The sequence below is a fragment of the Bufo bufo genome, chromosome 3 (assembly GCF_905171765.1).
Source record: "Bufo bufo chromosome 3, aBufBuf1.1, whole genome shotgun sequence".
Taxonomy (NCBI): Eukaryota; Metazoa; Chordata; class Amphibia; order Anura; family Bufonidae; genus Bufo; species Bufo bufo.
Window position 1 is genome coordinate 673,261,279 of NC_053391.1, and position 72,089 is coordinate 673,333,367.

Genomic DNA, 72,089 nt, shown 5'->3' on the forward strand with positions numbered 1-72,089 from the left:
TTAATTGTCGCAAACATTCCTCTATATAATCATTTGTATTGAGGACCACAATCGCTCCCCCTTTATCAGCTGGTCTTATTGTTACATCATTGTTGGACTGTAATTGTTTGACTGCTTCTATTTCCCTTCTAGATAAATTATATCTCAGATTATTTCCCTTTAGTTTTCTTAAGTCATCTTCAACACATTTTTTAAAAGTTGCCATATGATGGCTTATCTCTTGTTTCGGGTATTTTTTTTAATTCATTCTCAAACCTGTATGTACATATTGACTAGTTTCTGGATTACCATCAGTCTCCATTATTGGATTTTTAATATAATATTTTTTCAGACAAAGTTTTCTGATAAATTTCTCCACGCCTATATACGTGGAAAATTTATCTAATTTAGTAGTGGGGGCGTATTTTAAACCTTTATTTAATAAAGTGACCTGTGCATCCGAGAGTTGAATACTACTTAAATTCACTATACTCGATGGGCCAGATTTATCATTACTCTGACAGCTCACTCCACTTTCACAAATGGCTAAAGTCAGTTTTAGCCAAGTCAGATTTATGATCGACCCTTTAAGACTGTAATAAATGTGGTTTGACGGTAGCAGTTTATCCGTCAGTAAGCAGCTTTACAAAAGTCGCACATCTTTACGAAAAAGTCGCACGTTTTTATAAAAAAAGTCGCATGTTCTATTAAAAAGTCTCATAAGATAAGCATGGTCCTCACTGGAGTGAAATTGGGACTTTTTTGCGACTTTTTTGCGACTTTTTTAAATAGTCCCAATAGTAAATCTGTCTAGAGATTCATTTACATAAGAAAACACGCCCACTTTCAGAAAACTGGCGAGCATAGTGCAGAGCAGAAAAAAGTCGCAAATTTGTGCGCAGTTTTAGCGTTTGGGACTTTTTTGGGACTTTTTCACTCCATTATTCTGACCTGAGCTAATGATAAATCTGGCCCGATGTGTTTTCTATTTGTTGTACCTTCTTCTTTTTACAGTGTCTCCCTCTTCTAACCTTTCTTCTCCCCTGTAGGGTTGTGTTCTTGTGTGTGTTCTCACCTCCTGATTCTGTGATGAATAGTGGTTCCGTGATGGGTGGTGGTTCTGTCTGGGATAATGGTGATTGTGATTGTGTCTCTGTGACGTGTCTCTCATAGGTGATTGTCGGTATCTCAAATTGTATTGGTGAGGTTGTCTCTGTTCCCTCGTGTTGTCCCTTATTGGGGTGGGTGTTCGGGTTTTTCTCATTCTTGTTTTGTGATGGGGGGGTGTATAATCTAAAAAAAGGGGCAATGAAAGTGACTCATATCGGTTTGACGTTGAGACGTTATAGTGATTCACATCTCCCTTTTTATTCATATCACCATTTCTTTCTAGTCTTGGAAACTCAGTGTCATGCTCACTAGTAGTAGGTTCCCCCGTAATTATATTGGGGATATCTCTAAAGCTGAGCTGTTTCAATTTTTTACATTTTTTATACATGATATCTTTCTCCAATATATCTAAGTTTCTACAGATCCTCTGTTGCCATTTCTGTACTTGTTCTGTATTTGGGAAATGGTCCACTGTTTTTTTTATATCAATAATTTGGTCTAATATTTCTCCCAAAAAACTGTGTTCGTCTATTTATAATGATGTGCATTAAATTAATTGATTGTGCTTTAAGGAAAGTGCCCCATTCTTTTTCGAACGTGTCATTCACTGGAAGAGGTCAAGATAATGGATAGGGAAGATTTTTTTGTCCCCAGACAAAAACAAGTAAATGATGAAATAATAAGATTGATTTTACCATTTCATGCCCAATACAAAAATATGGAGAAAATTATTGGGAAATATTGGCATCATTTACTGGGAGACAAGATAATTGGGCCCATACTTACTAACACACCCCAGATTACCTATACCAGGGCCTCAAATCTGGGATTGAAGGTAGCGCCATCTATCAAGAATAAAGAACGCGGTATACAAAAACAAAATTGGTTATCCTTTAAAAGATTTCATAGATGTGGACGCTGCTCCAATTGCAAAATTACTACATTTCCCAAAAAGATTTTAAAAGCCATTTCAACCCAAAATTCCTTTTCTTTGGAGATTAAAGAGGGCCTAACATGCGACTCAACAAACGTGATTTATCTGATAGAGTGCCCATGCCATAAACAATATATAGGACGAACAAAACGCACTTTAAAAAAAAGAATATCAGAACACGTAAATAACATAAAAAAGGGGTATGAATTACACTCTCTATCCAAACATTATAGGGATCACCACAAGAGTGACCCATCCAGCTTAATGTATATGGCCATAGAGAAAGTTGAATGTCCATGGAGAGGAGGGAATCATATCCTCCGAATGTCTAGAAATGAATCAAAGAGGATTTTTGAATTTGATTCCCTCATCCCAAAGGGGCTGAATGCAGATATGGAACTCTTTGGATTCCTATAGGGGGACGTTGGTCTGCCATGAATGAGACATCTGGCGTCAGGCTGTGTTATCAGCACCCAGATCTCCCCTTCCTGGCAGGCCCGCGTCCTCATACACACCACTATTGTATTAAGAATCATAGACATCAAGTCCTGAATTACATTATGAATTATAGATATTATAAACATGAAAAGGAGTATGGGAATGGACTCTAGTCATCAATTTCTACTTAAAATTGAAGTTTTTACAAAAAACGCATTAAAAACGCACCGAAATCGCAGGTGCGTTTTTTGCCTTTTTTGAATATTCGGGTGATTTAAACCACAGTGATGCGATTTTTTAACATAATAATATTAGTATTTATTTTTTAATCAATCATAGTTCTTATATCAATTCTTGTATGTACAAAATAAACAGTTCTGATGAGAATGAATATAAAATGGGATAAACCTATGAATCCCTAGTCGAGCACAACATCAGTAACCTATTATATCATCTTTTAGTGAAACGCATTGAAAATGCACTCAAATTGTAGTTGCGTTTATGCGCAATTTCTGAGAGTATACTTATATGTGTGTATTTATTTTTATTTTTACTTTTACTTTTGCATATATATTCATTAAACTTATAGATTTTAAATGCCTTATGTGATAATAATGTAGCCCTATATATTGGAAATCAAAAACCGCAACTTTGTTCACATATGAATATGAACTCAAATGATTACAAATGGATTGCCATGAACCGAAAATCTACATCCTGGTCTTCCAGTCCCCCACTGTCCCAGCATGCATCTTACCAATTAAAGATGATATAAAAAGGACACCTCAACCCCACTGTCTGTACCACTGAGGAAGGGGCTACTGACCCCGAAACGCGTATGGCTAAGAGACAGTGTGGGACAATATAAGGAAGATTTCAAAACTACGATCGGACGCTGTACAAGTTCGAAAACCCCGCCTGGAATTGAAAGTCACCTGACCTATTCAGTGAAACCACGTGGGACGCCACAGACAGGTCCTGGAAGGTCAGAGCTACAGACTACATTGCAGAGCAATACCCAGCGATACGGGGAACTTCCTATGAAAAAGACCGGACTCACAGGTCCTTACAGCTCAAAGTAGAGCAGTCGCACTTCTGAGAACAAGCGGCCTGAAGGAGCGTTAAAGTACTTTTGTGGATTATACAATTAACACAAACCTTTTGCTCCACCTTGATGATTGTTATATGAACTCTTAAGTACACTGAAGCAGTATGAACTTTGGGAACTTATTATAGCGGTTCAGCATAGCGATCCCCAGGAGGTTATATGTGTTTTAGAGCATTTTATGTATTTTATTTGTATTTTTATACAACATGTTGTAAGTGTGAGATAAATGATTGTCATGGTCTTACCTGCTTGCTGCTCTCCTTCGTTTGACATGTGCTGGCGGCCATCTTGGTTTCTGGGTTTCTTGTAGCCTTCCACCCTGCGGCTCCTCCTTCCCCTGGGAGGAGCTGGATGCCTAGCTCATATATATAGGAGGTCTGTGGCTTCAGTTCCTTGCTTGGTCCTCTTGTGTTCACATGCTTCTAAGACTGCTGCTGCTTCTGGTTCCTGATCCTGGCTTCGTCTGACTACCCTGCTGGTTCCTGATCCTGGCTTCGTCTGACTACCCTGCTGGTTCCTGATCCTGGCTTCGTCTGACTACCCTGCTGGTTCCTGATCCTGGCTTCGTCTGACTACCCTTCTGGTTCCTGACCTCTGGCTTCGCAAAGACTCTGCTCGGTTTCACCATCCGTTTGGACTTTTGCTTTACAGCTTTATTTTCAATAAAGCCTTCTTATTTTCATTTATCTCTTGTTGTACGTCTGGTTCATGGTTCCGTGACATTAGGACCAAGCCATGAATTCTGACGGTACAGGGCCATCCTCGCTACCCACGCTGGTTGCCAGACTTGATCAGCAGGATCACCTGTTGGGTCGGTTCGCTGTGGCGTTGCAAACCCTGCTTGAACGCACGGCTCATTTCGCTCCCGTTGCCGATGGGTCGGTTGTCGCTCCTGGGCTCGCTCCTACTGCCGCTCCAGTTGTTGCGCCAGAGTCTACCCCGACACCTGTTGTTGCGCCTGCGGTGTTTCGGGGTATGACCGGTTCTGCCCCTCTTCCACAGCGCTTTGGGGGAGAGCCAACTCAGTGCCGAGGTTTCCTTAACCAGGTGGGCATTTATTTCGAGTTGCTGCCACATGCCTTTCCTACTGAGAGATCAAAGGTGGGCTTCTTGATCTCGCTGCTCTCGGACAAGGCCTTGGCCTGGGCCAGCCCTTTATGGGAGAACAACAATCCGGTGGTTGCCGAGTTTTCCGGTTTTGTTGCTTCTCTTCGGAAGGTATTCGATGTGCCGGCTCGTGCTGCCTCTGCTGCGAAGCTCCATATGTCCATCAGACAGGGTTCACGATCCGTAGCTGAATACGCCATTGAGTTTCGTACCCTGGCAGCAGAGGTGGGCTGGAATAATGAGGCTCTGGTCGCTGCTTTCTCTCATGGTCTCTCGGATGCCTTGAAGGATGAGGTTGCAGCTAAGGACCTACCAGTTGAGCTCGAGTCTCTTATTTCTTTCCTGATTTTGATTGACACCAGACTCAGGGAGAGACCTTCCTTTAAGGAGAACCTGCGGAGGTCTTCTAACAGATTGGTGCCTACGTTTGCTGTCCCACCCGTGCCTCCCTCTCCTCCCACGCCTCCTGGGGATGACTTGTCTGGGGGTGAACCCATGCAGCTGGGGTTTGCTCGCCTGTCCGAGGGGGAGAGGGCACTCCGGAGACGCGAGGGCCGATGCATGTACTGTGGTCTCGGTGGGCATTTTCGGTTGGCATGTCCGAACCGTCCGGGAAACGCTCGTACCCTGAGATCCTGTCGGGGGCAGATCTTGGGTGGAGTCTCCTCGTCCCCGGTTTCCCGTGTTGACAAACCACTGATCACTGTTGTCCTCTCCTGGGTCGGGGGCTCGGTGACGACCCAGGCGTTGGTGGACTCTGGTGCTGGTGGTTTGTTCATTGATAGTGTGTTCGCTGCCGCCAATTCCATTCCCCTGCAGGCTCGAGGTTCCCCACTGGCTCTTGAGGCGATAGACGGCAGACCCCTTCTGCCGCCACACGTGACTCATGAGACCCTTCCAGTGGGGATAGCCATTGGTGCCGTTCACAGAGATTCGGTCTGCCTCCAGGTTATTTCGTCTCCACACTACTCGGTGGTCTTGGGGTACCCCTGGCTCCAGAAGCATAATCCGACTTTCGATTGGAGATCGGTCGAGATCCTCTCGTGGTCACCGCAGTGTGGGGCTAGTTGCATCCATGGGTCTGTCAAGTTGCTGTGTACTTCCTCGGACTCTCTGTTGCCTCCTGAATACGAGGAGTACCGGGATGTATTCGATAAGGTGCGCGCGGTTGCCCTACCTCCGCACCGCCCATACGATTGTGCCATAGAGTTACAATCTGGTGCCGTTCCTCCTCGTGGCAAAGTCTATCCACTGTCGGTAGCGGAGAATGAGGCCATGGAGGAGTACGTGAGGGAGGCGCTTTCACGCGGATACATTCGCAAATCTTCGTCCCCGGCAGGGGCTGGATTTTTCTTTGTGAAAAAGAAGGGCGGTGAGTTGAGGCCTTGCATCGATTACAGGGGTCTCAATCGCATCACGATCAAGAACGCTTACCCGATACCCTTGATTTCTGAGCTGTTCGATCGCCTTAAAGGGGCCACGGTCTTTACCAAACTCGACCTGAGGGCGGCATATAACCTGGTAAGGATCAAGGCGGGCGATGAGTGGAAGACCGCGTTTAACACCAGGACCGGTCATTACGAATCCTTGGTTATGCCCTTTGGGTTGTGCAATGCGTCCGCAGTCTTTCAGGAATTCATCAACGATGTTTTCCGTGACCTGTTGCAGCAGTGTGTGGTAGTCTATTTGGATGACATCTTGGTATATTCTGAATCCATGGAGGCCCACATTCTGGATGTCAGACGAGTGTTGCAACGGTTACGAGAGAACAAGCTGTTCGGTAAGCTTGAGAAATGCGAATTTCACCGATCCCAGGTAACCTTCTTAGGTTACATCATTTCCGCTGAGGGGTTCTCCATGGATCCTGAGAAGGTTTCGGCTGTCTTACAGTGGCCCCAGCCCAGTGGTCTTCGTTCCCTGCAGCGCTTTTTGGGCTTCGCCAATTATTATCGGAAGTTCATCAGGGACTTTTCCATGCTGGCCAAGCCTCTCACGGATCTGACCAGGAAGGGCAGTAACTCCCAGGTCTGGCCGCTCGAGGCCATCCGAGCTTTTGAGGCCCTAAAGTCCGCCTTTGTGTCGGCTCCGATTCTGTCGCATCCCAACCCTGGGTTGCCCTTTGTCCTCGAGGTGGACGCGTCTGAGACGGGAGTAGGCGCCCTTCTGTCTCAGCGTAGAACACCAGAGGGTCCTCTGCTTCCTTGTGGGTTTTACTCCCGGAAACTGTCTTCCGCGGAGTGCAACTATTTGATTGGTGACAGGGAGTTATTGGCCATCGTGCAGGCCCTTAAAGAATGGAGGCACTTGCTCGAGGGTTCGGTGGTTCCGGTTCTCATCCTGACGGACCACAAGAATCTGACCTACCTTTCTGAGGCCAAGAGATTGACACCACGTCAGGCCAGATGGGCTCTGTTCCTGTCACGTTTTAATTACGTGGTCTCCTACCTACCCGGTTCCAAGAACATCAGGGCGGATGCCTTATCACGGCAGTACTCCGAGCTGTCCAGGGAGGAGTCGATTCCGACTTCGGTCATACCTCCGAATCAGATCCTGGCCGCCATTCGCACCAGCCTGACCTCTCCCCTGGGTGAGCAGATTTTGGCGGCTCAATCTGGTGCTCCATCTGGGAGACCCAACGGCAGATGTTTTGTGCCTGAGGAGTTGCGCACTCAGTTGTTGCGAACCTACCATAACTCCAAGACCGCGGGGCATCCTGGAAAGAATCAGCTGTCCTGGGCTGTTTCACGTCTGTTCTGGTGGCCTTCCCTACGTTCCGACATCGCCGCATATGTAGCGGCATGCTCCGTTTGTGCCCAGAGTAAGTCCCCTCGGCACCTTCCGTTGGGCCTTCTGCAACCCATAGCCACCGGGGAGTGCCCATGGTCACACCTGGGGATGGATTTCATTGTGGACCTCCCTGCATCCCGAGGCCATACGGTCATTCTCATGATTGTGGATCGGTTTTCCAAAATGTGCCACTGTGTTCCTCTCAAGAAGTTACCCTCTGCACAAGAGTTGGCCACGATTTTTGCCAGGGAGGTCTTCCGGTTGCACGGTTTGCCTAAGGAGATTGTGTCGGATCGGGGGAGTCAGTTTGTGTCCAGGTTCTGGCGCGCCTTTTGCTCCCAGTTGGGGATTCATCTCTCCTTCTCCTCGGCCTACCACCCTCAGTCCAATGGGGCCGCAGAACGATCCAATCAGGCCTTGGAGCAATTCCTTTGTTGCTATGTCTCCGATCACCAAGACAATTGGGTTGACCTCCTGCCTTGGGCTGAGTTTGCCAGGAACACGGCGGTGAACTCTTCCTCTGGGACGTCTCCCTTCATGGCCAATTATGGGTTCCAACCTGCCGTGTTACCGGAGGTATTCTCTCCCCAGGATATTCCGGCTGTGGAGGATCACCTTTCCGTCCTACGTGCTTCTTGGGTACAGATCCAGAAGTCCCTTGAGGTCTCTGCGCAGCGCCAGAGACTCCAGGCTGATCGCAGACGAGCGCCTGCTCCTTCCTACCAGGTTGGAGACCGTGTATGGTTGTCCACCCGCAACCTCAACCTTCGAGTGCCCACTCCCAAGCTGGCGCCTCGCTTTGTTGGTCCCTTCCGAGTGCTTCGCAGGGTAAACCCGGTAGCCTATGCCCTTGCGCTTCCTCCTGGCATGCGGATCTCCAACGTGTTTCATGTCTCCCTGTTGAAGCCACTGGTGTGTAATCGTTTCACTTCCTCGGTTCCTCGGCCTCGTCCGGTCCAAGTGGGCAATCGTGAGGAATATGAGGTGAGCAATATCCTGGACTCACGCCTGGTCCGCGGTCGGTTGCAGTTTTTGGTCCATTGGCGTGGTTATGGTCCAGAGGAGCGTTCCTGGGTTCCCTCCGCAGATGTCCATGCTCCTGCCTTGCTCCGAGCCTTCCACGCACGCTTCCCTCAGAAACCGTTTTGTGCTCCGCGGAGGAGGGGCCCTTGAGGGGGAGGTACTGTCATGGTCTTACCTGCTTGCTGCTCTCCTTCGTTTGACATGTGCTGGCGGCCATCTTGGTTTCTGGGTTTCTTGTAGCCTTCCACCCTGCGGCTCCTCCTTCCCCTGGGAGGAGCTGGATGCCTAGCTCATATATATAGGAGGTCTGTGGCTTCAGTTCCTTGCTTGGTCCTCTTGTGTTCACATGCTTCTAAGACTGCTGCTGCTTCTGGTTCCTGATCCTGGCTTCGTCTGACTACCCTGCTGGTTCCTGATCCTGGCTTCGTCTGACTACCCTGCTGGTTCCTGATCCTGGCTTCGTCTGACTACCCTTCTGGTTCCTGACCTCTGGCTTCGCAAAGACTCTGCTCGGTTTCACCATCCGTTTGGACTTTTGCTTTACAGCTTTATTTTCAATAAAGCCTTCTTATTTTCATTTATCTCTTGTTGTACGTCTGGTTCATGGTTCCGTGACAATGATACTTTCAGACATCAATTTCTGTCCTTGTGTATTTGATGCCCGGTATTGAGTGACGCCCAACCTTGCCAAATAATATAACACACAGTTCATCAGTTTACTCACGGTTAGCAGAAAGCCTCCCTGGGCTGGCAGCACAGTGTTGAGGCGGACAGCACGAAATCCTCCGGGGCACAATCTGTGGTAGGAAGTATCAGCCAAGATGGTGGTTGAGGTGCCCTTGATGTTAAGGGTGCCTAGGGTGCTTGTTGCGGCTGAGTCCTTTGATGTTTTTTGTCGTGACGCCAGTACCGTTAATGGTGGTACAACCATAGGTAGTAATAATGAGGTAGACAGTGGTAAGATGCAACTCACAACTTTTACTTTGGATGTCTTTCAGTTGCAGTAGTACAATAATGCAGTCTTTAGATGATACAGAGATAATTCTGCAAATCCACTGTTTAAGGCTTGTCAGGTTTTTGGTGGGTTTTGGAGCAGTGGGTTACTTCAATATCAATGGAATCCTGGTGAGGTTGCCGGAGGCTAAGGTATCCTTCACCTAAAATATCCCAACGGTCCTGTATGCCTGGGTTATGGCTTTTATCCTTTGGATGAAGTTACATTTGTCCTTCTTTCTTGTCCCTTTGCTGGACTAAGAATTCTTTTTAGAGCTGAAGTGCTGGATCTGCAGCTTTTCACTCTCTGATCTTCACACTGACCTGTGGTCTCAACTGAACTGATCTGCTCTAACCACTGACCTGAACTGAACTAACCTGTCTCTCTAGGCCTGACCTGGGTATATATAAGACCTAAGCTCTATCCCCATCTAGAGGTGGGATGTATAAATTGCACCTAATAGGCCTGTTAACAGGGATTTTGCAGATATACAAATGCAAAGTTATACATTACAGTACAATGCAATTGTTAAGATGAAAAAGTACTTTAAGCAGTGCCCACACACACGTAGTGGGACGCTGCACAAACTACAAAAAATGGCGTGGTGTCAATAGGCAGGAAGTGCTTAACCCCATATGCAGTTGTGCATCTATTCCCAAGGGAGCAGATCCTGCACTTGTGGCCTGTTACTAATGGCGATCCCGAACAAAAATGCATACAGTGGAGGATGCCCGCAGTGGACCACAAGTACCACAAAAAGACTCACAGCCTCCTTCCTCCTCCCATTGCAAACATGGCGGTTTGCTGTGAGTCGGACCTTACGCTCCTATAATTCACCCACTGGATCCTGGTATTGCCCACACGGCACAGGTTGGTTAGTGTTAGGTCCCGAGCTAATTGAGATACCTTGGCGTGGTGCTCGGGCTCAGATTTGTCCTTCATATAAGGATATATTGGCAAAATTCTCAACTTTAACACCAGTTTGAGGGTTTAGTCAGACTTGTTTGTTTGCATCCACAGTAGTGCACCTTCCTTATTAATGTTTATTTCGTATCTCTGCTTAATCTTAATAAAGACCCCCTGGAGTGTCCATTCTATCTTTTTAATTGATTTTAATGGTAGCCTGTTTTAGATTTACTTTTTTTTTTATATATATATTGGTTGTGCACCATTTTTTGCATGTGTCTGCTCTGGCTGTATTCTGTGTATGTACTGCATTATGTGCAAGTTGCATCCTTGCTCTTGAAGCCTTGTAATCTGTGCCAGTTCTTTATGTGTTCATGGATATGTAACACCCCAGAGTTGTGTTACGAAACTCTTTTACCCCGCTACAATCTGTTAAGAGCTTTCACCTTGTCATCAGATGTGATTTTACATTATGTCACTCACAAATGTGCATAAACCATGTTAAATGTATATTGTTGCAATTTCCATGTTCACCAGCAGGTGGCAGCAATGGTCTGGTAAGGACTTAAAGGGGTTATCCGAGTTAATGAAAAAAAAATAATAAAACCTCTTAAAACCCATCAGGATATACATATATTTTGGTTAAGCTAGATTTCATCAAGTTAAAACACATATGTACACTTTTTCATGGTTCTGTCATTGCTTTGTTTACGTGCTGAGGGGGCGTATAACAACAAAGCCTGAGCTCTGCCTTATGAATATTTCTAGGCGTGAACAACCTGATCTTTCCGTCATCCTGCTCTGCACTTTGCAAGAAAAAAAAAAAAAACACATGATCATCTCCTAGCTCACACTGGCAGAAGATCCTCATGTCACATTGCAGCTGGAGCTGCCTGCCGGATCCGCCGTTCAGTATGACAACTGACAGCATTTGTAGATGGATCCGGGTGCGGATCTGTCTAGAAATGCATTGCAAGAACGGATCCGTCTACAAATGCATTTTTTGTACGGATCCGTCTATCCGCTTGTCATGCGGATGGACGGATCCCTCTGGCAGTCTTTTTCACCGTTTTCATGGTCTGTGCATGCGCAGACCGGAGGGACGGATCCGTCCTTCAGTTGTTTTGAAATGCCAGTTCCGGATCCGCGGATCAGTGTGACAACTGACAGCATTTGTAGACGGATCCAGGTGCGGATCTGTCTAGAAATGCATTGCAAGAACGGATCCGTCTATCCGCTTGTCATGCGGATGGACGGATCAGTCTGGCAGTCTTTTTCACAGTTTTCATGGTCTGTGCATGCGCAGACCGGAAGGACAGATCCGTCCTTCAGGTCCTTCAGTTGTTTTACAATGCCGGATCCAGCAGGCAGTTCCGTCGTCGGAACTGCTCGCTGGATCACTCTGCTGCAAGTGTGAAAGTAGACTTAGTCCTGCGACCTCTCACCGTGCAATGCCGGAGCTCCGCACCCGTCCCCATTATAGTCAATGGGGACAGAGCGGCAGTCCAGCGGCACGGCCAAATAGCGGCAGGGCGGATCCGACAGGGTGAACAGCCTGTCGGATACGTCCTGCCGCTATTGTGAAAATACACCTACGCTAGTGGGAAAGTACCATTATCAGTATCTGTATCTAAGCAATATCTATATTATTCAAATGTACAGTACAGACCAAAAGTTTGGACACACCTTCTCATTCAAAAAGTTTTCTTTATTTTCATGACTATGAAAATTGAAGATTCACACTGAAGGCTTCAAAATTATGAATTAACACATGTGGAAATATATACATAACCAACAAGTGTGAAACAACTGAAAATATGTCATATTCTAGGTTGTCACACTATGTGAGAGACGACATAGACAACACTTACAACAGTAAATTCCTCCACTACATCAATTCATATTCATATTCCATTTGGAAATAATAAAAAAGAGAAAAAAATGGGTGGATCTCACCTCGTCTGGGCGGGGTCCGACTGTGGAGGATGGTCCTGGCAATGGTCTTACCTTGGACCTGTGTGACCAGGTGCTAGTGTGGTGTTGGCACGATGTTATATCCTGAACGGCTCTATTATGGCTTTCCTGCCTGCCTAGGGGGATAGGGACTCGTAACAAACCTGCCTACCACAATGGAGCACCCGCCCCGACAGGGGCAATCCCACACCGAGCCTTTCCCTCAGTATGGGTCTTAATCCTATCAAGCCCTAACTACAACGCCCTACATGCCATGTTTCTGTCCCTTCTGGACATCATCAGGGGACTTCATATGTATATTCCAGGGCAACTACAAATAGAAGTTACAAACAAACACTCAATATAGGTCACCAGTATTTGAGCACCACACGCAGCGTGGCTAATCAACAGCCGCAGGTGGTTTTAGCCTCGTATTCTTAGGACAAGATGATGGATAGATCTTGTCCACACTGATGCAGGGGAAGTGTCCCTTGTCAGTCCGTGTCTCACCCAAAGTAACGGTGATTTGGGTGAGCAATGGGTGGTTATTAGCCGCCTCCTTTTATACCCCTACTCCCGATGTGTGTACGCCCCCCGTAATCATTTGACTCACCTGTCCAGGTATCGCAGAGCATTTGTGATTCGGCGTGGAACGCACGCCACTCGCGTGCGTTCCACCGGACCGGAAGTCAACGTCACATGATGCGGCTGAACCGGAAGTGAGGTCAGAGCCGAGGTCAGAGCGTTGCCAGTTGCATAGCAACTACTAGGCTCATGACGCTTGGCCCTATTAGCAGACACATGATGACTTGCCTGTCATTTTCATAGATGCACAGTCGCATAGCAGATATAATTTGGCATGACATCCGAAACAGGCTCTTCCCCCATGGATGCTAGCCGATTGTTGGGCCAAGGACCCTATTCTGTATTCATATTGTGATATTATATTTTTTGGATGGATCCACCGTCACGTCCACTATGCTAATGGTTTGAATGTGACAACATCTTTATCTGGTGGACTACATATTATGATATTATACTTTTGACTGTATCCACCGTCACATCCCATGTGCTCCTGATCTGGGGTCATCCTACACAGATCTGAGCGGAGGGAGGAAAGAGTGGAAGTAGTAACCGCCTATTATTAGCGGATTCCCCCTCTGTTACTTTAGGTTGTGTCCATCATCCCATCCCATGCGCCCACCTATTGGGCACACACGATGAGAGGAGGGACACGACAAATTCACATTCATCATTTTTGATGTGGATCACAAGAAGCAACAATAGTTTTGTTGTTCATTTAGCCCAGATGGATGGACTGTTTTGAGATAGAAGATCCATTTAGCCTCACATTGCAGGATCCTTCTATCAAAATCACCGCGTCTTGTTCCTGGCTTGATTTTTTCAATTCCAGAGAAAGATAGGCAGTCCGGTCTCCCTCCATGTTTAGTGTTTACGTGACGTGCCACCGATGTATCTTTATCGTTTCTTATATCACTCAAATGCTCTCCAATTCTCCTCCTAAACTCCCTTCCAGTCTTCCCGATGTACTCCTCGCCACATTCGCATGTGATTTTGTACACCAAACCCGTGCTTCTGCAGTTGATAAAGTCTGTGATTGTATAGACTTTATTGGTGTTATTGCTCCTGAATGACTTTGCTTTGGCCATAAAGGGGCACGCCACGCATCTACCACATTTGTGGTTCCCACTAATGCCTTTCTCCATCCAAGTCTTTGGCTTGGGCCCTGATGTATAGTGGCTGTGTACCAACATATCGCGGATGCTTCTGCCCCGTCTATATATGATGCTGGGGTGCCCCTTTATGGCCCTGCGAACATCAGGATCCATTAGGAGCACGTGCCAGTGTTTTGATATGATATCTCTAATTCCTGATGAACAACCATTGAAGGTACTAATAAAACGAATCTCCCTGTCATTACTGGAGCTACTATTAGTAGGGGCGTCTGTTTTTGGCGTCAAAAGAGATACTCTGTCCTTATTAAGGGCAGTCTGGTAGGCCGGTGTAAGTACGCCCGCTGGGTATCCACGATCCAAGAAGCGGGTTTTTAAATCGCCCGCCTGTCTCACAAAATCCGAGCGCCTAGAACAATTTCGTCTTAGGCGCAGATACTGACCTCTCGGTATTCCCTTCCTGAGGGGGTATGGGTGACTACTTTCCCACCTCAGGAGGGAGTTAGTCGAGGTTGGTTTACGGTATATAGATGTTTCTAGGCATCCCTGATGGTTTATATTCACTGTGATATCCAGGAAAGGAAATTTAGATGGATCACATTCTGATGTGAAATGGAGGCCAATCTCGTTTTGGTTTAGTTGACGAACCCATGCAGAGAAAGTCTCCATACTCCCCTTCCAGATAACAAAAACATCATCAATGAAGCGTGCCCATTTTTGGACGTGCTGCAACTCAGTCGCGCATTCGTCCCTGAATACAATGGTGTTCTCCCACCAGCCCAGGAACATATTTGCATACGATGGGGCACATGGGCTCCCCATCGCGGTGCCCCTGAGCTGGTGGAAGAAACATCCATTGAAGAGAAAGTAATTCCTCCTCAATGAAAATTCAAGTAATTCCAGTACGAAGGCACTGTGTGCCTGAAAGTGTCTCCCCCTTGATGACAGAAAGTAAGATACTGCATGAAGGCCCCACTTGTGTGGGATGGAAGAGTATAATGCTTCGACATCAACACTACCCAAAATGCAGCCCTCATCCAGCTGTATACCCTCTATCTGTCTTAGGAGGTCCCCGGTATCTTTTACATGGGATGATAGTAAGAGAACAAATGGTGCCAAGATCTTGTCTATATATATTCCTAAGTTTTGGCTCAGGCTATCGATACCTGACACGATCGGGCGTCCTTTTAGAGGCTTATAGCCTTTATGCACTTTGGGAAGGCTGTAGAAAGTGGCAATTTGAGGGTGTGCCGGATACATAAATTCAAATTCTTCTTGACTAATAAGTTTAGCATATTTAGCCCTGTCTAGTATATTTTTTAGCTCTTTTTTATATACAAGAGTCGGGTCACTTGGTAAGATTTCATAACAATCCCGTGGGGCTAATAAAGTCTCACATATTTGCTCATACTCCTTTGTACTCAGGATGACCGTGTTACCACCTTTGTCTGATGGCTTGATGACAATGCCCTTGTTTTTAGACAAGTCATCAAGAGCACACAGTTCATCCTGAGTACAATTCTGAGGTGCTGAATACATATGTGTGGTCTCAAGATCTTTACTAACAAGTTTAAGAAAGACGTCCACACAGTTCGTCTCGCCTGTAGGTGGTATCCTTTTGCTCTTATTTTTAAAAGATGTAAAAGGGCCCTCACCTAATGCTGGTTCATTAGCTGCCGAAAGACTTTCCAATAATTTAACATCAGATAACATATCTCGAGGAACACCCATTTCTGCGCTCTGTTTCTTTTCAATATTGCAGAAATGCTTGTACCAACGCAATTTGCGCGCGAATAGATGCAAGTCTACAGTGGTTTTAAACGGGTTGTATTTGGGTGTTGGGACAAAGGAGAGACCTTTCTCCAAGACCTTAGTTTCAATGTTTGATAAAGTGTAATCGGACAAATTAAATTAATTTTGGGCCGGCACTGTTGTTACTGCCTGGGGTTGTTGTTGTTGTGGTGCTCGATTGCGTAGGGGGTATGTCGAGCTCTGGTCTAAAAAACCTTGTCCGGCCTTATTATAATAGCCCCCCCGGTTATTTTTCCTACCACGCCCACGACCTTTAGTTAAATTTTTCCGATTACCTGTATAATGATCTTTTTCTGATCCTGACAGATCCGTCTCAGTTGATGAGATATCGGTGTCTCTTTCAGTTACCCTCCTTCTCTCAATTATTTGAACATATGCTTTATTTTCTTTAAAGTCAGCTAGGTCTCGGGTAAACTGTTTATGTTTACGTTCCTTAAGATGGTACTGGAACTTGTCTAAAAAGGTCTGGAGTTGTTTCTCCTTTGTCCCAAAATCCGTTTCCTGTGCAAAAGTTTGCGTGATAGCTATCTGTTCTCGTAATTTAATCTCGAGTCCTGTCAGAGTCTGCATCAGTGTGGACAAGATCTATCCATCATCTTGTCCTAAGAATACGAGGCTAAAACCACCTTGATTCTGAGTAAGTAAACTGCGGCTGTTGATTAGCCACGCTGCGTGCGGTGCTCAAATACTGGTGACCTATATTGAGTGTTTGTTTGTAACTTCTATTTGTAGTTGCCCTGGAATATACATATGAAGTCCCCTGATGATGTCCAGAAGTGACAGAAACATGGCATGTAGGGCGTTGTAGTTAGGGCTTGATAGGATTAAGACCCATACTGTCGGGGCGGGTGCTCCATTGTGGTAGGCAGGTTTGTTACGAGTCCCTATCCCCCTAGGCAGGCAGGAAAGCCATAATAGGGCCGTGCAGGATATAACATCGTGCCAACACCACACTAGCACCTGGTCACACAGGTCCAAGGTAAGACCATTGCCAGGACTATCCTCCACAGTCGGACCCCGCCCAGACGAGGTGAGATCCACCTATTTTTTTCTCTTTTTTATTATTTCCAAATGGAATATGAATTGATGCAGTGGAGGAATTTACTGTTGTAAGTGTTGTCTATGTCGTCTCTCACCCAGTGTGACAACTATTTTAATTGACCTAGTAAAGGTTACGTTTTATTGAATCCCAGTTTACAAATATTTTTCTGCATTATTTGGGTGTAATTATATGCCACTTACAGCAACTAGTAAGAGTGGTATACATAAATTGTTTTATCTTAAGTGGGATTTCTTGCCTTATAAATGGGGTTGGGACCATCAGTTGCGTTGAAGAGAAGTCAGGTGGATATACAGCTGATAGTCCTACTGAATAGACTGTTAGAATTTGTATTATGGCAAGAAAAAAGCAGCTAAGTAAAGAAAAACGAGTGGCCATCATTACTTTAAGAAATGAAGGTCAGTCAGTCAGCCGAAAAATTGGGAAAACTTTGAAAGTATGGGCTATTTGACCATGAAGGAGAGTGATGGGGTGCTGCGCCAGATGACCTGGCCTCCACAGTCACCGGACCTGAACCCAATCGAGATGGTTTGGGGTGAGCTGGACCGCAGAGTGAAGGCAAAAGGGCCAACAAGTGCTAAGCATCTCTGGGAACTCCTTCAAGACTGTTGGAAGACCATTTCAGGGGACTACCTATTGAAGCTCATTAAGAGAATGCCAAGAGTGTGCAAAGCAGTAATCAAAGCAAAAGGTGGCTACTTTGAAGAACCTAGAATATGACATATTTTCAGTTGTTTCACACTTGTTTGTTATGTATATAATTCCACATGTGTTAATTCATAGTTTTGATGCCTTCAGTGTGAATCTACAATTTTCATAGTCATGAAAATAAAGAAAACTCTTTGAATGAGAAGGTGTGTCCAAACTTTTGGTCTGTACTGTATATTCAATATAGATATTGCTTAGATAAATATATATTGGTGGCAGATATGGTTTTTATATAGCTAAATCAAAAAATGTGATGGACTATTATATATTTATTTTTCCCAGGGGGTGGTAACTGTATAATGTGTAGTTGTGGAGGGTAACATGGGTGTAAGTACGATCCCCAGACGCAGAGGGGATCACACTAACTCTAGCCCAGTGAGTGCAGGAGGGAGAAACATACCCTGCTGCCGGAGAAGAGATCGCCTAGGCTCTGGTGCGTACCGCGCATGCTCGATCGCATACCATCGCCGAGGCAGTGTGAGAAGAGCTGGAGAGGGGAGGGAACCAGAGGCTCTGACGTCTCGTTTACAGAGCTTGGCCGCTCCCTCAAGCAGGGAGAAGCCTGTAAACGAGACGTCATCACCAGAGCCGGCTTGCTGACGTCGGGGGTCACATGACCCACAAACGGGGAAAGATAGCTAATGTAAGTGATTAGAAGAAACTTTCAATAGACTATAATAAGAGTAATTAGAATGAATTTATTTAAGTCGGATAACCCCTTTAAGTTCAGTTTAGTATTTCTAAGCTGGAATAGTTAATTCCACCTTAGCACTCTTGCATTCCTAGACTGGGACGTGCATTAGAACACCTTTAAAGGTCCCTGTGACAGTACTCTGCGCACGCTGCAATTGGCGTCACGAGCAAAACTATAGACTATTATACCCATATCCTGACCCACTGCATAATTTGGCGTAACCGTACCACAGTCCTGCTCATTGCAGATATATTCATATACCACATGTTTGTTTTGTTGTTTTAAAACATGAATAATGTCTTGATATATCTTTATAGTGGCCCTTTTTCTGATACAGAGCTCCAGATCCCATGTATGGAAATAGCTTTAAAGCGGCTCTGTCACCAGGATCAACCCTATTAAAGGGATTCTGTCACCAGGTTTGACCCCTGTCAGCTAAACATATGCTGATGTTCAGGGCGTCTTCACGATTCCTAATGTGGGCTTATTTAGCTAAAAAACAGCTTTTACTAACCTGTCAGTCAGCCCAAGGGGATGTTAATGGGTGCAAGATGCACTGGTTCATATGGATTTATAGGAAGCACCACAGCCCACTTCTTCTCAGAGACCCCACTGATCAATCACATCAGAAGAAGGCTGCAAAAGTCTAAGGCTACTTTCACACTAGCGTTTTTACTGGATCCAGCAGGGTTCAGCAAAAATGGTTCCATTACTGATAATACAACCATCTGCATCCGTTATTAACAGATCCGGTTGTATTATCTGTAACATTGCCAAGACGGATCCGTAATGAACTCCATTGAAAGTCAATGGGGGACGGATCCGTTTTCTATTGTCAGAGAAAACTGATCCGTCCCCACAGTCTTTCTCCGCATCCCAGGATGGGGGGCAATGTTGCAGTTTGCTCTCTGGTATGGGAACGCAACTAAACGTAATGGAATGCATTTTGGAGCATTACGCTCTGTTCAGTTCAGTTTTGTCCCTATTGACAATGAATAGGGACAAAACTGAAGCATTTTTTTTCTGGTATTGAGCCCCTATGACGGATCTAAAACGAAAACGCTAGTGTGAAAGTAGCCTAAGAGAAATAGACTATTGTCAGCACCATGGAGAGCAGAGATGCAGAGCATGTGCATGAAAATAAGGACTCTGGAGGCTGCAATCAATGAAAACGGAATTATTAATTGTAGGGTTTTATGTCTTGCAGTGGTTACAGCCAGACATGGTCGATAGCCTTCACAGTGTAATATATATCCTGACTGTACAGAAGCTCAGCCTTCTCCACCAGGAACCTTAAACAGCTCGGTGAAGATTTACCCGTGAGCTGGAATTGTGGTTTTGATGATAAGCTTACATTTTGTTATAGAGAAGTTGCCATACTTTCACCCATAAAAGGGGTTTTCTGGTTCACATCAACACCCTTTAAAATAATCATTTATGAAGGTGGCTGAGATTTTGTAATGTATTTCTTTTACCTTTATTGCTCCTCTCTCCTGTTCTGGGCTGATGAACGCGACGACGGCACGGTGGAAGGTGGAGTAGAGGACAAATGGGAGGAGAGATGAGAAGAGGCAGAATGTGGAGCGCCGGAAGTGTGTCTTTGTGGGTTCTGACGGCGTTGCTCCCACTGGGCTCGGTGATAGGAGGCCAGGTGCCTTCTTTAGGCGGTCGTCCCTAGGTGAGTGTTGGGCTTACCGCGACTTATGCGTTGACAGCACAGGCTGCAGATGGCAACACTATTGTCAGCAGCTGACACGTTAAAAAAAGCCCACACTGCAGAGCCATGTGCCGGCATCCTGCGAGCGCAAGATGTGACCGTGCATGGTGGATGGCTCCAGATACATTTGCAATCTGCTTTTTGCCTCCTGTGCACTGCAAGTTCTGCCTCCTTCTCCTCCCTATCTGCTGCTCGGGTCACTCCCTCTGAACTCTCCTCCTCTTCCTCTCTTGTGGGCACCCACGTGACATCCATCGACACGTCATCATAGTCACCTTCACCACCACTGATTAGAGATCTCGGAGTAGGCAGCAACAGCGGGGACCACCCTCTTTGGGCTGATCTGGGTACTGTCGTCAGACCTCTGGGTGGCGGCCGTTGCTACCTCCTCATCCGATGCCTGCGCATCGGTAAGGTCTGGGAATGGATGGGGAAATAATTCCTCTGACTCGAGTGGAGGGGCTATGGTGGTGGTGGTGTCTTTGGGGGTGCACAGAGCAGAGAGCGAGGAGGGTGCAGATACAGAGAATGAGGAAGGTGCCGAAGCGGAAGGCTGAGTGAGCCTGTCACGGTCTGGAGTCAGGCTCGGAGGCCAGTAGCTATAGCAGCGGAGCAGATATTCAAGCAGGACACCTTGGCTGATGACACAGGTTCACCTGAGGTGCGGGGTCTAAGTACTAACCGGTATTCGCCAGAGCTCCTGATGGTGGAGATGGACTTTGCTGCGTGTTAGTACCAGGTCGTGATCCTCAGGATAGCCCCACCAGGAGGTGAGTGAGCCAAGGTCCAGTAGCAGATATAGCACGCAGGGATCAAGCAGAAGCGTGGTTGAGAAACAAGCCAAAAGTCGGTAACGAATAGTACAGGTTGGGATTAGGCAGGAGCGTAGTCGAGGAACAAGCCAAAAGTCAGTAACGGATGGTAGCAGAGATACGGTCGGCAGCAGGATAGACAGGAGCGAGATATTGGCTGGTAAAGGCACAATATTCTGGCAACCAGGAAGTGCAGAGACATGGCTTAAATCAGGAAGTTCATGGGAGGAGCAAAGAGTTCAAGGTTCAAGGCAAACAAGATTCAAGACAAGGTCGTTCAAGGAATAGTCTAAGGCACTGTCCAGCATTTCAGGTGGCTCAGCAAGTAGAGGCACCGCCAGACACAGCAGAGGTCCTGGGTTCAAGTCCAGATCCTGTACAGCGCCAGTCCGATTAGGGTTGGTGCTGTGGGACTGAGGGTGGCCCCCATGTGGTTGGTTTCCCCTCCCTTCCTATCCTCCTTTTCTCCAGGGATTCATGGGTTAAGACTTTCCCATGATCCCTTGTAAGGGGCACTGATGCCCCTCCCTGAATGAGGCTATATAATTCCCCTCCCTCTTCCGGCCGGTCTCTTGGCTGCTGGAACGTCTGCCCTCAGCACTCCTGGCCAAGATGTCCGCGGATGATGCCCTTAGGGAGGCGCTTCTGGCGCGTTTTTCTGCTGAGGGAGAAGGTTGCTTAACGGCATTTGTGGCCGGTTTGTCCCTTCCTTCCCCTCAACCCTCGGCTCCTTCCCTGCACCTGCCGTCTGTGGTTCCCGATCCCCCTGCGTTACCACAAAGTCGGCGGTCGGCTCGCCCGACCCGCCCCCCTGCTCGTTTAGGCCATAGCCCCCCTCTGTCTCACCTCCAGGGCGCAAGTCACAAGGCTGCCGGTGGTCCTGTACAGGGGAGAGAGTGTTCGGTGCGCTCTTCGTTTCAAGCTCCGCCCCTTCCGGTCCCGGCAGCTGTCACTTCCGCCCATCGGGTCCGCGCGCTGTTACATGCGGCAGCCGCGAACATGGGAGCGCAAGCAAGCTCCTCTTCTCTGTCGAAGCCGCCTCCCACTCCTCCACCAACGATCAATCTCCCCACCAGTAATGAACCCCTGCCACCAGTAGATAATGGTGGTGGGGTCTGTCTGCCACACATCACAGCTGCAGCAGGGGGAGGGGTTACTACCCCCTCTCATACCCATTCCCAGGTTGAAGCTGTGAGCGCACCTGGGAACTCTTACATAGCTGCTACCCCCTCTGCCCCTACATCGCAGCCTCCTGTTTTCCCAGCACCTCCTCTTCCTCCCACCGCACCTGTCCGGAGACGTCGTCGCCGTTCGCCTTCCTCCTCACCTGGGGAGTACAGGCATCGGTCCCGCCATGCTTCTGGTAGGTGCCAGTCCCGACACCATCGCAGGGATTCCGGGAGAAGAAGGCGCTCCAGATCCTCAAGATGGCGCTCACCGTCATCTTCGGATGTTTCGACGAGCGAATCTGGGGAGTCTGGCTCGGTGACACACACCATTCGCATGAGGCGGGAGCCTGTCGCTGCTTCCAGGACTCCTAGCCTGGCCCCTTCTCCGGTTGGTCCATCGTCGGTTCCAGATCCGGTTCCATCTACGAGTACCGCGGTTTTTCCTCCCGTGCTTCCGGGTCCGTCTTCAACTGGTGAGTTTCAGTATACGGGGGCGTGGGAGGCGGGCGGTCAGAGTTCGGAGGTTGTCTCAGCCCTTAAGGCGGTATTGGAGAAATTTCAATCTGTAAATCCTTCTCCTCCTCTTGCGTCGCAAAAACCTCCCCCGGTTTTAGCGTCTATACACAAGGACTCTTTCTTTTGCGGGGTTAGCCCACTAGGGGCTCACTTGGCGGAGGAGATCAGGGAGAAAATATGGGCAAATCAGTATGTGGATATTTGGTCCCTAGTCACCATTGATCAACAATCAGTGGATAAAGAGCAACGTCCTTCCGACAAGTCGTACGAGAGGCGGCCGCGAGTCGCGAAAACCATGAATAACTGGCTTCAGGCCTTTTCAGTGTTAGATTGTGTGATGGGGCAACGCTTTCCTAAGCGTTGTTCGGAGCTATTTATTTACCAGGATGTGATATATAGCGCTTATAAGGCACATGGTGGTTCGGCATGGTGGAGATACGACGAAGAATTTCGTCGCCGTTTAGCGCTTCAACCCGAACTGGGGTGGGGTGTTAAAGCCACTGATGTCTGGCTTCGGCTGATGCTGGCTCAGAGGCCCTTTCCCGGAGCGGCTGCCGGCCCTGGTTCCTCAACCGTTGGGTCGGTGGCCGTTCGCCGTCCAGGAACCTGCTGGTTATTCAATGAGGGCCATTGCCGATTCGCAGGCCTCTGCTGGTTTAAGCATGAATGCTCTTCCTGTGGTGCCTCCCACGCGGCCATTCATTGCGCTCGGCAACCCACTAGGCCCCAAAAATCCTCCATCCCTCCTGACCCAAAAGACTCCAGTGACCGTCTCCGAGATGTCCCCCTGGTTAGATCTCTACCCCAATAAGCCTGACGCGGCACTGTTGCGTTCTGGTTTTACGTACGGGTTCTTTATACCATTTGTCCTGAGCAGGCTTCCGTTTTTTTCTCATAACTTGCAGTCTGCCCAGGAACATCCAGCGGCCCTCCGTGAGAAAATAACTAAGGAGGTGTCTTTAGGCAGGATTGAGGGCCCCTTTTTGTCCCCTCCTTTCCCTAATCTGCGAGTGTCACCTTTGGGGGTGGTTCCAAAGAAGGACCCGGGTAAGTTCCGTTTAATTCATCACCTTTCTCACCCCAAGGGTTCCTCTGTAAATGATGCCATCCCCGATGAGGACTCCTCGGTGTCCTATGTTTCTTTTGACAGGGCTGTGGAGTTAGTCAGGCAAGCTGGCAGGGGGGCCCTATTGGCAAAGTCGGACATAGAATCCGCCTTCCGTTTGCTTCCGGTTCACCCGGACTGTTATCACCTACTGGGATGTTATGTTGACGGTTTTTATTTTTATGATACATGTTTGCCCATGGGTTGCTCTATCTCTTGTCACTACTTTGAGATGTTTAGCACCTTTTTAGAATGGGTGGTTAGGTACGAAACTGGTTCCCGGTCCATTATTCACTATTTGGACGATTTTTTGTTTGTGGCCCCTGATTCTGATGACTCTTGCCGTCACCTACTAAATACCTTTCTCCCGTTGATGAGACGTTTTGGTGTTCCCCTCTCCCCGGAGAAGACGGAGGGTCCTTGTACTTGTCTGTCTTTCCTGGGGATTGAAATTGACACGGTTGACATGGTCTTTAGGCTTCCCAGGGATAAGTTGGATAAATTGTTTTCCCTAATAGAAGGTTTCCTGTCAATGACTAAGGTCACTCTACGGCAGCTTCAGTCCCTGTTAGGTTTATTAGTGTTTGCCTGCAGGGTCATGCCTATGGGCAGAGTTTTTTCCCGACGCCTGTCGCTTGCTACTCGGGGTTTGAAGTCTCCACGCCATCATGTCCGTGTAACTAAATCCATGAAGTCTGATTTGCTTGTATGGCGACAATTCTTAGCATCTTACAATGGCCACAATCGTCATATTTGTTTCTGGACTGATAACTTAAGTGTGGTTCATTGCATTAACAGCTTATCTTCGTCATCCCTTCCGGTTCTAAGCCTTCTCCGCCATTTGGTGTTGCGTTGCCTGGAATTGAACATCTATTTCAGGGCCCGTCATGTCCTCGGTGCATGTAATCTTATCGCTGATTCTCTCTCTCGTTTAATTGGCAGGAATTCCGGGCCCTCCTTCCTGGAGCGGAGCAGATTGGGGTGCAGTGCCCAACTCACCTTTGGCGGCTGGTGGACGGGAATTGATGTCCTTGATTTCCTCTTCAGTGACCCCGGCGACATGGAGAGCTCATGGTAAGGCGTGGGGGGAGTGGCTTGAATTAGCTGGATCACGGGATGTATCTCCCGATGACGTAAAACTGGAGGTAACGGTTGAATTATTGCTGCGCTTGCGTTCATTGGGTTCCTCGGCGGTGGTTGCGCAGCGACACCTCTATGGCGTGGCCTTTTACTTTCGCCTGATGGGATGGCCCGATGTCACCAAGCATTTTTTAGTCACCCAGGCATTGCGGGGTTGGCGTAAAGAATCCATTCGGCGTGAATGCCGCCGCCCTGTTTCATACTCATTACTCGTTAGGTTGGTTGCGGAATGCTCGGTAACTTGTGGTTCCCCTTTTGAGGCCCTCCTGTTATCGGTTGCGTTCGGCCTTGCCTTTTTTGCTGCCCTTCGCATTTGCGAACTGGTACCTCCTTCTCGCCTTAAGCCTGGAGGACTCCTTTTTCGGGATGTGGCGTTTGGCAATGGGTCGGTTAGGGTAAAAATTCGCCGTTCCAAAACCGACACGTTTGGTCACGGAGCGTGGATCCCTATTCACACCATACCGGGTCCCGTTTGCCCAGTTCATTTGGTCGCTTCCTACCTAGCGGTTAGGCCTGGAGGTGATCATTTCCTGGTACACCAGGATTGCTCCCGCTTACCAGGTACCAGTTTTCTTCACTTTTTCAGCGCTGCTTAGTGTCGTTGGGTTGTAATCCACGTGACTTTGGTACCCATTCGTTCCGTATTGGGGCGGCCACGGAGGCGGCCAGGGCCGGCCTTTCTGAGGATGATGTTATGCGCATTGGTCGCTGGCGCTCCCGTTGCTTTGCCAGTTATATTCGCCCTGACCTGTTGCCATTGATAGAATAAAAAAAATAAAAAATAAAGATTTTTTTATATAATACAATAATAATGAAGGAAATTATAATTGGTGGTAGCAGGATGTGCTGTTGTTGCTTAATTCCATGTTTTATATTTAAATGGTGTCTTTTCAGGGATTCCCCGTCTGGCCATATGGATCCTCGGTCACTCCTACGTCTTTTGGGCGGCGCGAAGGGCGGAATGCAGACCGGGAGGCCGGACCCTGGGCTTTCGTGAGGTCGATGTTTTCTGGAGGGGTATTAGGGGCCTTCGCTGGGCTCAGGTTCTTTCAGAGGTTGTGGGAATCAGCCGGTCCAACTCCGGCCCAGTGATTCTCGTTGTCCACGCCGGGGGGAATGATCTCTGTTCCTTACGGATTGCGGAGCTCATGACCTTAATGCGTTCCGACATGGAACGTTTTTCTTCCTTTTTTCCTGATTTGGTCCTGGTTTGGTCGGAGATCATCCCCCGGGTGGTGTGGCAAGGGGCTAGAGACCCAGACGCAATGGAGAAAAGTCGTAGGACCATAAATGCCCGTATTTCTAGATTTATTAGATCCCGGGGTGGTGTAGCCGTTCGCCACCGGCAGCTGGAGGGCGACAACAGGGCATTGTTGAGGTCAGATGGTGTCCACCTTTCCGACATTGGGTTGAACATTTTCCTCTCGGGGCTAAAGGACGGGGTGGAACAGGCCATGTTCTTGTTGGGTGGTGGTCGGAGCCCGGTGTAGGTAGTGGGCTCCTCCGTGGCGGTTTGGAGGCAATCGGAATACCCGGTGTGAAATGTAAAGGGCAGACTTGCCCGCTGCGAGGGCAGCAGCTGGCATACCGCTCCCTGTAACGGTTTCTGGAGCAGTTCTAAAGCTCGTGGTTTGGTTATGTTCAATAACAAATAAAGAAAAGCTGTGGCCGATCACCACCCAACCCAGTGGCGTTTTGTGTCTTTATTGGGTAAGAAGGTTCTATTTAGCGGGAGGATGGGAAGGTGTGTGTGTGGTTGCTTGGCCTACCGGCATTCTGTACAGCGCCAGTCCGATTAGGGTTGGTGCTGTGGGACTGAGGGTGGCCCCCATGTGGTTGGTTTCCCCTCCCTTCCTATCCTCCTTTTCTCCAGGGATTCATGGGTTAAGACTTTCCCATGATCCCTTGTAAGGGGCACTGATGCCCCTCCCTGGATGAGGCTATATAATTCCCCTCCCTCTTCCGGCCGGTCTCTTGGCTGCTGGAACGTCTCCCTCCCTCCCTTCCCTGGATGTTATGTTTTCTGGTTTGCCGTTTTCGGCTCCCATTGGTTATTGGAATGTTCATGCATTTTTCTATTTCCTAGTATAGGTTACATCGTATTCTCAAGTCACACTCTCTGTCCACGACTCTAACCTTCACATGGGAGGGGTGGACTTCAATGACCAGATGTTGGCTCCCTATTTAGTGTCCCGCCGCACCAGACGCTGGTATAAGAAGGTGTCTGTTTATTTAATTCAATTGGCTGTCTATAATAGTTTTGTTCTCTACAGTAAGGCTGGGAGAACAGGATCCTTCCTAAAATTCCAGGAAGAGATCATTTCGGAACTCCTGTATCCAGGAGGGTCCGTGCCCCATGTCCCTGATGTAGTGAGCCGGCTACATGCCAGACACTTCCTGAGTGTCTATCCTGGTACCCCAACTCACCGTTCCCCAAGAAAAAGATGTTGTGTCTGTAGCAGGGCTGGAATAAAGCGTGACACCACCGTTTTTTGTACTGACTGTCCTGACCAGCCTGCCCTATGCAAAGGGGAGTGTTTCCGCAAGTACCACACACAGGTACACTATTAGTGTAGGGATCGTGTGACACAGGACAGGCACACAGGGGTCTTAGGGCCCTTTCACACAGAGCTGCCACAAACCTCTCCTTTCACTTGGGACAAAGTGCATAATGTACTTCGCCACATCTCTGGGCGATTTGCACTTTGCACATTGTCCCATGGGGAAGAAGAGGTTTATCCTCTAAAGGTAAAAAAAAAATCAAAAAAAAAATCACAGGTGAGCAAAAAAGTTAATGTTCTGTTTCAAATGTTCAATAAAGTTTATAAAAGTTAATGTTCTGTTCAAATGTTCAATAAAGTTTATAAAAGTTAATGTTCTGTTCAAATGTTATATAAAGTTAATGTTAATAAATTTATTGCGTTGCTGCCTGTTTTTTTGTTTTTTTTTACCTTCCAGGTGGACCAAGCGATCAAGCAGCTGCAGCACTGATGTGCATTCTGACAGAAGCATTGTGCTGCTGTCAGATTACACAAAAGTCGGTGTATGCGGCGCTGCAAGAAAGGGAGATTTCTCCTCTGCAGTAAAAAGGATACGTTTGCCGAGGCTTATGAGCTGTTCATATGTTCAGATGTTCATATGCTTTGGCAAACACTTTGTATAAAAAAAAATAATAATAAAAATTCTGGCAATGATTTATTCATCCACATCGATTGATGTGAATGGAGAAATCTGGTTTGCCAGGGCATACGAGCTGAGTGGGTTTGGATGTTGGGCAGAGCTCCTATGTCCTGGCAGACGCCTTTCCCCTCTTTTTTTTTTTTGCACATTTTTTGGCAGAGATTTTTTCATTCACATTGATCGATGCGAATGAAGAAATCTGTGCCGTTCATTTTTTCTTTCAGCCCAGAGGCTGAACGGAAAAAAAAAATCTCATTACCCGTATGCTCAATATAAGGAGAATAGCAGAAACTCCTAATGCTGGCCATACATGTAATGATTGTGGAGACACTCAAATGCCAGGGCAGTACAAACACCCCACAAATGACCCCATTTTGGAAAGAAGACACCCCAAGGTATTCGCTGAGGGGCATATTGAGTCCATGAAAGATTGAACTTTTTGTCCCAAGTTAGCGGAAAGGGAGACTTTGTGAGAAAAAATAAAATAAAAAAATTTATGCTAACTTGTGGCAAAAAAATAAATATCTTCTATGAACTCGCCATGCCCCTCACGGAATACCTTGGGGTGTCTTCTTTCCAAAATGGGGTCACATGTGGGGTATTTATACTGCCCTGGCATTTTAGGGGCCCTAAAGCGTGAGAAGAAGTCTGGAATCCAAATGTCTAAAAATGCCCTCCTAAAAGGTACTCATTGGAATTTGGGCCCCTTTGCGCACCTAGGCTGCAAAAAAGTGTCACACATGTGGTATTGCTGTACTCAGGAGAAGTAGAGCAATGTGTTTTGGGGTGTCTTTTCACACATACCCATCCTGTGTGGGAGAAATATCTCTGTAAATGACAACTTTTAAAAAAAATGTATACAAAGTTGTCAATTTACAGAGATATTTCTCTCACCCAGCATGGGTATATGTAAAAATACACCCCAAAACACATTGCCCTACTTCTTCTGAGTACGGCGATACCACATGTGTGACACTTTTTTGCAGCCTAGGTGCACAAAGGGGCCCAAATTCCAATGAGTACCTTTAGGATTTCACAGGGCATTTGGATTCCAAACTACTTCTCACGCTTTAGGGCCCCTAAAATGCCAGGGCAGTATGAATACCCCACAAGTGACATTATTTTGGAAAGAAGACACCCCAAGGTATTCCGTGAGGGGCATAGGGAGTTCATAGAAGATTTTTTTTTTTGCCACAAGTTAGCGGAAAATATTTTATTTTATTTTTTTCTTACAAAGTCTCATATTCCACTAACTTGGGACAAAAAATACAATTTTACATGAACTCGGCATGCCCCTCACAAAATACCTTGGGGTGTCTTCTTTCCAAAATGGGGTCACTTGTGGGGTATTTATACTGCCCTGGCATTTTAGGGGCCCTAAAGCGTGAGAAGTAGTTTGGAATCCAAATGTGTAAAAAATGCCCTTTGAAATCCTAAAGTTACTCATTGGAATTTGGGCCCCTTTGTGCACTTAGGCTGCAAAAAAAGTGTCACACATGTGGTATCGCCGTACTCAGAAGAAGTAGGGCAATGTGTTTTGGGGTGTATTTTTACATATACCCATGCTGGGTGAGAGAAATATCTCTGTAAATTGACAACTTTGTATAATTGTATAAAGAAGACACCCCAAGGTATTTCGTGAGGGGCATGGCGGGTTCATGTAAAATTTTATTTTTTGTCACAAGTTAGTGGAATATGAGACTTTGTAAGAAAAAATAAAAATAAAAAAATAATAATCTTTTTCCGCTAACTTGTGCCAAAAATAAAAATCTTCTATGAACTCGCCATACCCCTCATGGAATACCTTGGGGTGTCTGCTTTCCAAAATGGGGTCACTTGTGGGGTACTTGGGTGATGTGATCAGCTGAAAGCTTATAGTCTCCTGATGGTCAGTCTCAATTGAGTTTAAGTGAAACAGTCTCATGGGTAACAGGTCCTGAAGATAAGGGTGAGCCATCCACAGTTTCCATATCAATAGGGGCGAGTTTATTTCTTATTTGAATGTTATGATTTTGGGCAAATTCAATGTCCATGAAGTTTCCCCCGGCCACTGAGTCCAGCATAGCAGAACAAGGTATTTCACCATCTTCAACGATAAGCTTTATAGGGATGATAAAATGAGTTGATAAAGAATTAACTTTATTTGCTCCCTGAATCAAAGGAGAGACAGACTGAGAAATTGAGTTTATTTGTTCAGATACAACATCAGTTGCTGCAATTGTTCTTCTACATTTATTGGGACAATTAATTGCGTAATGTCCAGAGTTTCCACAATAAAGACATAAGTTCTCTGAACGTCGTCTTTCTTTCTCCTGAGTAGTAATAGATCTTTTAATAGCATCCACCTGCATAGGTTCAGGACTGTCAGAATCCGGAAGATCTCTTGGACCCTTAGGAGTAAACTCACTAGTAGAAAAACGCATGTCACCATTACTGCCTAGGATTCCCAGTCTCTCTTTTCTCCTTTCAGTAAGCCTCTGATCAATTCGAATACATAATTTAATAAAAGCCTCAAGGTCTTCAGGACTTTCTACTCCGGCAAGTTCATCTTTTACTTGTTCAGAGAGTCCTTGACGGAACTGACTCTTTTGTGCTGCTGGATTCCAATTGGTATCTGAGATCCAACGTCGGAATTCCGTGGTGTACTCTGCCGCAGAGCGTCTACCCTGCCGTAATTTGCACAATTTTGCCTCAGCAGTAGCGCAGCGGTTAGGATCATCGAAAACTTGATTCATAGCAGCCACAAAATGATTGAAATTATCCAGGATGACATCATCTTTTTCCACATAAGGGGAGGCCCAGGCTAAGGCTTCCTCAGTCAGGAGATTGATAATGAACAGCACCTTTTTCCTGTCAGAAGTAAATGCAGCTGGTTGCATCTGAAAGTATATACGACACTGATTAAGGAAACCTCTGTACTTGTGACGGCCTCTATTAAACTTGAGCGGTAGGGGCATTCGTGCGTTAGTATCTACGGCAGCAGTATCGCGGGAACAAAAGTCCCGCAATTGTATATGCAGATCAATTTGTAAATCACCAAACTTTTCCTGGTAGTTAACACCGAATAGCTGCAACTCAGAGATTTGCACCCTGAGAGGAGCCACAGCAGCTGCTACAACGGCCTCCATGTTTTAGGCCAGAATATTCTGTGACGGTCTGGAGTCGGGCTCAGAGGCCAGTAGCTATAGCAGCGGAGCAGATATTCAAACAGGACACCTTGGCTGATGACACGGGTTCACCTAAAGGTGTGGGGTCTAAGTACTAACCGGTATTCGCCAGAGCTCCTGATGGTGGAGATGGACTTTGCTGCGTGTTAGTACCAGGTCGCGGTCCTCAGGATAGCCCCACCAGGAGGTGAGTGAGCCAAGGTCCAGTAGCAGATATAGCAGGCAGGGATCAAGCAGAAGCGTGGTTGAGAAACAAGCCAAAAGTCGGTAACGAATAGTACAGGTTGGGATTAGGCAGGAGCGTAGTCGAGGAACAAGCCAAAAGTCAGTAACGGATGGTAGCAGAGATACGGTCGGCAGCAGGATAGACAGGAGCGAGATATTGGCTGGTAAAGGCACAATATTCTGGCAACCAGGAAGTGCAGAGACATGGCTTAAATCAGGAAGTTCATGGGAGGAGCAAAGAATTCAAGGTTCAAGGCAAACAAGATTCAAGACAAGATCATTCAAGTAATAGTCTAAGGGACTGTCCAGCATTTCAGGTGGCTCAGCAAGTAGAGGCACCACCAGACACAGCAGAGGTCCCGATTTCAAGTCCAGATCCTAACAGAGCCACTCAACCAACTCTGGTGTATCCTTTGACATAATCGCATGCACCTTCTCCAACTTCCCACTTAGGCTCCGGCCTGGTGCACCTGCCCGACCCCTACCACACCTGCGGAACAGCCTGCCTCTTCCTCTGCCTGTCATTTTTAAAATGACCCTGTACCAACGACCCTGTGCCAAAGTATTTGTGGAAGCAGGTATATCGCAGGCCTCAATCAGTATTTGATGGAAGCAGGTATATCCCACACCTCAATTAGTATTTTGTGGAAGCATATATATAGAACCCCTTAATAAGTATTTTGTAGAAGCAGGTATATCACACCCCTCAATCAGTATTTTGTGGAAACAGGTATTTAGAACATCTGAATCAATATCTGGTGGAAGTAGGTATATCGCACCCCTCAATCAGTATTTTGTGGAAGCAGGTATATCAAACCCCTTAATCAGTATTTTGTGGAAGCAGGAATATCGCACCCCTCAATCAGTATTTTGTGGAAACAGAAATATAGAAAACCTTAATCAATATTTTGTGGAAGCAGGTATATCGCACCCCTCAATCTGTATTTTGTGGAAGCAGGTATATCAAACCCCTTAATCAGTATTTTGTGGAAGCAGGTATATCGCACACCTCAATCAGTATTTTGCAGAAGCAGGTATATAGAACCCCGTAATCAGTATTTTGTAGAAGCAGGTATATTGCACCCCTCAATCAGAATTTTGTAGAAGCCAGTGTATCGCAGGCCTCAATCAATATTTGGTGGAAGCAGGTGTATCGCACCCCTCAATCAGTATTTTGTGGAAGCAGGTATATAGAACCCCTTAATCAGTATTTTGTAGAAGCAGGTATATCCCACCCCTCAATCAGTATTTTGTGGAAACAGGTATATAGAACACCTGAATCAATATTTGGTGGAAGCAGGTATATCGCACCCCTCAATAAGTATTTTGTGGAAGCCGGTGTATCACAGGCCTCAATCAATGTTTGGTGGAAGCAAATATATCGCACCCCTCAATCAGTATTTTGTGGAAGCAGGTATATAGAACCCCTTAATCAGTATTTTGTAGAAGCAGGTATATCCCACCCCTCAATCAGTATTTTGTGGAAACCGGTATATAGAACACTTGAATCAATATTTGGTGGAAGCAGGTATATCACACCCCTCAATCAGTATTTTGTGAAACCAGGTATATCAAACCCCTTAATTAGTATTTTGTGGAAGCAGGTATATCGCACCCCTCAATCTGTATTTTGTGGAAGCAGGTATATCAAACTCCTTAATCAGTTTTTGTGGAAGCAGGTATATCGCTCCCCTCAATCAGTATTTTGTGGAAGCAGGTATATAGAACCCCTTAATCAGTATTTTGTAGAAGCAGGTATATAGAACCCCTTAATCAGTATTTTGTGGAAGCAGGTATATCAAACTGCTTAATCAGTATTTTGTGGAAGCAGGTATATAGAACCCCGTAATCAGTATTTTGTCGAAGCAGGTATATCGCACCCCTCAATCAATATTTTGTGGAAGCCAGTGTATCGCAGGCCTCAATCAATGTTTGGTGGAAGCAGGTATATCGCACCCCTCAATCAGTATTTTGTGGAAGCTGGTATATAGAACCCCTTAATCAGTATTTTGTAGAAGCAGGTATATCCCACCCCTCAATCAGTATTTTGTGGAAACAGGTATATAGAACACCTGAATCAATATCTGGTGGAAGCAGGTATATTTCACCCCTCAATCAGTATTTTGTGGAAGCAGGTATATCAAACCCCTCAATCAGTATTTTGTGGAAGCAGGTATATCGCACCCCTCAATCAGTATTTTGTGGAAACAGAAATATAGAAAACCTGAATCAATATTTTGTGGAAGCAGGTATATCGCACCCCTCAATCTGTATTTTGTGGAAGCAGGTATATAAAACCCCTTAATCAGTATTTTGTGGAAGCAGGTATATCGCACACCTCAATCAGTATTTTGTGGAAGCAGGTATATAGAACCCCGTAATCTGTATTTTGCAGAAGCATGTATATTGCACCCCTCAATCAGAATTTTGTGGAAGCCAGTGTATCGCAGGCCTCAATCAATATTTGGTGGAAGCAGGTGTATCGCACCCTTCAATCAGTATTTTGTGGAAGCAGGTATATAGAACCCCTTAATCAGTATTTTGTAGAAGCAGGTATATCCCACCCCTCAATCAGTATTTTGTGGAAACAGGTATATAGAACCCCTTATTCAGTATTTTGTAGAAGCAGGTATATCCCACCCCTCAATCAGTATTTTGTGGAAACAGGTATATAGAACACCTGAATCAATATTTGGTGGAACCAGGTATATCAAACCCTTAATTAGTATTTTGTGGAAGCAGGTATATCGCACCCCTCAATCTGTATTTTGTGGAAGCAGGTATATCAAACTCCTTAATCAGTATTTTGTGGAAGCAGGTATATCGCTCCCCTCAATCAGTATTTTGTGGAAGCAGGTATATAGAACCCCTTAATCAGTATTTTGTAGAAGCAGGTATATGTAACCCCTTAATCAGTATTTTGTGGAAACAGGTATATCAAACTGCTTAATCAGTATTTTGTGGAAGCAGGTATATAGAACCCCGTAATCAGTATTTTGTCGAAGCAGGTATATCGCACCCCTCAATCAATATTTTGTGGAAGACAGTGTATCGCAGGCCTCAATCAATATTTGGTGGAAGCAGGTGTATCGCACCCCTCAATCAGTTTTTTTGGGGGCAACAGGTATATCATACCCATTGCAAATAGTTGTTCCAATAACGCTTGTCCCTCTATATACCTGCGGTATCGCAGCAGAACCGCACACAACTTCTGCACAATACAAATGCACTATAATATACTTCTATGTTAGAAAGTATATTATAAGTATATTACACCCCTCAGTAAGTCACACCTATCGATAGCACACCTATACCAGTCCTTAAAAGGACTTTTGTGGCCCTATTATCTAGCGTTTGGTGTCCCTAACAGTCTGTCCCTGCTCCAGAAAACAACCTCTCCCTACACTGGCAAAACACAGAATGTAAAATGGCTGCCAGATCGGTTTCTGTTATAGGGTGGGGGTGTGTCCATGTGCTGAAACGTCTCAATTGGCTGTCCTGTCCCACCTGATGGATGTGTCATGGGTCAAAGTTCGGCACAATGCAAAAGAATATGGCGCATGCGAACATCGCCATATGATCGCATGTTCGGCGAATCACGAACGAGCAAAGTTCACCGTGAATCGACCGCCTTTTAAGCAAAGTGAACCCAAGATCAGCTGATAATACCCCCATTCATCGGTTTATAGCCAGGGGAAGCAGTAGCTTATTTATGTAAAAACTAATGACCCACAATGTAACCGCGAAGAATTAGAATATAGTGCTATATATTCGTTTTCGCAAATATTCTAGAGTTTTTTTCATCTGAACCCATGATCCCTCCCTGCTTCTTGCTTGTAGGCCAATGAGAAGGCTGCAATGTCTTTGTCTGAGCTTAACAACATCCCTAGCAACCAATATGAAAAGCTGCCTACCCCTTACTATATAAGAACCTCCCCAGCAGCCATTTTCTGCAGTATTTTGCAGATCTGAGAGAGAGAGCAGTGTCATTGCTGTGCTCTGTGCTTTGCTGTGTCATTACATTAGATAGTTAGTTAGTTAGTTAGTTAGTTAGCTCATATATATAATACAGATAGTTAATGGGAGATAGTCAGTGTAGGTTAGATAGTTATAATGTGTAGCTGATAGGTTCTGCTGTCCATACATACATGCTACAGACCAGTGGCGTAGCTAGAAATGACTGGGCCCCACAGCAAATGTTTAAACGGGAACCCCTCCTTCACAACCCCCTCCAATGCAACCCCCACTCTTGTGGCTTGTGGCAGTCACAGGAAATCCAGCCGTGATGGATTTCTTATGACAGCCGCGGCGATACCATGCATTTCTAAGGGATCACCACTACTCAGCGATCGTGGCTGTCATGCGATCAGTGTCGCCATAGCCTAATGCAGGGCCGTTTCTAGGACCGGGCGGGCCGGGCGGCTGCCTGGGGCGCTGTGAGAAGGGGGGCGCCGGCAGGGGCGCCCTCTTGTTGTCGTTCTTCTGTTATTATTATACTGTCACATTTACTCTCGTGCGCCCTGGCGCCCCCCGAGATCTCTCCTGCCGAGTCCTCTCTTACAGTGTCCGTACGTACCTCCTCCTCCAGTACGTGCGGACGGCGCTCACTTCTGACATCATGCGCCTGCTCCTCCCACTAGGCGGCGCAGGCGCGTGACGTACAGTGAGTAAGTGAGTGAGCGCCGGCGCCGCACTGCCTGCCAGCCTGTTACCGCCCTGAACAGTGCTGAAAAGAAGCACTGCTGTGAGAGTGAGTCAGTGACAGTCCAGAGGCGTTCAATGTTATGTGGTTACAACAACACAAATTCTATAATGGGGTATATGGGGACACTGTGGTCTGTGGGTGGGTGGGCATTAATTACAATGGGGGGCGGGGGCCACTGTGGGAGATATCTGATTTATGAAAATGGGGGCCACTGTGGGAGATATCTGATTTATGAAAATGGGGGCCACTGTGGGAGATATCTGATTTATGAAAATGGGGGCCACTGTGGGGGACATTAAGTTTAATAAGGTAGGATCACTATGGACATTAGAATGGAGGCTGCTGTGGGTGTCATTACTGTATAATGTCTGATAGGCCTAGTCCTGAGCTGAGTTATATTACCCTGCCCATGCCCTGTATAATAATGTACCCATCCCTGATACCCCGTCCCCTTAGTTATATTACCCCTCTGGGGTAATATAACTAAGGGGTATCAGGGTACATTATTATACAGGGCAGGGTAATATAACTCAGGACTAGGCCTATCAGACATTATACAGTTATAATGACACCCACAGCAGCCTCCATTCTAAATAATGTCCATAGTGATCCTTATTAAAAATAATGTCCCCCCACAGGCAGGCCCTGCGGGCGGCGGCGCTCACTCACTGTATGTCACGCGCCACGTGACATACAGTGAGTGAGGTGAGCACCGCCGCCCGCACTGCCTGCCTGTTACCGCCCGCCCGGAGCAGTGCTGAGAAAGAAGCCTGCTGTGAATGGAGCCTGAGTCTGTGGGACAGTGGGTCACTGGGTGCGTCACTGTGACCGTCCGTGCAATGTGGTTACACATTTTTTACAATGGGGAGACACTGTGGGTGTCAACGAATCCCGTTATCAAATAATCGGCCGATTCGTTGCTATGCGGGCGGGAGGTCGGGCGCTATGCCTGCGGGTCCTTGAACTTTAGATCACTGCATCTTTATTACCTTACAATGAAGCTTCAGTAAAAGGCAGAGCGGGCGGCGGCGTAACGTCACTTACTCACGTGACGCGCATGCTCGCTTGCTTCATTCATAAAGTAGGTGGAGCAGGCGCGTCACGTGAGTAAGTGATGTTACGCCGCCGCCTGCTCTGCCTGTTACTGGAGCTTCATTGTAAGGTAAAAGCAGAAGAAAAGTAAAGTAAAAGTTACTGCCGGTTAAGGAATACTGCTGTGAGCGGCGGGGCCAGGGCTGTTATGGGAAGGGGGATCTGTGCATGGCACTGTTATTGGGAGGGGGATCTGTGGATGGCACTGTTATGGGGAGATCTGTGGATGACAATGTTATGGGGAGGGGGACCTGTGGATGACACATATAGCATAAGATGCTATATAGTGTCATCCATAGATCCCCCCATAGCATAGTCATCCAGAGGTCCCTCTCCCCATAACATTGTCATCCACAGGTCTCCCTCCCCATAACACTGCCATCCACAGATCTCCCCATAATAGTGCCATTCACAATTTGTTTTAATAATTTTTCAAGTAAGATTATATAAACCCCTTTTTTGTCATTTTTAGTTTTTTTCCCGATTAATCGATGAAATTATCGACAAATAATCGATTATTCAAATAATCGTTAGCTGCAGCCCTAGTGTCATTATAACTGTATGATGTCTGATAGGCCTAGTCCTGAGTTATATTACCCCTGTATTATAATGTACCCTGATACCCCTTAGTTATATTACCCCTTGTTACCTCATGTACAGAGTCTGAAGAGGAAGAACCAAACAAACATACTGCCCAGTGGACGGCATGTTCTTAGACGTTGCCCCCCAGCCGAAGTGGTGTCCCGAGATCCCCAAGGTCCAAGCCAAGTAACTGTAAGTTTTCATGTGGAGTATGTTTATGTTATACACATATAGCCTACACTGTGCCACACAATATACAGTATACCGCTACACTGTGTAGGGGTTATACTGTTTATTGTACAGCATGGCACAGAGGTTATATTGTCCGGCATGGTGTAACCTTCATACATTTATGTACAGTATACAGTAATCCTTGCACTATGCCATACAATATACAGTATAATTCATACACCATGCTATACAATGTACATATAATCCATACACCATGCCAATATACAGCATAGTTCATACACCATGCTGTACAGCATATATTATAATCCTGTACATCCTGTATATACTGTACAGCATGGTGTATCAATAAAATAAATAAATGAATAAAAAGCTATCTCTGCATATCGCAATACTCTCGAATTTTATCTTATTTATATATACTTATTTAGTTTTTTTCAGTATGATTAACTGGTGAAAATTATTAGTGCCCCCTCATTTTTGACTGTGTATCTTCTGTGCCCCCCCCCCCCTATATATTGCTCCTAGAGTTGCCGCTGCTCACTGCTGTAGGGTACCGGCTGGATAGGGAGCTCAGGGAGGAGGCGCCGCAGGCAGGAGGGAGGACGGGCGAGCGCAGCGTGACTCACTACGTCACACGCACGCCGCCGACTTTATGAATGAAGCAGGCGGCGCGGGCACGTTACATAGTAGTCACGCTGAGCCCGTTCTCCAGGCCTGCCTTCAACCTCCTACCTCACATGGGACTTGACTGTTGGCTGTCTGTGTGGCTGCTATAAATGCTAGCCTAAAGTAAAGTAATAAATAAGGAGGTAAGCCTACAGGGCCCAGCTGCCCAGGGCTGGATGAAAGATTTTTTTTTTTATTATGCCTAGCGCCTAGTTAGTGTACTGTGTTACACATTAGGCAAGTCATCAAGATTATACTAAGTGAGTGGGGCCCCATGTAGTAGAATAGTCACTGCTCGGGTCCCTGCGTTGTCATTATAAAAGCAGATGCGACGTATGCTGAGTACTCACTTCTTGGCGAGTTTAGCTATTTTGTTTACTATATTATATTTGATCTATTTTTAATGAAGTACCCTGGTGTCTCAGTACGACTATTGATGCACTGTGGGCCGAAGACTTCCAATGACAGCGTGGCTCCATGACTAAGATCCGATTTCTTTAAGGACTCTGTGATCACGAAAGAACATTTTGTACATGGAAGCGTCTTCTTTTCTTTATAATTTTGCAAGCAACAATAAACAAACATGACTGGATATCCAAATTGGGATTATATTCTTGACAATAACACTGCAGATGAAGACAAACATAAGACGCAACCCTGTAACAGGCATTCACAAAATGCATGTCTATGGGCTTTTTGCATTCATTTTTATTTTTTTTTTAGTTTTTGAAATTCCTGTTTTCTCCACGGCCAAAATGTAATTCAATGATGAGGCAGTTTCTCTTCATTCAGTAACATAAAAATGCAAACATAGGTAAAAAATGCAGAATCAAAAACGCGTCACGAAGTATGCGATTACGCACAGTTTGTGTGAAAAATACCCAAGTGCAGAAGTTGGTACAAGATGGAAAATAAGTAATGTTTTCACTACAATGGAGAAATCTGGAGTTCTTGTTAGGCTTCTGTATGGATCTTCATGGGACACTTACATTGGATGGTTCACAACTTCCCTTATCCTGTAATGTCTGCTTCTGACCATCACTTCACTAAGAAAATTACATTTTTTCAGCAGCTACCCAGGTGGCAATACAGATTTAAATAGACTTCGAAAGGCTTTCCATCTGGACAAGGAAAGCTGGCGAATCTCGGTAGTCCTACCAGGCATACTACATTCTTAGTATGTAAGTAGCAACTACATTAGAACTTTACCTAAGTACCTAATTCTTTTATACAATTTTATTGTGTTTTTCTCTTTGCAAGACCATTCAAAATGCCACCGCCTAAGCCTTCAGGCGCACAATTCCGCAAAAGGAAACAGAAAGAGAAGAGTGAAGATGAGAAAGGTGCTAAATTCATGGCTATGTTCTTGCAGAAGGAAAGTCCAGCAGCTAATCAAAATCAACAGAATCTTTCTACTGAAACTGCACCAAAAGATTCTGAAGGTCAGACCACTTTGTCACTTCAAGAACATGGTACTTCATCTGGACATGTGCAGCAGACATCAAGTAGTGTGCTCTCTACACCTGAACCTGAAATATGTGGCCCAGAATTTCCATCAGAAACTGAGCAATCTGAACCAGAAAACATAGATGCATTGTCCTGTCCTCAACCAGAAAGTAGTGTTGAAGAAAGGGATTCTGTAGAAGCACCTGAACTCCCACAAAGTTCACAAAATAAGACAGCTTTCCCCAAACAAGATATTTCATTATGGCCAAAATCAATGAACAGTCGTATGCGAGACCACATTGTCTTGCAAGGACCACAGCCCTTACCTGCTTCAAATTTTGTGTACCCACAAAACAGGGACAACCGTCATTTTTCATCATTCTATGGTTACGTTGTGCTACCAAACAAGGAGCAGGTACTTAGGCGATGGCTTCAGTACACTGTTTCCGCAGACAGAGTTTACTGCTTTTGCTGTAAATTGTTTGATCCTAATCCAAAATCTAAACTTGGAACTGAAGGCATTAACAACTGGAAACATGTTGGTGATTACATTTCATCTCATGAATTATCTAGTGCACATATAAAAGCACGTCATTTGTGGATTGATGCAGAGAACAGCCTTAAAAAAAATGCAGGCATTGATACAGATTTGCAAGCCCAGATTACACAAGAACGCAATCGCTGGAGAGAAGTGTTGGAAAGAATTATAGCAGTAACTGTATATTTGGCAACTAATAATTTAGCTTTTCGGGGCTCATCAAATAAATTGTATACACCAAATAATGGACTTTTTCTTGGGCTTATCCAGCTTCTTGGCAAGTTTGAACCAGTAATGCGAGATCACTTAAAACGAGTTACCTCAAAAGAAGTCCATGCACATTACTGTGGAAATATAATCCAAAACGAAATAATCAAATTAATGGCCTCTCAGGTGAAAAACTGCATTTTAGAAAAAGCCAAAAAAGCTAAGTACTTTTCTGTGATGTTAGACTGCACACAGGATGCGAGTCATACAGAGCAACTATCGTACACCTTACGGTTTGTTGACATTGATAGTGAACATGTTGCAATAAGGGAGCACTTTATTGGCTATCGCCCTGCTAGTGACACATCTGGTAAAGGTCTTGCTAGCCTCCTTTTAGAGGAAATTTCTAAATGCAGCCTGGATATGAACAATTGCCGAGGACAAGGATACGACAACGGTGCCAACATGGTTGGCATGAACAAAGGAGTACAGTCAAGAATCTTACAACAGTACCCTCGGGCATTTTTCAACCCATGCGGTTGTCATAGTTTAAATTTAGTTACTGGTGATGCTTCAAAGTCATCAGTGAAATCTGTCAATCTGTTTGGTGTTTTGCAGAGACTTTACACACTATTTGCCTCATCTTCTAAACGGTGGTGTATTATTAGTGATCATGTCAAGCATCTCACCCTGAAGAAAGTGTGTGCTACACGTTGGGAATGTCGAGTCGAGAGCTTAAAAGCAGTAAGATATCAATATGTCGAAATTCATGATGCTCTCTTAGACTTAGAAGAAAATCTTGATGATCACACTCTTGCTTCAGAAGCAAGATCTCTTTCTGCAATGATGGAGGACTTCAGCTTCATTGTCACTCTTATCATATGGTATGATCTTCTCTTTCAGGTACACATTGTGAGTAAATCCATGCAGTCCAGAGACATGGAAATAACTCGTTGTAATAATTTGTTACAAAATTGTACTGCATTTGTCAAGAAATTTCGGGATTCTGGATACGAATCTGCAAAGATTGCTGCCATAGAAATAGCCTTGGCCTTGGGCATTGAAGCACAATATATGACAAGAAAAAGACCTAGCAAGAAAAAAAGATTGTTTACCTATGAGAGTCAAGATGAAACTATTACTGATGCAGAAGAGCATTTCAAAATATCAGTTTTTTATCCCTTGATAGACAACATGACTGTTTCATTGGAAAGGCGTTTCTCCCAGCTATCTAAACACAATCAACTGTGGGGCTTTTTGTACAACATTATGAGTTTGCCAGAAAAAGAAACACTACAAAATATGTGCAAGACATTAGAAGACATTTTAACCCAGCCTACAGGGGTAGACCTTGAAGGGAAACAGAGTGACATCGATGGGCAACAATTGTTTGAAGAGCTGAAACAAATTCAGCCAATGATTTCCCAATCTTCAATTACACCTTTGGAAGTTTTGGAACTCATAAATTACACACAGTCACATGATCTTTACAGAAATATATGGATTGCAATGAGGATTTTGCTGACTATTCCCATTACCGTTGCAAGTAGTGAAAGGAGCTTCAGCAAACTTAAATTGATAAAAACATATCTACGTACCACAATGACTGATGAAAGGTTATCATCCCTTGCAATTCTTTCCATTGAAAGTGAACTAGCTGAAAAGCTAGACTATTCAGCAGCTATAGATGCTTTTGCAGCTGCAAAGTCTAGAAAGGTGGATTTTTCATAAAACTTTTTCCATCTGGTTGGTCTGGTTGGTTAATGCCATTCTCCTGTATCACAAAGCACTTTATCAGGCAAGAGGTGTGCATCATTGCTTTCTCAAAATTCAGTCGGTTTTGAAGCATTCCCTGCATTCTTCCATATGAGCCTTGCCATCTATGCTTTGAAACTGGTTTTATATGTTACTTGGTTTTTGTACATTTACTTGCGTGTATTATTTGAGACCTGCTGTGATTGGGTTTTAGTTAGTTATTCAATGCTAACATGACAGTTTTTTGGTTTTGCACATTATTGATGATTGTATTTCATGACTACTGTTCTAAGGGCATTGCCTTCCTTTATACTGCAGTTCTTCTCTATCACTCTGCCTAGGACTTTTAGCAGTAATTTATGATTTTCTTTTGCTCTAAATAAATCTTGTGTGCTCTAAAAAAATAAATATATGGTGAGACGGTTGCAAGTACTCTTCTGATATGATTTCATTGAGCAGTTTTGATGGGGTGGGGGGGGGGGGAGTTTTTTTGACACTCGCCCTGAGAGAAATTTTACCTAGAAACTGCACTGGCCTAATGCAACGGGTGTCGCCCCTCCAGGGCCCTCTATCGCGACCCAGGTGTAACAGGAAATGCCAAGTGGTGTAACAGTGCGGCCTAAATGTCTCTTTATATTTCACGGTGCCCCTACCTGGTTACTGCTGGCCCCCATGCTTTGGCTCCGAAGCAACAAAAAAAGGGAATAATTGAGGGATTTGAAAAAGATAGATTGAGTCCAAACCTTGTATGTAGTTGAACAGCAGCTTTACTTGAATAAATGATCATCAAAATGATCCCAGCAGGCTTTGGCATAAACTGGAAGGCTTCTTCAATAACTTGCTTTCTCTCTCTCTGCTGTACTGACAGGCTTGGTTAAATACTTTGCTTTCTTTCTTTAAGCTGCACTAAATTCTGCTTAAGTCTGGTTACTGTACATTAGGACTGTTCTGGTGTCCTTGGATGGGGTGCCGTCGACTGTTATTCCCCTCCTGACACTCAGTAAAACTTACTGTATTTTCCAGCGTATAAGACTTTCTAACACTAGAAATTCTTTTCAAAAGTCGGGGGTCATCTTATACACCAGGCATACTCAGATCCGATGGTATATTCTAACCCCAGGCGTTCCCATGGTGACGGGGACGCTTGTCTGGGGGTTAGAATATACAGGGCCCTGCCGCTCACAGGAGTATACATTTATAAACTGTAATCTGTAACATTAACTTTAAATCAGCGCTCATCTCTTTACTACCTTATTCTCAGCTCGGGTAACAGGCAGTGCGGGCGGCGCTCACTCACTGATGTCACGCGCCTGCTCCCCCCATCCACAGATCCCCCATGGCAATAGACCCACCATCTTTTCCCAGCCCCTAGTAGTACCTATGTGGGAAACTGGGAATGTGAAAAGAAAAAGATAGGTTACCATGGCAGCCAGGACTCTACTGAAGCCCTGGCTGCCTTGGTCAGTTCTCTGGACTGGAGAAGATCGTCTTGGAGACAGGGAGGGCTGGGCAGGCAGGGGTAGTCTTAAAAGGCGAGTATAGCCCAAACCCTATATTTTAAATGGAAAAGTTGGGGGTCGTCTTATGCGCCCAGTCATCTTATACGCCAGAAAATACCGTATCTTCAGCCAAAGTACTCTTCCTCTTGCTGATTTCTCTTGTGGTGGCCGAAGAAGAATTTCCTCTGGCCCTATTGGCTTCCAGACATCTTTCTTCATAGCCAGCAGAGCTTAGGGTGCTCACACTCCTCCTGTCTAGAACTAAGGGCTCATTCACACAACCGTATATTTTTTCAGTTTCCGTTCTACTTTATTTGCGGACCGTATACGGAACCATTCATTTCAATGGGTCCGCAAAAAAAACGTAATGTACTCCGTGAGCATTCCATTTCCGTATGCCCATATTTCCGTTCCGCAAAAAAATAGAACATGTCTTATTATTGTCCGCATTACGGACAAGGATAGTACTGTTCTATGAAGGGCCAGCATGTCCGTTCCAAAAAATACGGAATGCACACATCAGTATTTTTCGCGGATCCGTTTTTGCGGACAGCAAAATACTTACGGTCGTGTGAACAAGCCCTAACTCTAACTTCTGACCCACCCTTTTGGCAGGAAGCAGGACTGGCCCACTTCAGTCCAAAGGCAGAGAATGGAATGGTAAGTTCCATTCCATCTAAGGATAGCTCTGCCATTCGCACTGCCACCTGCTGGTGAACCAGGCAAATTACATGTAATGAACAGGTGCATAAAGATATCATTGCACCATGTAGAGGAGCTGGACAGAAATACACAGATAACATTTGGGTTACACCATTAGCGATAGTAGCAGGGTGTAGGAATGGTAACACCACCGTTCCGTTTTTTTGCGGTCCGCAAATTGCGTATCCGCAAAAAAAGGAAGCTGCCCGTGTGCCTTCCGCAATTTGCAGAACGGAACGGGCGGCCCATTGTAGAAATGCAAAACGGACAAGAATAGGACATGTTATTATTTTTTTTGCGGGGCTACGGAACAGAGCAACGGATGCGGACAGCACACGGAGTGCTGTCTGCATCTTTTGCGGCCCCATTGAAGTGAATGGGTCCGCATCCGAGCCGCAAAAACTGCGGCTCGGATGCGGACAAAAACAACGGTCGTGTGCATGAGGCCTAACACATACCTCTCCTCTCTCAGCTGCCTTGCCCACGTGCCCTGAACCTGCAGGATGCCCTCTCTCTGCAATGAGGCAGGGCACATACCTTCACAAGGCTGCCATGCCTTCCTCTCCTTCTGGTCCTTCTGTTTGGTCTATGCAGCACCATATTAATCGGGCTGGTGGGCCCTTCCTTTCATGAATTAAGGAGGCCAGGTACCAATGTTACCACATGTTAAGGGGGCCTGGCAACAAAATTATTTAGTACTGCTCCCAAGGCCAGATACAGCTGCTTTCCCTGCTTTCCTGATACTTTGAGAAACATGTTTAAAAAATCAGTACGGAATATCCAGTACTTTTTTTTTTTTCAGGGCTTGAGGATTTTAAAGATCTGTGCCAAAAACTGCACCGAAAAATGCACAAAAACTGAATGGACTGACATGGATTTTTTTTTCTGCTTTCCATTTATTTCAATGGGAGATTTAATGCCGATTCTGCCCCAAGATAGGGTGCTCTGCTTCTTTTTCCACACTTCTTTTTTATATGTGTAAAAAAAAAGCAAGTGCTGCATCCCATTGAAGTGAATGGAAGGTTGTTTTGAGATGTTTTCTGGAGCGGACTTTGCGGCAGAAATGCTCCAAAATCAGCGCCAAAAAACTCAATGTGAACTGGCCCATAGGCTGTATTTACATCAGCTTTTTACCCCAGGTTAAGCATATACACATTACTTATACATTACACAGCGTCATCATAGGCTTCCATTGTAAAAAAAAAAAAGGAAATACAGATCTGTTTAACATATATATGTTTATACTGGACTATGCAGGATGGAGAAGGGTGGTATACTGGGCATTTGCATCCTTTTCTCCACACGTACATTGTATGTTACATGTGGGACAAAAATATGATGTGAACTTGCAGCGCATTGTACAGTTGTGGAAAAAACCGTACTCGCCTGCTCCCCGCTGGTCCGCTCTCTGATCGTCCAGTCCCCATTCTGTAAACGTTTGGGTGGATGGGGGTCAGATGACCGGCCTCATAACGGTGTGTCCCCAAGCAGCACATAGGCGCCCAGGGTACTGGGGCATCAGATGGGTAGGGGGCCTAGAGGGCTGGGGGGATCAGATGAGGAGGGGCTCCAGGGGCTGGGGCATCAGATGGGTAGGGGGCCTAGAGGACAGAGCATCAGATGAGTAGGGGGCCTAGAGGGCTGGGGGCATCAGATGAGTAGGGGCTCCAGGGGACTGGAGCATCAGATGGGTAGGGGGCCTAGAGGACAGGGCATCAGATGAGTAGGCGCCCAGGGGACTGGGGCATCAGATGAGTAGGGGGCCTAGAGGGATGGGGGCCTCAGATGGGTAGGGGGCCTAGAGGACAGGGCATCAGATGACTAGAGGGCTGGGGGCATCAGATGAGTAGGGGCTCCAGGGGACTAGGGCATCAGATGGGGTAGGGGGCCTAGAGGACAGGGCATCAGATGGGTAGGGGGCCTAGAGGACAGGGCATCAGATGAGTAGGGGGCCTAGAGGACAGGACATCAGATGAGTAGGCGCCCAGGGGACTGGGGCATCAGATGAGTAGGGGGCCTAGAGGGATGGGGGCCTAGAGGACAGGGCATCAGATGGGTAGGGGGCCTAGAGGACAGGGCATCAGATGGGTAGGGGGCCTAGAGGGATGGGGGCATCAGGAGCCCACAGGACTTGGGGAGGGGGGCAAAGGACAGCAGATGAATGCAGCTGGGGGGCAAAGAACATGAGATGCAGGACAGCTAGTGCTGGCAGGGATAAGCCTGGAATGTATGGGCTCCTGAGAGTGACAGGCACAGGCTCTTCCTTCTGCAGCACTTCCTGTCACTATTCAGTCTCCCCTCTCCCTCCTGTTATTGCCGACTACAGAGCAGTTTCTGTAGCAGAAGCTGGGCTGTACCAATAGTTAGGAGAGGGAGGGGAGACAGGATCTCCCTGTTGCACACTGTACTGAGCCCTGATGGGCGGGGCTTATCTCCCTGCTCTGCTCTGAGGACATTCTAGAGCAGTGAGGTGAGTGTGGGGGGGGGGCGTGGCCAGTCCGAGACTGTTTACTACTGCTCCTGGCCCCTCGTCAGCTCAGGCCCCTCGTCAGCTGCTTCCCTGGTAGCTACGCCACTGCTACAGACATAGTGCTGTGATGTCACAAGTTCACAATACTTACTGCACCAATCAGTAATATGTAGTCAGACCTGTTAAAATGTGAAGTTGCACGTACTGCGCCAAAATATGCGCATCATTAATTTCTGATTTGCGCAATCGCGAATATATTGGAGCACTCTATGTGCATATAAAGGCATTTGTAATGTTCTGCCGTGCCGACCATCTTCTCCAGTCTCAGGAAAGTTCCAGCAGCTTGAAAAATTTATCAAAAGTGACCCACGCCTGTATTGCTCGCGCATTACGTGCATATTACATTGCCGATTTTCGCAATCAAGAAAATGATCGCGAATTCTCAAATTCGCGAATTTAAGACGAATATTCGTCCAAATATTCGCGAAATATCGCGAATTCAAATCTTGCCCCTCCCGCTCATCAGTAACCGTGGACAGCACCGTACATGGATTGGCCGGTCTACGGTGCCAGGGCTGGTGTTGTCAGCAGCCCTCCGCTCTGACTAATAGGCGGACCCCCCTCTTTGCGGCTTGCTTGCTGTAAAAGGCATAAGCGGAGGTGACAAGTCCCATCTAATACGGCTCATACCAGTTTTTTATGATTATGAGGCTCAGCGTGAGAAGGCAATGATACTAAAATTAACACTAATTACAACAATGGAAATGACAACTGGTATGTAACGACCGGCAATTAATCTAAGCGTTCTTTTATTGTGTAATGTGTAGGAAACAAATAGCAGCTTGAAGTGAAGTCAGCGTAAGGTTGGGTTCCCACGTCGTCACTTGTGGTGTGTCTGCCGCCCACATTTTCCCAAAGCTCGGAACAATTTGAGCAAATTGCAGAGACCTGATATCAGAATGGTTACAAAATAACTAATATTTAGAAGAATTGTAAGGACAAGCTTTATATGTCTCACTGCAACCACAGATAGGGAGATACTTAAAGGGGCTGTCTCTCACTTCAGCGAGTGGCATTTATCACGTAGAGAAAGTTACTACAAGGCACTTACTAATGTATTGTGATTCTCCATATTGCCTCCTTTGCTGACATTATACGCCGCTTGTATCTAGGGGTTACGACCACCCTGTAATCCAGCGGTGGTGGTCGTGCTTGCACACTATAGGAAAAAGCACCGGCCTCTCTGGTGGCCGGGATCGTTGGAACTCACATAGGCATGAGCAGAAGCTCCCATCCTGGCCGCCTCATATCTGCGCTGCAGCAGTGGCCATAATACCTGGAAACGAGCAGTGTGTAATGTGATGGAAAAATGAATCCAGACAGCAAAGGAGGCAATATGGACAATCACAATACATTAGTAAGTGCCTTGTATTAACTTTCTCTACGTGATAAATGCCATTTACTGAAGTGACACAACCCCTTTAAAGGAGCACTCCGGACAATTCTGATACACTGTGCTGTCATGCCTTGTGCAGGGCCTGAAATGGCACTATGGGTGGAGGGGAGTCGGTGAAGAAAGGATTTAAAGAACGCCAAACAGAGAATCCTAGCAATACATTAAAGGGGTTTTGCCCATGTCGCACATTGATGGCACAGAGAAGAGGCACAGTATAGGGACACTTAGTAGGAGGCACAGTGTGGGTACAGAGAAGAGGTACAGTATTGATGCACAGAGCATGCAGCACAGTATGAGGGCACAAAGCATGAGGCACAGTATGGGGCACGGAGAAGAGGCACAGTGAGGGGGCCCAAAGTATGACAAGACAGTATGGGGCACAGAGCAGAAGGTGCAGTATGGGGACACAGAGCACGAGACACAGTATGAGGGCCCAGAGAAGAGGCACAGTGAGGGGGCCCAAAGTATGACACACAGTATGGGGCACAGAGCAGCAGGAAGTGTGGAGAACACAGAGCAGGAGGCACAGTAGGGGGCACAAAGCATAAATCACAGTATGAGCAAGAGACACTATGGGGGGCACAGAGCATAAATCACAGTATGGGTTACATAGCAAGAGGCACTATGGGGGTACATACAGTGAGGAACAGAAGTATTTGAACACCCTGCGATTTTGCATGTTCTCCCACTTAGAAGTCATGGAGGGGTCTGACATTCACATTGTAGGTGCATTCCCACTCTGAAAGACAGAAATCACATTGTATGATTTCTAAAGAATGTATTTGTCTCGCACTGCTGAACATAAGTATTTGAACACCTGAGAAACAGCAAGAATTCTGGCTTTTAAAGACCTGTTACTGCGCCTTTAAAAAGTCCACCTCTACTCCACTCAATAATCTAACTTAGTAGCACCTGTCTGAGCTCTTTAAAGACCCCTCTCCACCCCACAGTCAGTCAGATATAGTGATGTCGCGAACATAAAATTTTCAGTTCGCGAACAGCGAACGAGAACTTCCGCAAATGTTCGCGAACTGGCGAACCGGGCGAACCGCCATAGACTTCAATAGACAGGCGAATTTTAAAACCCACAGGGACTCTTTCTGGCCACAATAGTGATGAGAAAGTTGTTTCAAGGGGTCTAACACCTGGACTGTGGCATGCCGGAGGGGGATCTATGGCAAAACTCCCATGGAAAATTACGTAGTGGACGCAGAGTCGGGTTTTAATCCATAAAGGGCATAAATCAACTAACATTCCTAAATTGTTTGGAATAACGTGCTTTAAAACATCCAGTGTGTGTATACGATCAGGTATGATGTTGTATCGATCAGGTAGTGTAAGGGTTACGCCCGCATCACAGACATTGACAGACCAAACTCCCCTTTTAATGCACCGCAAACAGTTCATTTGCACAACCGCAAACTCCCCATTTGCACAAGGTTGGATACCAAGCTAGCCACGTCCCGGTGATGTCATTGAAGGTTTCTTCCTCCACCCAGCCACGTACAACACCAAGGGTCCCCGAAAGGTCAATTGAATTGATTTTTCGAACGGGGAGATGGTTAAAAAAACGCTGGCTCCCTCCCCTTTGTTTTTATCCACGGTGACTGCGTCTGCGCCGTGCAATTTACTGTCACACCCGATATGAGTGGTATTTTCTGTAGTACTATTCTCATCAGTTTAATCCCTCTAACGTCCCCAATCTGGGTGCCATTTATTGAATAGATTTTTCGAACGGGGAGATGGTATCAGTGGTTGGCACTGGCAGTGGGCACACTACAGTCAGTAGAAGCGGGCCTGACACACACTGGCAGCAGGCAAGCAACTGAAATTACACTAAAGTGTAAAAATTAAATGCCTTATTTATCGGCAAGCTACTGTGCCACCCGGTATGAGTGGTTGGCACTGGCAGTGGGCACACTACAGTCAGTGGAAGAGGGCCTGACACACACTGGCAGCAGGCAAGCAACTGAATTTAGACTACTGTCTAAAAATTAAATGCCTTATTTATCGGCAAGCTACTGTGCCACCCGGTATCAGTGGTTGGCACTGGCAGTGGGCACACTACAGTCAGTGGAAGCGGGCCTGACACACACTGGCAGCAGGCAAGCAACTGAATTTAGACTACTGTCTAAAAATTAAATGCCTTATTTATCGGCAAGCTACTGTGCCACCCGGTATCAGTGGTTGGCACTGGCAGTGGGCACACTACAGTCAGTTGAAGTCGGCCTGACACACACTAGCAGCAGGCAAGCAGCTGAAATTACACTAAAGTGTAAAAATTAAATGCCTTTTTTATGCAAAGTCCTGTGCCAGCCGGTATGAGTGGTGGGCACTGGCAGTGGGCACACTACAGTCAGTGGAAGTCAGCCTGACACACACTGGCAGGCAACTAACCTTAGATTAAAGTGTAAAAATTAAGTGCCTATTTTTTAAGCAAAGTCCTGTGCCACTCGGTATGACAGGGGTGGGCACTGGCAGTGGGCACACTACAGTCAGTTGAAGTCGGCCTGACACACACTAGCAGCAGGCAAGCAGCTGAAATTACATTAAAGTGTAAAAATTAAATGCCTTTTTTAAGCAAAGTCCTGTGCCAGCCGGTATGAGTGGTGGGCACTGGCAGTGGGCACACTACAGTCAGTGGAAGTCAGCCTGACACACACTGGCAGGCAACTAACCTTAGATTAAAGTGTAAAAATTAAGTGCCTATTTTTTAAGCAAAGTCCTGTGCCACTCGGGATGACAGGGGTGGGCACTGGCAGTGGGCACACTACAGTCAGTTGAAGTCGGCCTGACACACACTGGCAGGCAACTAACCTTAGATTAAAGTGTAAAAATGAAGTGCCTTTTTTTTAAGCAAAGTCCTGTGCCACACGGGATGACAGGGGTGGGCACTGGCAGTGGGCACACTACAGTCAGTTGAAGTCGGCCTGACACACACTAGCAGCAGGCAAGCAGCTGAAATTACACTAAAGTGTAAAAATTAAATGCCTTTTTTATGCAAAGTCCTGTGCCAGCCGGTATGAGTGGTGGGCACTGGCAGTGGGCACACTACAGTCAGTGGAAGTCAGCCTGACACACACTGGCAGGCAACTAACCTTAGATTAAAGTGTAAAAATTAAGTGCCTATTTTTTAAGCAAAGTCCTGTGCCACTCGGGATGACAGGGGTGGGCACTGGCAGTGGGCACACTACAGTCAGTTGAAGTCAGCCTGACACACACTGGCAGGCAACTAACCTTAGATTAAAGTGTAAAAATGAAGTGCCTTTTTTTTAAGCAAAGTCCTGTGCCACACGGGATGACAGGGGTGGGCACTGGCAGTGGGCACACTACAGTCAGTTGAAGTCGGCCTGACACACACTAGCAGCAGGCAAGCAGCTGAAATTACACTAAAGTGTAAAAATTAAATGCCTTTTTTATGCAAAGTCCTGTGCCAGCCGGTATGAGTGGTGGGCACTGGCAGTGGGCACACTACAGTCAGTGGAAGTCAGCCTGACACACACTGGCAGGCAACTAACCTTAGATTAAAGTGTAAAAATTAAGTGCCTTTTTTTTAAGCAAAGTCCTGTGCCACACGGGATGACAGGGGTGGGCACTGGCAGTGGGCACACTACAGTCAGTTGAAGTCGGCCTGACACACACTAGCAGCAGGCAAGCAGCTGAAATTACATTAAAGTGTAAAAATTAAATGCCTTTTTTAAGCAAAGTCCTGTGCCAGCCGGTATGAGTGGTGGGCACTGGCAGTGGGCACACTACAGTCAGTGGAAGTCAGCCTGACACACACTGGCAGGCAACTAACCTTAGATTAAAGTGTAAAAATTAAGTGCCTATTTTTTAAGCAAAGTCCTGTGCCACTCGGTATGACAGGGGTGGGCACTGGCAGTGGGCACACTACAGTCAGTGGAAGTCAGCCTGACACACACTGGCAGGCAACTAACCTTAGATTAAAGTGTAAAAATTAAGTGCCTATTTTTTAAGCAAAGTCCTGTGCCACTCGGTATGACAGGGGTGGGCACTGGCAGTGGGCACACTACAGTCAGTTGAAGTCGGCCTGACACACACTAGCAGCAGGCAAGCAGCTGAAATTACATTAAAGTGTAAAAATTAAATGCCTTTTTTAAGCAAAGTCCTGTGCCAGCCGGTATGAGTGGTGGGCACTGGCAGTGGGCACACTACAGTCAGTGGAAGTCAGCCTGACACACACTGGCAGGCAACTAACCTTAGATTAAAGTGTAAAAATTAAGTGCCTATTTTTTAAGCAAAGTCCTGTGCCACTCGGGATGACAGGGGTGGGCACTGGCAGTGGGCACACTACAGTCAGTTGAAGTCGGCCTGACACACACTGGCAGGCAACTAACCTTAGATTAAAGTGTAAAAATGAAGTGCCTTTTTTTTAAGCAAAGTCCTGTGCCACACGGGATGACAGGGGTGGGCACTGGCAGTGGGCACACTACAGTCAGTTGAAGTCGGCCTGACACACACTAGCAGCAGGCAAGCAGCTGAAATTACACTAAAGTGTAAAAATTAAATGCCTTTTTTATGCAAAGTCCTGTGCCAGCCGGTATGAGTGGTGGGCACTGGCAGTGGGCACACTACAGTCAGTGGAAGTCAGCCTGACACACACTGGCAGGCAACTAACCTTAGATTAAAGTGTAAAAATTAAGTGCCTATTTTTTAAGCAAAGTCCTGTGCCACTCGGGATGACAGGGGTGGGCACTGGCAGTGGGCACACTACAGTCAGTTGAAGTCGGCCTGACACACACTGGCAGGCAACTAACCTTAGATTAAAGTGTAAAAATGAAGTGCCTTTTTTTTAAGCAAAGTCCTGTGCCACACGGGATGACAGGGGTGGGCACTGGCAGTGGGCACACTACAGTCAGTTGAAGTCGGCCTGACACACACTAGCAGCAGGCAAGCAGCTGAAATTACACTAAAGTGTAAAAATTAAATGCCTTTTTTATGCAAAGTCCTGTGCCAGCCGGTATGAGTGGTGGGCACTGGCAGTGGGCACACTACAGTCAGTGGAAGTCAGCCTGACACACACTGGCAGGCAACTAACCTTAGATTAAAGTGTAAAAATTAAGTGCCTTTTTTTTAAGCAAAGTCCTGTGCCACACGGGATGACAGGGGTGGGCACTGGCAGTGGGCACACTACAGTCAGTTGAAGTCGGCCTGACACACACTAGCAGCAGGCAAGCAGCTGAAATTACACTAAAGTGTAAAAATTAAATGCCTTTTTTATGCAAAGTCCTGTGCCAGCCGGTATGAGTGGTGGGCACTGGCAGTGGGCACACTACAGTCAGTGGAAGTCAGCCTGACACACACTGGCAGGCAACTAACCTTAGATTAAAGTGTAAAAATTAAGTGCCTTTTTTTAAGCAAAGTCCTGTGCCACACGGAATGACAGGGGTGAGCACTGGCAGTGGGCACACTACAGTCTGTGGGCCTGCAGCTCCTCACACACAGGCAGGCCAGGCAACTGCAATATGTATATAAAGGAAAAAAAAAAAGCAGACTAATGTTGCAGCCCTAAAAAGGGCTTTTTGGGGTGCTGTCAGGACGCTGTCCTTACAGCAGAGATCAGATGAGTCTTTCAGGACTGGAGTGGACACTGAATTCACTAGCCTAGCTATCGATTTCCCAATTAAATCAGCAGCAGTTACAGTCTCCCTCCTCTCACTAAGACTGCAGCTTCAGAATGAATCTAAAATGGATGCTGTGCAGGAGGTGGGAGGGTCTGGGAGGGAGGGTATGCTGCTGATTGGCTGGAATGTGTCTGCTGACTGTGAGGTACAGGGTCAAAGTTTGCTCAATGATGATGTATAGGGGGCGGACCGAACATCGCATGTGTTCGCCCGGCAGAGGCGAACGCGAACAAGCTATGTTCGCCGGGAACTGTTCGCCGTCGGATAGTTCGGGCCATCTCTAGTCAGATACCAACTACTACCATGGGCAAGACCAAAGAGCTGTCAAAAGACACCAGAGACAAAATTGTGGATCTCCACAAGGCTGGAAAGGGCTACGGGGCAATTCCCAAGCAGATTGGTGAAAATAGATCAACTGTTGGAGCAATTGTTAGAAAATGGAAGAGGCTAAAGACGACTGTCAGTCTCCCTCGGACTGGGGCTCCATGCAAGATCTCACCTCGTGGGGTATCACTGATGATAAGAAAGGTGAGGAATCAGCCCAGAACTACAAGGGAGGAGCTGGTCAATGACATGAAGAGAGTTGGGACCACAGTTTCAAAGGTCACTGTCGGTAGAACATTATGCCGTCATGGTTTCAAATCATGCATTGCACGGAAGGTTCTCCTGCTCAAGTCATCACATGTCCAGGCCCGTCTGAAGTTTGCCAATGACCATCTGGATGATCCAGAGGAGGCATGGGAGAAAGTCATGTGGTCAGATGAGACCAAAGTAGAACTTTTTGGTCTAAACTTCACTTGTCGTGTTTGGAGGATAAAGAAGGATGAGTTGCATCCCAAGAACACCATCCCTACTGTGAAGCATGGGGGGTAACATCGTGCTTTGGGGGTGCTTTTCTGCGAAGGGGACAGGATGACTGCACTGCATTAAGGAGAGGATGAATGGGGCCATTTATTGTGAGATTTTGAGCAACAACCTCCTTCTCTCAGTCAGAGCATTGAAGATGGGTCGTGGCTGGGTCTTCAAGCATGACAACGACCCGACGCACACAGCCAGGATAACCAAGGAGTGGCTCCGTAAGAAGCATATCAAGTTCTGGAGTGGCCTAGCCAGTCTCCAGACCTAAATCCAATAGAACATCTTTGGAGGGAGCTGAAACGCTGTGTTGCTCAGCGACAGCCCGAAACCTGACAGATCTACAGGAGATCTGTGTGGAGGAGTGGGCCAACATCCCTGCTGCAGTGTGTGCAAACCTGGTCAAGAACTACAGGAAACGTTTGACCTCTGTAATTGAAAACAAAGGCTTCTGTACCAAATATTAACACTGATTTTCTCAGGTGTTCAAATACTTATGTTCAGCAGTGGAAGACAAATACATTCTTTAAAAATCATACAATGATTTCCTGAAAAAAAAATTTTCATTCTGTCCATGATTTGTGGGAGAACTTGCAAAATCGCAGGGTGTTCAAATACTTCTGTTCCTCAGGTTATGCACATGGGAAGGAATAATGCAAGTCACCCGTACATACTAACTGGTAAAACACTCGGTAACACTGACATGGAAAAGGATCTAGGAATTTTAATAAATAGCAAACTAAGCTGTAAACATCAGTGTCAGGCAGCTGCTGCCAAGGCCAATAAGATAATAGGTTGCATCAGAAGTGGCATAGATGCCCGTGATGAGAACATAGTCCTACTACTTTACACATCACTGGTCAGACCACACATGGAGGACTGTGTACAGTTCTGGGCTCCTGTGAACAAGGCAGACATAGCAGAGCTGGAGAGGGTCCAGAGGAGGGCAACTAAAGTAATAACTGGAATGGGGCAACTACAGTACCCTGAAAGATTATCAAAATTAGGGTTATTCACTTTAGAAAAAAGACAACTGAGGGGAGATCTAATTACTAAGTATAAATATATCAGGGGTCAGTACAGAGATCTATCCCGTCATCTATTTATCCCCAGGACTGTGACTGTGACGAGGGGACATCCTCTGCGTCTGGAGGAAAGAAGGTTTGTACACAAACATAGAAGAGGATTCTTTACGGTAAGAGCAGTGAGACTATGGAGCTCTCTGCCTGAGGAGGTGGTGATGGTGAGTACAATAAAGGAATTCAGGAGGGGCCTGGATGTATTTCTGGAGCGTAATAATATTACAGGCTATAGCTACTAGAGAGGGGTCGTTGATCCAGGGAGTTATTCTGATTGGAGTCGGGAAGGAATTTTTTATTCCCCTAAAGTGAGGAAAATTGGCTTCTACCTCACAGTTTTTTTTTTGCCTTCCTCTGGATCAACTTGCAGGATGACAGGCCGAACTGGATGGACAGATGTCTTTTTTCGGCCTTATGTACTATGTTACTATGTATTTATATTCTGTGCTTGGTTCTGATATATTTATGTAATGAGCTTCCTATGGCACCATTACTACAGTATCTTAATAGCACACTGTGCATGCTTTGTGTCCTCTCTATTCACTACTATGGGAGGTCTGAAAATAGCCAAATTAGCGCTGAGCTATTTTCAGGAGTCCCACAGTGGTGAATGCAGGGGTGACCGCACATCTGTGGCGTGCTCTCCCTTCACTTGGGGGCCCCGTTCTTGAGAATTAGGTGCGACTTGCACCTATTGGTAATTTATATGTCCTATTGATATGCCATAAATGTCCCAGATGGGAATACCCCTTTAAATATTAGCTGCATATTCTTTTCTTCATAAAATTAAGTTACATTTTAATTTAATGCTACTAATTTAGTGCCTTCAGTACATTATAATGGTTGCGGAGGTGTGTGGGGGAAGGGGGCACCAAAAAGACTTCTCGCACAGGGTGCCATGTAATCTAAGGCTGGCCCTGGCCTAATCCATAGCAACTAGCGGTTGATCAGGCGATGCTGTTCTTTATATTATAATGAGGGCTGGACAAATAATTGCTTCCTGTTGATTGGTTGCTATGGCACAATGCAATTTCACCTCTAAATATAATAATTCAAAGTCACTGTTAGATCCACGTCCAGAGCTGCAGTCTATAAAAAAATATTGTTCATTTTTAAAGGGGTTTTCCAGGACTTAAATACCCTAGAGTAGGTCATCAATATCTGATCAATGGGGCTCGGGCTCGGGCTCCTGGCACCCCTGCCAATCAGCTGCTTGAAAGTAGACTGTTCATGGTATACCAAGAACAGCGCCACACATTTTATAGTGGCTGTGCTTGGTATTGCAGCTTAGTGCCATTCACTTGAATAGGACTGCGCTGCACAAAGGCCATGTGACCGATGAATGTGACATCAGTGGCTGAAGAAGAAACCCAAGTGATAGGCTAAGCAGTGTGGACACCACCGATCAGATACTGATGACCTCAGGTTCGGAAAACCCCCTTTAAAGGGCATCTGTCAGCAGATTTGTACCTATGACACTGGCTGACCTCTTACATGTGCGCTTGGCAACTGAAGGCATCTGTGTTGGTCCCATGTTCATATGTGTCCGCATTGCTGAGAAAAATTATGTTTAATTATATGCAAATGAGCCTTTAAGAGCAACGGGGATGTTGCCTTTACACCTGGAGGCTCTGCTCTCTCTGCAACTGCCGCGCCCTCTGCACTTTGACAGGGCCAGGCAGTGCAAATTCCGTCACACCCAAATCATGGTAGATAATATTTATGCCGTATCATACTTTAATTCATATAGGCCTAGATTGTAATTCCACAACCATTTCACCTTTACGTCCAAAATTCTGTAATGACTCATTTCAGAATATATCGTTTATAGCAGATTTGTTTCCTAAAACAGGGCTCCAAATCCCCTGCTTTCTTTCACACAGCTATAGATTTAAATGATAAAATACTGTATGCCTGCAGCCACCACTAGGGGGAGTGTGAGCGCTTACTGCATACACATTAATTCTGAGATGTGTAGTAGTCAGCTCCCTCTAGTGGGAGCATTTTCTCATGTATCTCTATGGCTGTAGAGAGGATTTGGCGCTTTGTATTAGAACTAGTGATGAGCGAAGTATTTGAAAATTTGATTTGGCTGCTTCGCCGAATTTTACCAAAAAAATCGCTTTGTGACTAACTACTTTGTCACAAAGTGCACCGTCCCCCGTCATTGTACCCCTCAGATGCTGCATTCATACAAGATTGCGGCATCTGACAGTAATAACAAATCTAAAATAAAATAAAAAAATTAATTAAATCATACTTACCTCATCTATTTGATCGCAAGGAGCCAGCTGCCGCCATCGTAATTGAAGATCTTGCGTGAAATCTCATGCGGCAAGAGGTCACAGCCCCACGCACAGGATTTCAGCCAAGATCTTCAATCAAGATGGTGGCGGCCGGCCCGTCGCGAGCAAATGGAGGAGGTAAGTATGATTTTGCTTACACTAATTCAGGTTAAATCGATTCGCTACCACGAAGCACGAGGAAATTCGGCTTTGTGGCGAACCAAATTTATCCTGAAATTAGGATCGAAGTCCACTTCATTGGATTCGATTCGCTCATCTCTAGTACTCATGTATTATTATGTTGAATAGGAGCTGTATAAATCTGCATGCAGTGAGCTCCCCCTAGTGGAGGCAGCCAGAATGTTATCATTTATGGTTGTGTGAGGAGCAACAGGAGATTTGGAGCTCTGTAAACAATAAAACAGAACTCCAAACCTCATCATTAGTGTTGGTCGAGCACCAAAGTGCTCAGGTGCCCGGGTGCTCGGTAATGGAAGTCAATGGGAGAACCTGAGCATTAAACCAGGCACCCCTTGCTCTGACAGGGGAGGGTGTCTGGTTCATAGTAAAAGGACAGAAATTGATGAAAACACCACTGAAATGGTTCAGCATGGGGAGGATGTCTGGATGCATCTTGGACTCCCAGGTCGCTGCTGGGAACGATGTTGTCCAAGTAGTACGTCACTTTTACAGACTGACAATAATACGCACAAAACCAAAGATAAAATTTTTGAGAAAAAATTGTTAGGAAACATTCTTTCCTGTATATTTACTGGTATATAAAGTGTAAGTGCTTCCAAAAATTACAAGGAAGAGTCACTCCGATACAACCTGTATATCACATAAAGGAGGGCCTCATTCACATTGTGGTACAATAGTTCAGGTAGTGGGACTCCTACACTCATAAAGCCTATGCACTAAGGGAAAGGGCTGCCAAAAATGACAAGGAACCCTTGCTTTGTCTTTTTTTTTTTGAGGCAGGACGTGATGACGTGAGCGCGTAGCGTTGCGCTCTCCCTCCTCCCCCAATGCCGGAATACCTCCGTACCAAGTACTGGACGCCGTGTTGGATTGTGCCCTCGTAGAAGCCTCTGAGTCTCTACAGTAAAAATGGACTATAACTACCTGAAAAAAAAAAGGGGAACTTAGAAGATCGGTCAAGAAGATACAATGCACGAATTATTGGCTTAATAGAATCCCCGGATGATAAAGACTTAGTAGGAACGATACAATCTATAATTCTTGATAATTTGGGGAAAGAATATTTTTCACCATTGTTTCTTATTCAAAGGGCCCATCGAATCCCTGGTGGTAAACCGATCCCGGGGAGGTCGCCAAGGACCGTAATTATTAAGATGCTAGCCACCAGTGATAGAGATATGATCTTGAGACGAGCACGGGATTTCCCTCCGATCTTGTATAATGAGGGTAAACTCCTCTTCTTCCCCGATTTCTCCAAAGATGTTCAAGATAAGAGGCGTACCTTCATGGAAGTTAAAAAACGCCTTCAGGGCAAGGACATGAAGTACTCTTTTTTGTATCCGGCCAAGTTAACGATTATGTTTAATGACTCTGTGGTTTTTTTGATACTCCAGAGCTGGCCACTGATTGGCTGGATAATAATAATGCTTAAAAATTTGTTGTTGTTTTTTTCTTTTTCTTTCTCTTTTTTCTTTTTTTTGATTGTTGGAGGTTCGGCGGGGGGAGTGGGGGAGGGATAGTCCTAGTTAAGACGTCTGTTTCCTTTAGTTACGGATCAAAGGGGAATCGAGGTTTGGGATTGGGGGGAGGGGGGAGGTTATGGTGGAGGTTATAGGGGAGGGTGGGGGGGTTATAGGGGAGGGTGGGCGTCCAACGCCGAGGTGGGGAACGGAGTGAGGCGTGAGGAGGGTGGTACTTGGGCATCTTAGGATTAATTAATGATTATAAGAATACTTACATGGAATGTTCGAGGTCTAGGGGACAAGGTAAAAAGACAGGCGGTATTAGATCTGATAAGGAGACATCTGCCAGCTATTGTCTGTTTGGTTGAAACTCATTTCTCACAGGAGAGGATACCCCGACTTGGTGGGAAGTGGGCTACACAGGTTTATAACTCCACATACACTACCTATTCCAGAGGAGTTACAGTATTGATTCACAAACAGATTAATTTTCTGTTTGGCATCCTTAATGGATAAACAGTGGAGATATGTTTTTCTTCATGGCAGGCTTGATGGAAAGCTATGTACAGTATTTTGGCTTTTATCTATAGCCCTCCTCCGTTTTCTAGGCAGGTACTGAATTGTTTGATGGCCTTTATGGATCAGTGGCCTGATTGTTTGCTGATAGTCAATGGGGATTTCAACTGTGTGATGAACCCAGAGGTGGATAGGATTTGTTCTGGAGGGAATGGGTGTTCTCCGGTCCAGGGGTCCCCCCAGGCTCGTTTTTGCCAAGAGGTGGGCCTCGTGGATGTCTGGGAATATCTATTTAACCTCTTCAGGACATAGGGCGTACAGGTACGCCCTTATGTCCTGGTACTTAAGGACACAGGGCATACCTGTACGCCCTGTGTATTTCCGATCACCGTCGCACAGAGGGCGGTGATCGGAAGCCAAATGCCCGGGGGGGTCCCGTGACCCGTCAAATCAGACCTGTGGTTTGCGGCTTTTATCTATTGCTGCGGCAACGGCGGGCGGTGCCATCGGGTCCCCATGGGGCTGTGCGCGGGACCCAATGGCATGAAAGGCAGCGAGATGCCTTCCTGAGGCATCTGCGCTGCCTTCCGATGACGAGCCTGTGAGATCCAGCCCCCTGGATCTCACAGGCCCCGGAATCTGTATGAGTAATACACAGTATTACTCATACAGCCAATGCATTCCAATACAGAAGTATTGGAATGCATTGTAAAGGATTAGACCCCCAAAAGTTCAGGTCCCAAAGTAGGACAAAAAATTAAGTGAAAAAAAAAGTTTAAAAAATAAAGTTTTCCCCCCAAAAAATTACAAGTTTCAAATAAAAATAAACAAAAACGTAATTTTCCCCAAATAAAGTTTAAAAAAATTGGTAAAAAATAGGGGGGAAGTATACATATTAGGTATCGCCGCGTTCGTATCGACCGGCTCTATAAACATATCACATGACCTAACCCCTCAGATGAACACCGTAAAAAATAAAAAATAAAAACTGTGCTAAAAAAACATTTTTTTGTCACCTTACATCACAAAAAGTACAACAGCAAGCAATCAAAAAGACGTTTTCCCACCAAAATAGTACCAATCTAACCGTCACCTCATCCCACAAAAAATGAGCCCCTACCTGAGACAATCGCCCAAAAAATAAGAAAACTATGGCTCAGAATATGGAGACAGTAAAACATCATTTTATTTGTTTTAAAAAAGCTGTTATTGTGTAAAACTTACATAAATAAAAAAAAGTATACATATTAGGTATCTACCACATCCGTATCGACCGGCTCTATAAAAATATCACATGACCTAACCCCTCAGATGAACACCGTAAAAAATAAAAACTGTGCTAAATAAACCATTTTTTGTCACCTTACATCACAAAAAGTGTAATAGCAAGCGATCAAAAAGTCACACGCACCCCAAAATAGTGCCAATAAAACCGTCATCTCATCCCGCAAAAATCATACCCTACCCAAGGTAATTGCCCAAAAACTGAAAAAATTATGGCTCTCAGACTATGGAAACACTAAAACATGATTTTTTTTGCTTCAAAAATGAAATCATTGTGTAAAACTTACATAAATAAAAAAAAGTATACATATTAGGTATCGCCGCGTCCGTGACAACCTGGTCTATAAAACTACCACATGATCTAACCTGTCAGATGAATGTTGTAAATAACAAAAAAAAAACGGTGCCAAAACAGCTATTTCTTGTTATCTTGCCTCACAAAAAGTGTAATATAGAGCAACCAAAAATCATTGTACCCTAAACTAGTACCAAAAAAACTTCCACCCTATCCCGTAGTTTCTAAAATGGGGTCACTTTTTGGGGGTTTCTACTCAAGGGGTGCATCAGGGGGGCTTTAAATGGGACATGGTGTAAAAAAAAAACAGTCCAGCAAAATCTGCCTTCCAAAAACCGTATGGCATTCCTTTCCTTCTGCGCCCTGCCGTGTGCCTGTACAGCAGTTTACAACCACATATGGGGTGTTTCTGTAAACTACAGAATCTGGGCAATAAATATTGAGTTTTGTTTGGCTGTTAACCCTTGCTTTTTTACTGGAAAAAATGGATTAAAATGGAAAATGTGCCAAAAAATTTAAATTCTGAAATTTCATCTCCATTTGCCAATAACTCTTGTGTAACACCTAAAGGGTTAACAACGTTTGTAAAATCAGTTTTGAATACCTTGAGGGGTGTAGTTTCTTAGATGGGGTCACTTTATGGAGTTTCTACTCTAGGGGTGCATCAGGGGGGCTTCAAATGGGACATGGTGTCAAAAAAAACAGTCCAGCAAAATCTGCCTTTCAAAAACCGTATGGCATTCCTTTCCTTCTGCGCCCTGCCGTGTGCCTGTACAGTAGTTTACGACCACATATGGGGTGTTTCTGTAAACTACAGAATCAGGGCCATAAATAGTGAGTGTTCTTTGGCTGTTAACTCTTGCTTTGTAAAAGTAAAAAAAATATTAAAATGGAAAATCTGCCAAAAAAGTGAAATTCTGAAATTGTATCTCTATTTTCCATTAATTCTTGTGGAACACCTATAGGGTTAACGATGTTTGTAAAATCAGTTTTGAATACCTTGAGGGGTGTAGTTTCTTAGATGGGGTCACTTTTATGGAGTTTCTACTCTAGGGGTGCATCAGGGGGGCTTCAAATGGGACATGGTGTCAAAAAAAACTGTCCAGCAAAACCTGCCTTCCAAAAACCGTATGGCATTGCTTTCCTTCTGCGCCCTGCCGTGTGCCCGTACAGCGGTTTACCACCACATATGGGGTGTTTCTGTAAACTACAGAATCAGGACCATAAATATTGAGTTTGGTATTTTTTTATAAATAAAAATGATTTTTTTTTACTTCATTTTACCAGTGTCATGAAGTACAATATGTGACGAAAAAACAATCTCAGAACGGCCTGGATAAGTCAAAGCGTTTTAAAGTTATCAGCACTTAAAGTGACACTGGTCAGATTTGCAAAAAATGGCCTGGTCCTTAAGGTGAAATAATGCTGTGTCCTTAAGGAGTTAAGGAGAAAAGAGCTTTTTCCTGTGTCAGTAAATCTGGAAGTTCTATGTCTAGAATTGATCTGACCTTGATAAATAAAGGTTATTTAAACTGTGTTAAACATATAAAATACGAGGCCAGATCCGTTTCAGACCATGTTCCCCTCTTAATAGAACTATGTATGGTTGTGAATGACTCTAGAGTGAAACCCCCATTTAGATTGAGTCCCCATTGGCTATTAATAATTGATAAACACATTCAGATAGAAAAGGAGATTATTGCCTTTTGGGATAGGAATTATGCCTCAGCTAATTCTCAATATATTTGGGACGCGTTTAAAGCATTTATGAGAGGGATTTTTATCAGTACAATTGCAAACCTGAGCAAACTTTATGCTATGAAGGAGAAAGAACTAGAGTATGTCAAGGGAATAACAGAGGAAGGTAGAGAGATTATGAGGAGGACAAGCCAGGCTCTTTCAGATTTTCTTCTGGATAAAGAACAACAGAAGCTATTTTTTAGAGGACAAAAATATTTTTCAGAGGCAGGTCGCCCTAGGAAAATGCTGGCTAGAGTAATCGCAAGCCAGGACTCAAAGAAAGAGATCCGTAGTATTCGTACATCTGATGGTACTATCGTGGAAGATCAGGAGGGAATATTAGAAGCATTTATAAAATACTTTTCTGAATTATATGAATCAGAGAGTACCCTCTCAGAGGCTGCGATGGACTCATACTTGGACTCTATTTCCCTTCCGGTTCTTACAGACGGTCAAAAGGAATGTCTGGTGATGGACCTTTGCCCTCAAGAGATAGTAGATGCAATGAAGGCCTGTTCAGGTAACTCTTCCCCCGGATTGGATGGACTCCCGTATGAGTTTTATCGTAAATACGGGGAGGTTGTTTTTCCCCATTTGTGGAGAACATTCTCTGATTCAATAAAAGAGGGAGTCCTCCCAGAAACAATGATAGAGGCCGCGATAATAGTAATATTAAAGAAGGGTAAAGACCCTAATGAGCTGGGATCCTATAGACCGATTGCTCTCCTTAACACAGATGTTAAACTTTATTCTAAAATCTTGGCTATGAGGCTATCTAGTATTATGACATCAATTATACATCCAGACCAAAATGGCTTTATTCCCAACAAGGGGACTCATTATAATCTACACCGTCTTTTCTCTAATATACAGACTTCTGGAGGGCCTTCACGATCTATCTTGTCTATAGATGCGTCTAAGGCCTTTGATAGAGTTGAGTGGGGATTTCTATGGAGAGTGCTTCACAAGATGGGCTTTGGTCCTAGGTTTATTAATATGGTTAAACTTCTTTATATATCTCCTACTGCAAGACTAAATATAAATGGACATCTTACAAGAAGTTTTCCCATGACTAGGGGCACTTGCCAGGACAAGATCCTGGGATACTAGGGTTTGGGGTATTGGGAACGGAAGATCGCATTTCTTTATATGCTGATGATATCTTATTTTATGTCCAACAGAAAAAATCTACTCTGTTAACTATTATGCAAACAATAAATTATTTTGGAGAAGCCTCATGTCTGGAGGTAAATTGGGATAAAACTACGATTATGCCACTAGATACAACAACTATGCCCTTAGATAAATTTTCATTCCCCAATGATAGTCCTTTGAACACTCTAAAAATTGCGGACTCCTTTGAGTATCTTGGTGTCACAGCCTCCCCTAGGGTGGAAGATTTTATCCCGCTTAACTTGATGCCATTGATAAATAAGTTAAGGTTGAAAATAACAACGTGGTTACGTTTACCTTTGTCAAAGGCTGATAGAATATCTCTAGTTAAGATGGTGATTCTCCCTCAGTTACTCTATCTCTTTAGGAATTCTCCAGTTTGGATCCCGGATAGGTATTTTAAGGTAATCGAAAGGATTATTAATAATCTACTCTGGGGGAGGAAACGGGTAAGACTTAAGTTAGAGTATTGGTATAAGCCCCTGGAGAGGGGAGGAGTTAACCTCCCCTGTTTCAGGGGATATTTTCTAGCTGCACAGTTTTATTTTCTCAGTGAATGGAAAGATAGCCCACTTTGCAGGGACTTAGTGAACAGATAATTTTTTCACTCTTCTGGAGTCTGATCAATTGATCCACTCCGATAGGGAATTTAGATCAGCTAGGAATCTTGTTAGGAAGTCTTGGTATTCTATTAGATTATGGTGTGGAGTAAAAGGTTCATTAGGATACACTCCTGTCACCGCCACTTCTGTGAGAAGGTCTGACAGACGTCCTTTTCTACCTCTTGCATGATGTTCTTTGTTTTGGTTTCACTTTCTCATCTCATTTTCCTCTCCCAGGTGTCACCTATTTGGACTAATCCTCTTTCCTTTATATTCCCTCCCATACTGCCTGACTTTGCGGTTTATACTACTTCCTGGATTGAAGTGTTCACTGCTGGAGACTTCTGCTACTGCTTGTTCAGATAAGTCCTTTTATGTATTGTGTTTCCTTGCTGGCTTGATTCTAGGTGACCCTGACTCCCTCCGTATGAAGTGCAGGGAGCCGGTGGTCGTGTCCCCTCACTATTATAGGGTTTTCAGGTGTCACACAGTCTAGGTACGTGGGCATGCAATTGTCTACCTCTGAGACCCTTGTATGTGCTTAGCAGTCAGGGTGAGCTCTTAGGGTTTTATAGGGGTCACCTTTATGCTCCTTAGTTTGGGATCAAGCCAGTCGGATGTTTATTTATAACTTCCAGCTATCTGCAACATCATCCGTGACAACTCCTTTATGGCATAACCAGCACTTTCGGACTTTAGATGAACTAGCTAAGGAACAATATTGGCAAAAAAGTTATATTTTTTATTTGACACAGGTAGTAAGCAATGGAGATATTATTTCATTTGTAAAATTATCACAGAGAGAAAAATCACAGAAATTATTATGGTTTAGGTACTTACAGTTAAGATCGGCACTTTTGAGTATAAAGGAAAAAAATAGGTTTCATATACACACTTCAGCACAATTTAATAAGTGGATAGGGAACTCGGAAAACAAGTTGAAGATTTCTCACTTTTATAAAAATGTACTTATAACTCGATTTGGAGGGGTTTCTTCTGCTGGCCAGAGGACTTGGCAAAATGAGTGCCCAATGATTAATTTGGATGACCAGCAGAAGGTAACTTTGAATTTAAAATTGGTCTCACATAATTTTAATCACGTGGTGGTGCAGTTTAATATTTTACATAGACTTTATGTTACACTTCTCTGGCTTAATAGATGTGGGATTAGGAACGACTCCAACTGCCCTTGGTGCGATGCTCCTGAAGCAGACTATTTGCATATGTTCTGGTCCTGTGCAGAGTTGAAACCTTATTGGGGGGCTATCCATAAATATACTGAGGGAATTTTGAAGGTGCGGATCCCTTTCTCGCCTGAATGTTGGGTATTGGGTGAGCTTGCCAAGGTGAGCTGTCAGCAATACAAAAAAAATATTTTATTTACGATAATGTTTTTGGCAAGACTTTTGATAGCACGTTCTTGGTTTCTTGGTTTTTGCGAAACAGTCCCACTGTGAATACATGGTTAAATCTGGTGAGTACTACTAAGAGATATGAATACATTTTGTATAAGCAGAGAAATACTGAGAAAAAATGGATTGGAATCTGGGGAGACTGGATCTTATAGAAGCTTCCTCCGCTCTTCACCCGTCAACCCCACTCCTCGGTCTTAGAACGGAGGGGTGGGGCTGAAGGAAGACGCATCGCAGGGGGGGAGGGGGGTTTCGGGGGGTTGAAGGAAAATATGTTGATATATGTTAATAATGATATGTTTTATATAATGGTTATTGTTGGATTATCAATAAAGTGTTGTTAAAAAAACAAAAAAAAAAAAAAAAAACCTTGCTTTGTAACTGGAAAAAAAATTATTAAAATGGAAAATCTGCCAAAAAAAAAAAATAATTACAAGGAACTGGCAATCCAACACACCCTTTATTGCACATAAAGGAGGGCATCATACACAGCCTTCAAAAATTATGATCGATGGCCTGCTGGTGGACCCTCAAAAACATTAGGAGCAAGGGCCTTCTGGTGACCCTCTAAAACATTAGGGGAGATGCCCTGCTGCTGATCTGACCATCTAAAACATTAGGGGTGAGGGTCTGCTGCCGAGCTGACCATCTAAAAAATGTTGTGGGCGAGGGCCTGCTGTCAAGCTGACCATCTAAAAATGTAGGGGTGAGGGTCTGCTTCTGAGCTGACCCTCTTAAACATTATGGTTGAGAGCTTGCTGGTGACCCTCAAACATTATGGGTGAGGGCCTGCTGGTGACTCCCTAAAACATTATGGGTGAGGGCCTGCTGCTGAGCTGACCCTCTAAAACATTAGGAGCGAGGGCAGCCTAATAAGCATGTTGATATGATGGAGGAGGAGGACGAGAATGGGAGATTGAACCATATACTCTTTTTAGTGGTGGAAGGGGTGCATGGGAATACAGTGTATTCAATACACCATAAAAGCCACATTTAGAGTGCCTTTATGTTGAGCCGCTTCCCTCCGGTGGAGTAGAGAAGTCAGGGGCAATCCAGGTCTTGTGCATTTTTATAATAGTCAACCTGTCAGCATTTTCAGTTGACAGGCGGATACGCTTATCTGTTATAATGCCAACAGCAGCACAAAATACCCGCTCTGACAAAATGCTGGCGGCAGGGCAGGCCAGCATCTCCAAGGCATAGAGCGCCGGTTCGTGCCACGTGTCCAGCTAATAGTTGTAAGGCACAGAGGGATCACTGAGGATGCTGACACTGTCTGCTACGTACTCCTTCACCATCTTCCAAAAATTTTCCCTCCTTGTGACACTAGGGCACGCATCAGGTTGAGGGTGCTGGCGAGGTTTCATAAAACTGTCCCAGGCCTTAGAGAGCGTTGCCCTGCCTCTGTTGGAACTGCTATGTGTTCCCCTCATCTCCCCTCCTCGGTTGCCCAAGGAACTACGTACTCTGCCGCCAGCGTTGTTAGCTGGAAAAAATTTTCCACAAGGACCTTCTGGTATTGCACCATTTTGCTAGTCCTCTCCACCACAGGAATGAGAGATGAGAAGTTCTCTTTGTAGCGGGGGTCGAGGAGGGTGAACAACCAGTAAAACGTGTTGACCAAAATGCGTACACACGAGGGTCACGGGAAAGGCAGCCTAACATAAAGTCAGCCATGTGTGCCAGAGTCCCAACAGACAAGACTTCGCTGTTGTCATCAGGAGGATCACTCTAAATCTCCTCATCCTCTTCCTGCTCTTCTACCCATCCACGCTGAACAGATGGAATAAAACTTCCATGGGTACTACCCTCTGTAGCGGAGGCAACCATCTCCTGCTCCTCCTCATCATCATCCAATTCGCGCTGAGAAGACGGACAGAGGGTGGTCTGGCTATCACCCTGTGTACTTTCTTCCACCATTTCCACCTCTTCCACATGCAAAGCATCAGCCTTAATTGTGAGCAGTGAGCGTTTGAGTAGACACAGAAGTTGGATGATGACGCTGATAATAGCGGCATCGCTGCTCACCATCTGTGTTTATTCCTCAAAGTTGTGTAAAACCTCAGACATCAATGCCCACTCGTCGCTTGTGAAGAGCGGAAGCTGACTGTAAAGGCGACCATGTTGCAGCTGGTATTCCACTACTGCCCACTGCTGCTCACAAATCCTGACTATGGTCTGTGGGTGGGTGGCTGGGTATTTGCGCTTTCGTTCAAAGGCCTGGGGTATAGACATCTGTACACTGCGCTGGGACACAGAAGTGGATGTGCTAGCTGATGGTGCTTGCGTAGGTCCAGGTGCATGGCGGGAGGCATCCGGACCTGCGTCTTGGACATGGGATTGGCCAGCACGTAACACAGGGGAAGAGGAGGCAGTGATGTGACCTGCAGACACTGGTTGTGGACCCAGGCGTTCAGACCACCTATTAGGGTGCTTTCATGCCATGCGGCGGATCATGCTGGTGGTGGTGAGGTTGCTAGTGTTCACGCCCCAGCTCATTTTGGTACAGCACAGGTTGCAAATGACAATTCTTTTATTGTCCGCACTTTCCTCAAAAAAGCGCCAGACTGCGGAACACCTACCCCTTGGCAAGGGAGATTGTCACAAGGGGGTGCTCCGGGGAACAGTTGCGGGCCTGTTTGGTGTGGCCCGCCTTCTCCCTTTTGCCACCCCACTGCCTCTTCCAGCCTGTTGCGGTGCTGCGGGTCTCTTCTCCTCTTTACTGCTGTCCTCGCTGGGCTTGCCACCTTCCCAGGTTGGGTCAGTGACTTCATCGTCCAGCATCTTCTCTTCCACTTCCTCACTCTGGTTATTCTCCTAACTTGTTGACCTAACAACAACCTCAGTTATTGACAACTGTGTCTCATCCTCATCATCCACCTTGTAAAACACTAATTGCTGTTCCCCTTCTGACTGTGGATGCCCCAGAGTTTAGGAATCAGGGCACAAGATCTCCTCATGTCCATCTTCAAGCGGGCTTGGCGAGAGGCCCAAATTAAGGAATGGCGATGAAAACAGCTCCTCTGACTATCCAAGTGTGGGATCACTTGTTTGTCAAGACTCTCCATGGTGGGTGGAAGGAGGATCAGGGTGAAGATTCTGTTGAGCAGACTCTTGGCTACTGAGACTGGACTTTGTTGAAGACAGGGTAGTGCTTAACCGACTGGAAGCACTATCTGCTGCAATCCAATCGACCACCTGGTCGCACTGGTATGACTTAGAGAGTGGTGTCCTGCGCCGTCCTGCAAACTGGGACATGAAGCTAGGTATCGTGGATGAGTGTGTTTCTTGTGCTCTGGCAGCAGGCACAGTTTCACCGCTCCCAGGGCCACGGCCTCTGCGTGCACCATCAGCATCACAGCCACTTCCCAGTCCCTTACTGCTCTCCTTGTGCATATTAAATGGTAGTACAGTAGCGCAGGATTTGTAAGTGTATGCGCAAATAAAGTACACAGAATGTCACAGATATTTTTAGGATGCGCACATGTTAAACAGGAGATGTAGCGCAGGTAATGTCGCTGTCACCAGCGGCAAAAAAATTTGACTGAATGTCACTGATATTTCGCTTGCGCAAACGTTATGCAGGAGCTGTAGCGCAGGTAATGTAACTGTCTGCAGCGGACACCGTCTACAGAAAAAGTACACTGGATGTCACAGATATTTAGGATGCGCACATGTTACACAGGAGATGTAGCGCAGATAATGTCGCTGTCACCAGCGGCGAAAAAAAATACACCGAATGTCACTGATATTTCGGATGCGCAAACGTTATCCTGGAGATGTAGCGCAGGTAATGTAACTGTCCGCAGCGGACACCGTCTACAGAAAAAGTACACTGGATGTCACAGATATTTAGGATGCGCACACGTTGAACAGGAGATGTAGCGCAGATAATGTCGCTGTCACCAGCGGCGAAAAAAATGACACCGAATGTCACTGATATTTCGGATGCGCAAACGTTATTCTGGAGATGTAGCGCAGGTAATGTAACTGTCCGCAGCGTACACCATCTACAGAAAAAGTACACTGGATGTCATGGATATTTTTAGGCTGCGCACACGTTAGACAGGAGATTTAGCGCAGATAATGTCGCTGTCTGCAGCGGCCAAACAATTGCAAGCTATTTAGCGCAGGTTGCGCTAAAAATATATATTGCTGCCAGATACAACTAAAGGTACTTAAAAGGACTTTTGGGTCTATAACAAGTATAAAAACAAAAATTTTGCTATTTCAATCCCTACACTAGCTCTCCCTTCTGCTCTCCAGCTTTCCCTTACTAAGACTGAGCCGAACACGTGTCATCGGGTGGTATATGTGTTCCGGCCAGCCAATCACTGTAATGCCAGATGCCAACATGGCTGCGGCATTACAGTGAATTACAGTACTTACCTGCACGTTTATTGGCCGAACACCATGATGTGCCGAGCATGCTCGACCAACACTACTGATCGTCCTAAGTGAACGCAGAATTTTACACTTATTTATAAACGCACATATATTTTCTGGAGTTCCCCTTTAAGTCTCTTCCACTGCAGCTGCTTATTTTGTACTGTAAGGTCTCGTCGTGTTCATCCGTTGTAGCCTGCAATCAGCTCTCGCCACTGATGTGTCCTTGCCACAGAGAAATAATAGAATCTCCTGGTCCACCCTTGAGAGATGTTGTCAGAGCCATTCTTTCAGCCAGCGCACGCTAGAATCCACTGCACATTTTCTGCCGAGCTCTCAGCCTGGTTCACACACACATCACAAGAGGAGGGTTCACTGCCAGCCTACAAATGCAGCCGGCTCCAGACTATCCTGCAAGTGAAGAAGTCAATGTGGCCACTTGGGATGGAAGACTGGATTACAATGTAACCCTATCGCTGGTCCTTGGCATGCACCTTGACCATTA

General features: G+C 45.6%; 1 protein-coding gene across 1 annotated transcript; it reads left to right on the forward strand.

Moving 5' to 3' along the window:
• Window positions 1-39,845: 39,845 nt before the first annotated feature.
• On the forward strand, window positions 39,846-42,497 carry LOC120994034 (52 kDa repressor of the inhibitor of the protein kinase-like). Its single transcript, XM_040422496.1, has 3 exons — window positions 39,846-40,017; window positions 40,765-40,913; window positions 41,418-42,497. Exons 1-3 carry the CDS (start codon window positions 39,846-39,848, stop codon window positions 42,495-42,497), a joined length of 1,401 nt encoding a protein of 466 aa, XP_040278430.1.
• The last annotated feature ends 29,592 nt before the right edge of the window (window positions 42,498-72,089 follow it).

What these genes read in the sequence shown, in the direction of transcription:
- LOC120994034 (XM_040422496.1), top strand. Translation starts at nt 39,846, where the DNA reads ATGCCACCGCCTAAGCCTTCAGGCGCACAATTCCGCAAAAGGAAACAG. An exon ending in TGCACCAAAAGATTCTGAAG is followed by an intron (nt 40,018 to 40,764) that starts GTCAGACCACTT and finishes CTAATAATTTAG; the next exon opens with CTTTTCGGGGCTCATCAAAT. An exon ending in ATGCACATTACTGTGGAAAT is followed by an intron (nt 40,914 to 41,417) that starts ATAATCCAAAAC and finishes TCATCTTCTAAA; the next exon opens with CGGTGGTGTATTATTAGTGA.